At 39.3% G+C, this 72,089-nt stretch overlaps 1 protein-coding gene across 4 annotated transcripts; it reads left to right on the top strand.

Moving 5' to 3' along the window:
• The first annotated feature begins 49,568 nt into the window (after positions 1-49,568).
• rnf144ab (ring finger protein 144ab) lies at positions 49,569-65,554 on the top strand. 4 transcript variants are annotated; one of them, XM_084431628.1, is made up of 8 exons: positions 49,569-49,855; positions 60,224-60,377; positions 60,729-60,833; positions 60,966-61,026; positions 61,336-61,546; positions 62,336-62,483; positions 62,734-62,823; positions 64,156-65,554. In XM_084431628.1, the coding sequence occupies exons 2-8, from the start codon at positions 60,243-60,245 to the stop codon at positions 64,285-64,287; spliced, it is 882 nt and encodes a 293-aa protein (XP_084287754.1). In that variant the 5' UTR covers positions 49,569-49,855; positions 60,224-60,242; the 3' UTR covers positions 64,288-65,554. The 4 variants fall into 4 exon arrangements, with proteins under 4 accessions (XP_084287754.1, XP_084287756.1, XP_084287755.1 ...); XM_084431630.1 differs by having other exon boundaries at positions 49,605-49,855; positions 63,944-65,554; XM_084431629.1 differs by lacking the exon at positions 49,569-49,855 and adding an exon at positions 59,367-59,454 and having other exon boundaries at positions 63,944-65,554.
• The last annotated feature ends 6,535 nt before the right edge of the window (positions 65,555-72,089 follow it).

The following is a 72,089-nucleotide window of genomic DNA, read 5'->3' as shown; positions in this document are numbered from 1 at the left end:
CAAATAAGTACATTGTACTGTTGTTGTTGTTGTTGTTGTTTGTTTACTCTGTTATTCAATATTTCAAACAGACATTTTAACAGTGTTTGGTTTTTCAAAGTCATTTTTTTGTAAATGTATCAGTACCCAAATGAGATTGTCATTGACAGGCACACAAACACTTTCTGTTCAGTAAATGACTGAATTTAGAAATTTTAAGGAGTTAATAGTTACAATTTGCTGTTTGGCTTCTGCTGTGTTTAGATTAATACTGTAAAAAGTGATCAGTTGACTTATATTAAAAAAGTGAGGAAACCCATTGCTTTAACAATTATTAAGTATATAAACATCATGTAATTGAAAAAAAGAAGTTATGTGAACTTGACAATTCCACATAACTTAAGTTTAGGTTTATTTACATAATAATTTTAAGGCAACTGGTTTCCTTACTTTTTTTAAGTTAAGTCAACTGATCATTTTTTGATGGTCCCCGTCTTCATGTAAATTAGATTTCATGATGAACATGTCCATATCTAGATCTACTCCATTTTGTAATGTGTGGCAATGACTTTATTATCTGTATTTTTTGGACACCATACATTGAAGGACCTACACAGCATTCCAAAACGCACGACGCCACTCAACTCTTACGAGTGTATAAAGTAAACTTATGCATTCCTGGTCAGAATTTTACGATCTGTCTCTGCTGTTCTACTTAACTCTGTCTGTTCACACAATCCAGAAGGATATAGTTGTCTCTCCACACAGACGTGCACCTGTCGTCTGGTGTAGAGGCTCTGCTGTTTCCTGCCGTCTCCTTTCTCACTTGGGACCGTTTAGTGCATCATAACATTTCATCCCTGTAGAATAAAGTACATATAAAAGACTGCACCTGTCCTCCAGTTCTGAAGACTTTTGTACCGTCACAGATCTAGTCTCAACATTAACAAGCTGCAGGTGCTCAAAGAGACCGAGCACAGGGAGCGAGGAGAGCTGCTAACGTGGCATATAGAGTTACAGGGCCATCTGTGGAAGTGGCACCATTACATCAGCTTTGGGCACGGACCTGCCGTACTGCAAGTGTGTTCTCTGGCAGAGATGGGCAGCAGCTCATCACTGATTTTTGGCAGAAGCTTCTCTCTCCGGTTGAGATGGGCTGTTCGAGCAGCATCGGGTTTTGCACCGGGCAGTTCTGTACTGCATGTCCCTGTTATTCAACCATCTTGAGGAAAAGCCTCGCCTTGGGCAAAGGCCAATTTGTCTCGTTTCCACTCAGTTACATTTGCTCAGGATAAGTTAATATCACAGAAGGAAATGGCTTTAGGGGACGCAGGCTTGCAGCAAATAACGAGGAAAATTCTCGTTATTGGAAAGGGGAAAAGATGTGGTTTCACTGTCCAAAGGTTGTTGTTTTTTTGCACACAAAAATAAATTGCATTAGAGAAAGTAAACAATACTAATGCTATAGTATTTTTGAAGTGTAAAGATTCTTTTCGAGAAATGTAGCTATTCATTTGAAGAGCGAATCTTTTGAAGAAATGTATCGATTCATTTCGATAAATGTAGCGATTCTTTTGAAGAAATATATCAATTCATTTGAAGAAATGTAGCGATTCTTTTAGAAAAATGCATCAATTCATTCGAAGAAATGTAGCGATTCTTTTCGAGAAACGTATCGATTCTTTTGAAGAAATGTAGCGATTCTTTTGAAGAAATGTATAAATTCTTTTTGGAAAAAAGCGATTCTTTTGAAGAAATTTATCAATTCTTTTTGGAAAAAAGCGATTATTTTTAAGGAAAGTATCAATTCTTTGTAAGGAGAGTATCGATCCTTTTTGAAAAAGTAGCGATTCTTTTTAAGGAAAGTATCAATTCTTTCTAAGGAGAGTATTGAGTCTTTTTAAGGAAAGTTGCGATTCTTTATAAGGAAAGTTTCGATTCTTTTTAAGGAAAAGTATCGATTCTTATTAAGGAAAGTACTGATTCTTTTTAAAGAAATTAATCAATTCTTTTTGAAAAAGAAGCGATTCTTTTGAAGAAATGTAGCGATTCTTTTTGAGAAATGTAACGATTTCTTTTTGTTGAGATTGTAATTATACATTTATTACAGTGTAATTATACATTTTTTACAATGTAATTATACATTTATTAGTGTAATTATAAATTTTATACAGTGTAATTACATTAAGTGTCTCTACAAAGTATTTTCCCACAAATCAAAATTAAGAGACAATATTTTTTAATTCATAATGAAATTTTTAATTTAAAAAAAGTATTTACATTTGTATACTTGTATTAATAGAAAAACAAAACACAAACATAGAAATGAATTCCAACATTTTTATATAAAAAAAAAAAGTATTGAAGACAAATTCTTTAAGTAAAGAGGTAGACCGTTCCAAAGTGATGGGATGGTTTAAGATATATTAGTTAATAAAGGCTTCACTTTCTCTATCGTCTCTTAGCACCAGCTTTATTTCAGAGGGAGGATAGAGGGGGTTTCCTCCTGAGACTGCAGAGGAACAGATTGTGGAATTACTATTGGGCTACAGGAGTACCGGACCTGCAGGCTTCTGGCACATGAAGAATCACTGGAGCATATGTCGCTAGCATGATTCATTCATTTAAATTTATGGAGTGGAAGTGGGCCAGGTAGCGCACCGTGGTGACTGTCAACAGCACCTCCATCTTCACACACTTCACATACACCCGTCCCACCATCCTACCATATGTCCCGCGAAACACAATTTCTAATGGACAAGGACAGCTGTATCAGGTCAGTCCAGCTTTGTGCAGATACACAATGGGAACCTTTGGTGTGGAAATTAATTAGGCAGGTGCGAACACCCACTAGCTTCGCTCTGATTGGCTGGGCTTCTCAGACAGACTTTCTGCTTTTTCATTTTCTGTTATGCCTGCTGGTTCTATTTATATTTAGGATTTAGCATCTTAAACTTCATTGTAAAGGTCTTACAAAGTCTGAAGGGAATATAACAAAGTCTGAAGGGAAAATCCTGGTATTTTAAATGACCTGTAAGTTGGCATTATGATGAGAGGAAAAAAGAACACCTTTTGATGTAAGTTATATTTATTAACTTTCATTTTGGCATTTTTAAAAGGACAAAGTAACTGTCCTTGTTGCTGTTTAATAAAAAATGTTATATAAAACAACATTATTTTTCTGTCCTATCTGCTTTTGACAGTCTATTTCAACATTTAAATGTAATTTCTATGTTATTATATGTTATCATATATATTAATATTTTTTAAATGTTTTTGAAAGTGACAAGGTTGTTAAGCAAAAAACAAAAAAAACTGTAAAAAGAATATTATTGAAACATTTTGAAAATATTTTCAAATAATTCAAGATATTTTAAAATAATATAACATTTTATGTTAAAATGTAGGAATCATTCCTACCGCTTGCCCCACTAAAGTTATGACCCTGCAGATTCGATGGGTCAGAGTTTTATTTCAGCAGGTTGTCACTCAGGTATGTCTAGCACATTGAGCAGTGCCTGGGCACGTTTCCAGGAATAAGCCATTTGTGAGCACTATTTGATATTCCCTCCACTGTTTGGGCTACAACCTCGACCCAACAGCAACACTTCAGCATAAATCCATAATTCTTTTATAACTTAATGGACCTGAACTTAACTATGGACAGCTCCTGAAATGAAATATTACACATTAACTTAAGAGGCTTTATTGATTTCTCTGACACAGATAAAACAGCTCAGGACATAATACCACTGGGCAGTTGTTTGTTTGAAAACTTCTCTTGGTGGTGAATAATTTTAATTCTAAATTAATTTTAAACTCTTACCATACGTCATTATGAATGTCCTCTGATGGGCAGACATACTGTCTTATCTCTCTGGTGTAAGCTTTGGGGTTGTGGAGTTTTTTAGCTTAAGAGGGCATCAACACCAAGAGTATGGAGCAAAGCCTGTACGTATTTGTTTTTTGGATAACTCTATTCCATTTATAGTTTACATATAGCAAATTTGCCTTGTTGCCTATATAACTTTTTTATCATATCATTTTTATTGCAAAATAGGGATTTGTTTACAGTTTTTCTGAATTTCTGATTTCTCGAAACCATCACCCACTTACTCAAAACCTTAAACACAAAACCAAATCTTCAAACTATACATTCAGAGAACCTCTGAATCTTCTGGCAAAATTAAACAATTGCCTCAAAACCATATAATCTGTGCTCAAAATCAAAAAATGCTTTCAGATCATACACACATTAATAATATAAACAATACAGATCATTCATTTGACACTACATAAAAAAAATGGAGGATAAAGAATCCAAAGCATGCAGTTACAGAAAAAATATATATATATATATTACAAAGTAAAGTTACATTTTTTTTTTTTTTGACTTTACGGTTGTTCGTCACATGGACCCAATTATACAAAAAAGTAATCAAAACTTACAGCAGTGAGGTTAAATTGTATACTGTATGCACTGCAAGTATATCATTGTACTGAATATTGTATAGGCCTATTGAATGTCTGTATTCAGCACTTGCATACTGTAAAAATGCAGTGACCCAACTGTAAAAGTCCAAAAGCTCTAAATGAAAAGCCTGTTACAGTACACTCAGAAGAGTTGTGCAACTGCAGAATCAAGGTCAATGAGTGATTCTGCCTCAGCACATCTTCATACTGGGTCCAGCCTGAGGACATTGTTCACATCACAGACAGTGTCGTCTCTTGCCAGGCAAAGGGAAAAACCCTCTGGTGTGCCGGATCTAGCCTTGGCAACATTCTCCACACACTGCTCTTTCTCGTCCTCATCCTCTTCCTCTTTTATCACCACCTCTTACACATTCTCTTCCTCCTCTCCCTCTTACATTGCTTCCATCCATTGTTGGTGTCATTCAGTGCAACATAATGAGTCAGTTTTGGCACTCTGAACTGACTTGTATTATGTACGGTTGGTTTGATCACATCATTAGAAATAAATGAAGAAATAATTGTGAGTCGTTGTGTGTAAAGGACTGTGTTGTAGTTGTGTTTAACGTTTGCCTGCCTGCATTTTGAAACATTAAATGCATCACAGTGCAACATGTGTTTAGAGATTTGCAAAAAGAGTGCATGAGGTTTGCAAACAGTGTCTGAACTACCTGAACTTGTTTAATGTTTTACAGAAAGAGTGATTTATTCAACAAATTAGTTTAGGATATTGAGAATTTGGTTCGAAGAATGGGATTTAGTGTTTTGGTAATTCAGAAAAACTGTCATCTCAGTGACATTCTTTTGAATCCATTTACTAAAAAGATTTATTCACTGACCCTTCCTGCAGGTTACATCATTACGCCAGCAGGTGGCGACAAGTGACTTATAGCGTGAATAAGTCATCTGAATCACTCACTCAACCAATACTTTAAAAACACTGAGTGTCACATGTCTGTCTTGTCTTGTTCTGCACTTGGGTGTTTGTTATGTTGTGCCATGTGCTTGTGTCATTGTTAGCCCCGCCCTACTTGTTATCTGATTATTGTTTGAGTTCTCCCACCTGTTCCCCCTGATTAGTTTCCCTTTATTAGTTCCCTCTTGTTTGCAGTCTGTGTGGATCGTTGTCTCTGTTTTCCCCTGTGTTATGTTTTGAGTATTTGCCTGCCTTGTTTTTCCCCCACGAGGGAGTTTTGGTTTTTGGTCTGTTTTGTTGTTTATTCATTAAAATTCCTTTCTGCACTTGAATCCTCGCCTCACCTTTTGACTTCCCGTGACAGAACGATCCACCTAGAATGAGGATTCAGCAAAGGGATTCCTGCCCTCACCTGGAGCGAATCATGAAACTCAGCGGGTTGGTTTCCCTCCGACAGCAGGGGACCAGGGTGAAGGATTTCGCCCGGAAATTCAGCGCGGCTGCAGAGGGACTCGGGCTTGGGGATATAGTCCTCAAAGATGTATTTAATATTTGTTTGGATGTTCCCTTGCCTCAGTGGGAGATGAAGGGGCTGGAAATTTTAGACTTCCCGGGTTTCGCTAAGTATCTCCACCATCGTGCTCGGTGGGATACATCGGACCCGCCTGCATCCCCGCTGCCCAGCCCAGAGAATGCATCGCCGCTGCCCAGCCCAGAGAATGCATCGCCGCTGCCCAGCCCAGAGAATGCATCGCCGCTGCCCAGCCCAGAGAATGCATCGCCACTGCCCAGCCCAGAGAATGCATCGCCGCTGCCCAGCCCAGAGAATGCATCGCCGCTGCCCAGCCCAGAGAATGCATCGCCGCTGCCCAGCCCAGAGAATGCATCGCCGCTGCCCAGCCCAGAGAATGCATCGCCGCTGCCCAGCCCAGAGAATGCATCGCCGCTGCCCAGCCCAGAGAACGCATCGCTGCTGCCCAGCCCAGAGCTCCATCCACCATTAACTCCGTCCAGACCTGAACCTGCACCTCACCATCGAAGACGGCGGAGGAGGAGGAAGACCTCCGGCCTCCCCAATATCCCGGAGGATTCCGTTGCGGAGGAGCCAGAGACGGTTCACGTCACGTCTGCCCAGCCAGAGACTGTTCATGTCAAGTCTGCCGAGCCGGTGTCTTCGGACAGGATGGCCGCCGCCGAGGGTGTTCCCGTCACATCTGCTGAGCCTGTGTCTTCGGACAAGATGGCCACCGCTGAACCTGTTCACGTTACGCCTGTCGAGCCTGTGTCTTCGGACAAGATGGTCGCCGCCGAGAGTGTTCCCGTCACGTCTGCCAAGCCTGTGTCTTCGGACAAGATGGCCACCACTGAACCTGTTCACGTTACGCCTGTCGAGCCTGTGTCTTCGGACAAGATGGTCGCCGCCGAGAGTGTTCCCGTCACGTCTGCTGAGCCTGTGTCTTCGGACAAGATGGCCACCACTGAACCTGTTCACGTTACGCCTGTAGAGCCTGTGTCTTCGGACGAGAAGGTCACTACCAAGACTGGGTCTTCGGACAAGATGGCCGCCGTCGAGCCTGTGTCTGGGCCGGTGGTGTCTGTTCCTGAGCCTGAGCCCTCAGTGACCGCGACACTGGCCATTATGGCCACAGCCATGTGGTGTGTGTGGGCTACACACACACTTGAGCCGGTGGTGTCTGTTCCTGAGCCGGTGGTGTCTGTTCCTGAGCCGGTGGTGTCTGTTCCTGAGCCGGTGGTGTCTGTTCCTGAGCCGGTGATGTCTGTTCCTGTTCCTGAGCCGGAGCCAGTGTCTGTCCCTGAGCCGGAGCCCGCGTCTGTCCCTGAGCCGGAGCCAGTGTCTGTTCCTGAGCCGGAGCCAGTGTCTGTCCCTGAGCCGGAGCCCGCGTCTGTCCCTGAGCCGGAGCCCGCGTCTGTTCCTGAGCCGGAGCCAGTGTCTGTTCCTGAGCCGGAGCCAGTGTCTGTTCCTGAGCCGGAGCCAGTGTCTGTTCCTGAGCCGGAGCCAGTGTCTGTTCCTGAGCCGGAGCCAGTGTCTGTTCCTGAGCCGGAGCCAGTGTCTGTTCCTGAGCCGGAGCCCGTGTCTGTTCCTGAGCCGGAGCCCGTGTCTGTTCCTGAGCCGGAGCCCGTGTCTGTTCCTGAGCCGGAGCCCGTGTCTGTTCCTGAGCCGGAGCCCGTGTCTGTTCCTGAGCCGGAGCCAGTGTCTGTTCCTGAGCCGGAGCCAGTGTCTGTTCCTGAGCCGGAGCCAGTGTCTGTTCCTGAGCCGGAGCCAGTGTCTGTTCCTGAGCCGGAGCCAGTGTCTGTTCCTGAGCCGGAGCCAGTGTCTGTTCCTGTGTCTGTTCTAGTGTCTGTGTCTGTTCCTGTGCCTGTTCTGGTGTCTGTTCCTGTGCCTGTTCTGGTGCCTGTTCTTGTGTCTATGTCCGTTCCTGGGCCGGTGGTGTCTGAGTCGGAGCCGGTGGGACTAGTTCCAGTGCCTGAGCCGGTGATGCCAATTCCAGTGCCTGAGCCGGTGGTGCCAGTTCCAGGGCCTGAGCCGGTGGTGCCAGTCCCAGTGCCTGAGCCGGTGGGGTTTGTTCCAGTTCCTGCGCCGTGGTCGCCCGAGGGGTCTTCTCCGCCCTGGCCGCCCGAGGGGTCTTCTCCGCCCTGGCCGCCCGAGGGGTCTTCACCGCCCTGGCCGCCCGAGGGGTCTTCACCACCGTGGCCGCCCGAGGGGTCTTCTCCGCCCTGGCCGCCCGAGGGAGAGTCTCCGCCCTGGCCACCCGAAGGAGAGTCTCCGATCTGGCCGTCCGAGGGAAAGTCTCCGCCCTGGCCGCCCGAGGGAAAGTCTCCGCCCTGGCCGCCCGAGGGAAAGTCTCCGCCCTGGCCACCCGAGGGAAAGTCTCCGCCCTGGCCGCCCGATGGACAATCTGCTCCACCCTGGCCGCCTGATGGACTGTTTGTCTCTTCCGTCCCGCCCTGTTCTGTCCCTCCCGTCCCGCCCTGGTCTGTTCCTCCCGTCCCGCCCTGGTCTGTTCCTCCCGTCCCGCCCTGGTTGGTTCCTCCAGTCCCGCCCTGTTCTGTCCCTCCCGTCCCGCCCTGGCCTGTCCCTCCGTCCCGCCCTGGTCTGTCCCCCCCGTTCTAGTGGAGTGTCTGGAAGCCACTCCTTATGGAGGGGGTTATGTCACATGTCTGTCTTGTCTTGTTCTGCACTTGGGTGTTTGTTATGTTGTGCCATGTGCTTGTGTCATTGTTAGCCCCGCCCTACTTGTTATCTGATTATTGTTTGAGTTCTCCCACCTGTTCCCCCTGATTAGTTTCCCTTTATTAGTTCACTCTTGTTTGCAGTCTGTGTGGATCGTTGTCTCTGTTTTCCCCTGTGTTATGTTTTGAGTATTTGCCTGCCTTGTTTTTCCCCCACGAGGGAGTTTTGGTTTTTGGTCTGTTTTGTTGTTTATTCATTAAAATTCCTTTCTGCACTTGAATCCTCGCCTCACCTTTTGACTTCCCGTGACACTGAGGGCCCTATTTTAACAATCTAAGCGCATGGTCTAAAGCGCAAGTTCACTTAGGGCCTGTCCGAATCCACTTTTATAGTTTAACGATGGGAAAAATGGTTGGCGCTCCCGGCGCATGGTCTAAAAGGGTTGTCCCTATTCTCTTAATGAGTAATGGGTGTGTTTTGGGATTTACGTGCGTTAAAGAATCAGAGTCTCATCTCCCATTCCCTTTAAATGCCAGTTGCGCTCGCACCATGGCAGATTCGCTACATGACGGAATTTGATAGTGGAAAGACCGAACACGTCTCCAGAGCGCAAACGAAACAGCTCGTGCGCGAGATAAAAGTGCACAAGCAGATCATCTACGGGACAAGCCGGATTCCACCATATCTTTATGTACACAATAATAATCTTTTACATTGTAATCCTTTTATTTTAAATATTTGGCATGTTTGTGTGCTGCTGTGCGTCCCTGTGTTTAATAAGCAGAGTGTACGAGCTTTGTGGACCCGCCTATAGGCGCACATTACTAACGCGCTCTTTAAATAACATTTAAAAAAATGTTAAAAAATAAAAATAAAAGCTCTTTAAATAAAAATATATTGCGCCATTGACTTTAGATCAGGTTTCAGTTGGTCAACGGCGCAGTCTATTTCTGTTGCCTCAAAATAGCAACGTGCCAACAATGCGCCAGAACACACCTCGTTCTCAGACCAGCACGCCCATGGGAGAACAAATGGGTGCAAATGCATTTGCTATTTAAACAATGGGGCAGGACATGAAATTGATTATTGCGTCAGGCTGAAATTAGCAAAAAACTCTTGCGTTGTGCTTGGCGCTGCATTGCGTCGGGTGTAAGATAGGGCCCTGAGTCATTCACAACCAAAAAGTCATAATATATTTATAAAAATATGCATGTGTACAAAGCTAATAAGAGATTATACTGCAGTTGATAAAACAGATCTAGCAGTTTTTCTTCACAATTCATTCACTTAAAAGATTTGTTCTAAAAAGCAGACTGCTTGAGATGCAAACATGTTATCATATACCTCTCTTTAAATTGAAAAAATAAAATAAAACGTATGATATAGTGGCCTATTTTACTTTAGATTACTCCTAACGCATTTGGATTTCTGAGATGCGCTCGCAGATTAAAAGAGATAACGTGAAATGCGGTACGGATTTGAACTTCAGATTGATTCATTTGATCATCTTGGCTGCACAGACTCACCACTGTGTTGTAATTCTAAATGTTTTATGTAAATATGTTAAACTGCCACTTTTATTCTTGTGTTTGTTGGATTCATTATAAAGAATGTTTTTGGTGTTATCCGGTAGAATTCATAATTCTTTTTATTTGTGCCTTTCCGTAGGAGGTATTCGGTTTCTCTAATCAACTTCCACTGAGCACCATCCTTCCCCTGAGCATTACATCATTCTGAGGGACAGACGAGCCAATCAACAGCCAGCCAGCAGCCAGGATTACACAGCAGACTGTCAGGGAGAACTAAACATGGGTATGTTCAGAGGAAAAACATGGCATTTATGTGTATATGGTACATCAGAATGATTAAAAACCCAGATGTTTACACAAGAGTTCATCTGCTCCTTGAGATTTCTCCGGTGAGAGAGAGAAAAGTTGTTCACACCATAGCAGGCACTCTGGATCATTGCCATGGAGAGGTGTGATTCTCACTTGACTTGGTAGGCTCTCATTTTAGTCAGACCATATATCACGTTTGTGCTATATTGTTTCATACTCGAAGTTTCCACTGAATTTGTGACACGTAATCAACATTTGACTTGTACAGTACAAATGGTAATTTAATATATGTATGTAGGAGATAGAGAGGGGCTAGTTCTAATTTTATACAATTTAATACTTTCAAATTCTGTTAGTCAAAACAATCTATATTATATACAAATATTTTTGTATATTTAAAATGTTTGCTGTTTTACGATTTTGTGTGTGTTTTGTTTTACTGTTGCTGAAAAGGCTGTTTAATGGCACAAATCTTAAATAGGCTTTTCTGCAGCCAAAACTCTAAGGTATCTGTTTATATACACATAATATACACTGAGACATATTTCTATGTATATAAACTGTGCTTATATACAAATACACTGAGAAATATTAGCTGGAGTAAGATGTGTGACAACTAGCCACAGTCTCCCCTCTTTCGTGGAGCTTTTTTATTTAATTAAATCCAGTGTATGCTGAAGAATGCCTTTAATAATATTGCAGACCTATCAAAATTCACCAGGGACCTTCTTATCAGGTTTCAATGCTAAGGATTTTTTCTACTGGCCCAGTTGGCCCAGGGGTTCAGATTTTTACTTGCCCTGCCAAAATCAATAAAATAAAATAAATAAAAAATACAACAACAAAACAACACACACAAAAAAAATAAAATAATAATAATAATTAAATTAAATTAAATTAAATTAAATTAAATTAAATTAAATTAAATTAAATTAAATTAAATTAAATTAAATGAAATGAAATGAAATGAAATGAAATGAAATGAAATGAAATTAAATTAAATTAAATTAAATTAAATATTTAAAAAATATATATTGTTTTAGTTGTAATTTACTCATGTAACCTTCTATTTTAATAATAGAAATGTTGTGAAGGCTGAAATTTCACAATTCTTGAATCCAATTTAAATACCACAAGCAAAAACTACTAGCATAACAAATATAAAGTTCAAACATTATTAAAGACAAGTAAACACTAATAAAATAAGAACAAATAAACAAATTGCAATCAATAGTACAAATAAATGCAACAGAACAAAGACACAAGTGAAATAAACAGTGCTATACGTTTTTTAAGATATTCAACAGTAACTGAATAAAGTAATCGGTAACACATTAGAATATTGTTCCATCATTAATGAATAACTATGCATAAACAAATGAGTAACACAATATTAACATTCTAGTAACCACTATTAACTAACAAGAAACTGATCAATTAATTAGTAAGAAATAGCGCTTAGTTAAATGAGGTAGTTCACGATTAGCTAGCATTTTTTTTAATTCCTCCCAGAGGACTACTAGCAGGTTCATAATTAATGAGAGTAATGCACAATGTATAATTAATTCTAAACTAAAGATCATGGTAACCCACTAGTAATGACTCAAGTATTACCAAATCCTTCAGGGGGAGTGATTCATTATTTGGAACAGTATTCTAAAGTGAAAAGCGCAATAATACTTCTTTTTAAAGGAATTACTAATTACTGAGTCCCGTTTGGACTGTATTCTAAAGTGAAGATCATGGTAACCTAGTAATGACTCAAGTGTTACTACTTCCTTATAAAGGAATTACTTATTATTTGGATCAGTATTCTAAAGTGAATCATGGTAACCCACTAGTAATGACTCAAGTGTTACCAAATCCATCAGAAGCCATTACTATCTAAAACCACAAAAACCTTACAGCTTACAATGTCTTCAGTCATTACTTGAGAGTTATCATACTGGGGTGCGTTTCCTGTACAACGACGTAACTAACTAACATAGTACAATGCATCGTTGAAGAAACCAACTGGCTAGTCACGACAGTTTCCCGAAACCGTACTGTCGCAAATTGGTAGTTCAACCACGTTGGTTAATGATGTCACGCAGGTGGTGGAGTAATAAATCCTTTTAATGAATCTGTTTGAGATCAAATTAAGGCTAGATGTTTTGCTATAAATTACGGACAGAAGGACTATCTCTTATTTTTCTCAGTTATTTAGCTTTATTTCCAGATTCAATCATAGGCTCGTTCTTACATAGTAGAGCACGTTCGCGCATGCGTACTCTTCAGAAACGGTGCTTTAAATCTCTTGACAAACTAAAAGACGTAAATTACATTTGTATGTATTCTAAATAAAAGATATAGATTGTACTGAATGTCAGCTTGCATATTTGGCTCAAAATAAGGATGTATTAAGTCCACATGTCATGCAAACAAGACGCTTTTGTCTATGCTTCTAACCACAGGTCGAGAGCTGTCGTTCCAACCACACGACTTTGCGATGCTGTTCGCGAATGTTCGTGCGAACTATGGTTTGGGGAAACACCGACTCGTTGAACTATGCTGATAATGACGGAACTTGCGACCTAGTTGGCTAATGATGTTTTTGGGAAATGCACCCTTGGCTGGTGGTGGCTGGCTGGCGGCAATATAGGTCATAAATCCCACCCTCACCACGTAATCGAATGGGACGCGAGCCAAACTAAAAAATCCAAATACACTCCAAATCATTTTTTCCAGAGAGGGTTTTTGTCATTTTAGGTAGTTCTTATCACACAGACATGTTCAAGTGTTCGTTTTTCCAGTAAGTCTGGTTTTAGTTAGTAATCAGTTTAAATGTATAATAATATTGTAAACATATTTTTTAATCTATGAATACGTATATTTAAAATATATATGTTTAATTTTTATTTATAAAAATGGGGTGAAACTTCATGATTGACAGCTGTGCTTGCGATTGAGTCTGCGGGAGTGTGGGCGTGACCTTGATACCTCGGCTCCACCTCAGGACCACTGCTCTGCACTCAGGCTCCAAATGACACAATTGCCGCATAATGTCAACAGTCATTTCTGGGATAATTTGGCTTCATTTTTCTAAGTGGGAAGCAGTGGAGACACGTCGTCCATCTTTTTTTATAGTCTGTGTGCAGCACTGACCAGATTGGGCCATTGACAATTCCGTTAACTAACCTAAACGCTTTCACGCTGGCCCCCGGCCATCGGCCTGTCCTTATTGTCAACATGCTCTCACAGAAAAGCTTGCTACCCCTGTTGAGAGTACCTTGAAAAGAGAAGAACACATGCATGTAGCATTTGTGCTGGCACTGATGCCTTTAGAAGGAAGCAGATAAGAGTGATGCAGCGCACCGCTCTGAATCATTTGATTAGTTAGCAGAAAATGACGTCTGATCATCCCTTCACTCCCCATCATCTATCCCACTCTGGCACGCAAACGGCTCTGATCCGCTGCGTTACCAGCCGGTGCCGTTTGGACAGAGATCACAGGACTCAGTGGTGACGGTCTGCTCTGAAAACAGTGCACCAAGACTGAAATCAGTGGAAATGAGGCTTGCAAATAGAGCCCCGTTTATAAGTTATAGGTCATTTTAGTCTAGCAGAGCTTTAATGGTAGGGTGCTCAACTCCTCTCCAGCCTGCAGCAATAAGAATCAGAGCAGATAGTGAGCTAATATTCAGCACACACTCTTAAAAAATAAAGGTTGTAATAACGGGGGTTTTGCTAGCCTAGAAATCGAGATGCACCCTAGTGGCAGCAACATTTATTTTGCAGCCAGTGTAGTCTAGCAACTCTCCATTGACTTTCGTGCTGGAAAAACCAAACTCTAGTCAGGCCAATCAAATCGTGTATAGAGTCGGTGGGCGGGCTTTATATAATGACGACAGAGTTGTGAGTGTGACGGTTCCGTGTGAATTCCCTGCTACCGAAGACAAAGAAGAGCTGCTGCCGCTAGCGAACAGCGGTCTTTCGAATCGGTTTTGTCCGTGACTCTGGAGGACTTGGAGTTAAGCTTTTCTTTGAGAAAAGAACAAATAACAAAGAACGGCACTTAAGTCATTCTTAAAACAGGAAGATGTGTTCGTAGTTTTGCCGGCCAGATATCTGATTCTCAAACGACTCGTCAAATGAAACAATCTCTCTAAATCCCGCCTTTCCACGAGCTACTCTGCTCTAATTGGCCAGACAGCTCAGTCTGTTGTTATTTGGTTTACAGCGCACAGCGCGCGTCGAAAACAAAAACGGCCATTGCCATAACAACATCAGCTGTACTGAGGCTTCCTACACCGCAAACTAAAGACAGTAAACGAACAATGACGTCGATTTGACCAAATCAATGCGAGCGCGAGTCCGATCATGAAACTTTTAAGTTAGTTATTGAACCCGAACCTCCATCGCAAGGACGACTCGAGCAGGACGTTTCTCAGTGATACACTCAGTTTGAGGTACATCATGAGATGTTCCAACTGTAATTCCTCACCATCAGCATTAACAAGTGCATGTCCATCAACAAACTGATTATTTGACTTGTACTAATTTATTTACAGAGTATTTTTGTAATATATTGCGGTGAACACGTGGAAACTGTATCAATAACAGCGCATGTATGCAATGTATACATTAGCCGAGCTCTAGCGTGAATGACTGATGTGAATGACTGGGGTAACATAAACGTTGGTAAAACAAATCTTGCCCCATGATTAATCTTTCCTCAAAGTAGTGAGAATGACAGATAATCAGCATTAATAGACACAGTTATAGGTAATAGTGGCCCACAAGTATTTCAGTAAGACAGTGATAACGTGTGTTAGCCGGTTAGCAGGAGACCTAACATTACACAATATAAAACTCAAAACTAAGCATTTTGAACACCATCTTTCAAGAGCAAGTGGTTTGCGAATCCTGCATTGAACTCTGAGATTTGAGAAGCAGTCGTCAGTGAAATAAAGGGAACACAGCAAAAGTTTAGGATTATACTGCTGTGATATCATGGTAAAGATGAACTTTAACCACTGATTCTTCACATGCTCGTCCTAGGGCAGTGAAAAAAAAACTGGCTTTACCTTCACATTGTAGAGCACAGTGTCTTCTCGACATGATGCTATCCAGTATCCACAGGAATCAGCTGCAGGTTTGAGGTTCAAGTTTTCCCTGTTGTCTGCGCGGGCAATAAGTGGGAGGGCAATATGCAAATTTTTCGTCTTGACGTCACAATGAAACAGCTTATGACTTGTTTGAAAAACAATTCATTTAATTGACTCAGAGTCGACTCTTACATTCCAAAGACAATAACTTTATATACGGTGCACTTTCAGATTTAAAACTTTGCAGGATGTTTTCATTCACTTGGAGCTATTTTACACACTACATGAAAGGTAATTTTCAAAAATCCATAATAGGGGCCCTTTAAAAAGAACCAAATAATTGTGAAGAATATTTTAATCTAAAGAACCTTTTCCTGCTATAAAGAATCTTTTGTGATAGAAAAGTTCCATGGATGTTAAAGATCCTCCACAGATGCCAATAAAGAACCTTTATTTTTGAGAGTGAATGTGTTATATAGACAGATCAGATCAATTTTTCAGAATCAGAATATGCTTTGTTAGATTTCTCTAAAAGCTGTTTCTGGATTCCACAGCCTGTCAAGGTCCTCAAGGCAGACACCCACACACAATGTTGCATACAAATGCACCACAGACACACTGTTGAGAAAGCCAGACAGACTTTGTTCTCATGGCCTATGATCTTTAATATATATATATATATTTACAGTATATATGTATGTATATATATATATGTATGTGTGTGTGTGTGTGTGTGTGTGTGTGTGTGTGTGTGTGTGTGTGTGTGTGTGTGTGTGTGTGTGTGTGTGTGTGTGTGTGTGTGTGTGTATATATATACATATATATATATATATATATATATATATATATATATATATATATATATGTGTGTGTGTGTGTGTGTGTGTGTGTGTGTGTGTGTGTGTGTGTGTGTGTGTGTGTGTGTGTGTGTGTGTGTGTGTGTGTGTGTGTGTATGTTTATGTATATGTATATGTATATGTATATGTATATATGTAGGCTATATGTATATGTATATGTATATGTATATGTATATGTATATGTATATGTATATGTATATGTATATGTATATGTATATGTATGTAATGTTGTGTATGGTTTGTGTGTAACTCCTTAACTCATGGTTTATTTGATTGATTTCTGTGAAGAGCTTCTCTCCCTCTTAATAATTAAGTGCAATAATTATTACAGACCCACATGCAGTCTCTTCAGGGTTTGTTCATCCAATAATTAAAATTTTGTTTTTAATAACCTTCATGTTGTTCCAAAATCTGTACTGACTTACAAATTGATGTTCACACAGCTCTTTTCCATTCAAAGAAAGAGAAGGAGAGCTGTCAAGCTCCAAAAATGACAACTACAAAAAAAGCACCATAGAAGTAATTCAAACACCTTCATATTTCAAGTGTTCTGAACTTATATGATAACTTTATGATTGTAACAGGTTTTTTTTTTTTTTTATTATTGAAAAGAGCAGCTTGAACTTTCTTCCTATTCTTCTTAGGCGTTATTTATCTATGCTAAATGTCTGTGCAATAATGTTTAAGTAAATTGGAACTTTTTCTCTCTTTCTGTCTGTGCATGCGCTTGTGCCCTCAAACCATCATGGTGAAAGTTATCAAACTGAGCTGAACTTGAAAGCTGTGGCAGAATTACATAATTGCAGACAAATGTGGTACAAACAAGAAAGCTGGAGAGCAGAACGTGTTTAAATATTTAAGCCTCATCAGTGAGAGCCTAAAGGCTTTGATAGACTCTCCAGAGCTCTGAACTATGAGAAGAAAACAGTTTTTCTTGCTTTTCAAATGCAGTTTTGTGCCTTGTCAGACAGAGAAATGAGAACCACAGATCTTGTTTTGAACATCCTGAGACATTACATGGCAGTATTATAAAAGCGGACTGTAAAAATTCAAAATGTGAAAGTGTGGAACAAAGCTGCGAATCGTACGAGCTGATCACATTTGACAGTATTCCACACAATAATCCCTTCATGCTGATTCACTCAGCAGTTTGTCCTACAGCGCCTGTACCAGACGCATTTCATCCTCCATCTTTCCTGTGGCGAGACATTGAGAGGGCCACAGGTATTTATAGCTTGTTAAGCTAACGGGGAGGAGAAATAGGTCAAAAGTAGCTCATTTAACTTGTTGTCACTAAACCTCTGGTGGCAGCATGACCCTGGGCCTCCTACGCATCATCACTCAGTGACAGCCGCACACCATGCCCAGCCAGCTATAAAATCAGAAGGAGCGAAATCTCTCCAGAGCGCCAGATATGACATCGTGCCTACCCACCCTCCCTTAGACAGAGCTAAATAATGAACAAGCTTAACAGCGTATACGTGCAAACCTGGTGGCCCAGGGTCCAAAGAAGTGCTCTGGTGCATTACAGTTCCCTTGTTTATTGCATTAAGCTTGCTTGCCATTTGCCAAATGGTTTTGGATTGCGTTATCATTCTCACAGACATATCTAGCCCTGTGCTGTTCTGCCAATTAACGGAGGAGGTGTCCCTTAAGACTTTACTTTTTATCTAACCATGGTAAAATGATCATGTTCTTTAATTGTAGTTAATTATATTAATAATTCATAGATTTATAATTCTGTTTAAACTCACATAACATAATGACTATTATAATTATATGAATGTAATGTTAAATAGCTAGAATTACTTTTACATTGTATTCTTAGAAATGGAAACAAATCCATTTAATAGATGTATCTGTATTGCCAGCAGAACTGACATGAATAGGACTTTGTAAAAAGATATTATACATAGACTTTTAATAATCGCGATTAATCGCATCTAACATAAAAGTTTGTTTATATAATGTGTGTGTGTGTATACACACACAATTACATATATGTATTATATAACCAACATTTTTTTGTTAGATTCGATTAATTGCGATTAATCGATATGACAGCATTCATTTTTATCTGTTTATGTCCTTCATAGTTCATAAGTATTGTGTGCTAAATCATCATTATGCATTTTATATCAAACAAATGGACATGATGTCTTCTTTTTCTCTCCATAGACAATGTGGTTATAAAATTGACATTTCTCTCTCTCTCTCTCTCTCTCTCTCTCTCTCTCTCTCTCTCTGGTCGGTTGCTTTAGCCCTCAGGATTGTCCATCTCAGTAATTCGATGAGAGCATCCATTTAAAGCAGTTTGGGCTTCTTATGCAGCCTTTGCAGGAGCACCACGGGGACTATGAGTATCGATCCAGAGCCGTAAGTAGGTCAGAGAAATAGCGACTAAGAAACAGGGTTTAGTCTGACACCGTTCCTAACCTCCGTCTCTGACACTGTGAGCCCATTTGCGTTCATCCATCTCAATGATTCTTCATAGGCCATCTCAGTCAAGAAGGCACATTCTCTCGCCCCGAGTCGACTTAGGTGCAGTACATTCTGTTTAGAGCATCAGGCATCAGTCTGCTCCCACTGCCAATTCCATGTTCCACTTCAGGAAACCCTGCAGTGAAAAGGTCAATGGGTTTACAGCATTTTTCTCCCTCTTTTTTTCACATCCTTACAGAAGACAAGGCATAAATTAGTCCTGTTTGTCTAACGGATCAAAGACATGATCATCTTTGCAACTCAACCTCCAGACCTCAGCACAGCACACAAATGCTAATCATAAATATACTGACATTAAAGATCCAAGGACTTGGCTGACCCCTGGTTAGTTTAAAAAACCCACTGTGGTCATTTATGCTGACCTAAAGTCTTGGAAAATGAAAGAGTTCCAGCACTTTGAGTGATTAGAAATGACTAATCAGCCATCCCTAATGACAGAACTTTAATTATAGTGCTCTGTGAGTGCAAGCTTTGCTTTCGGCCCTTATCTGCCATCACAGGCAGTTTGCATATTTGCAGTGTACCTGAAAGAGTCCGGCAGGAGCTTTTCCTTATCTCGGCCTCTCTGTGATGTAAAAGCAGCTCTCTGTTTGCAAAAGAGATGGGCTTGTGTTTGTGTGTGAGTGTTTGTGCATGTGTGGATGTTTATGTGAAAGCTATTCACATCATAATGTGCCACAGTGGGCTTTTGTATGGTTATCCATGATTTTATATGTGCAGAATACATCTTGAGTCCTAATATTTACCTGTTTCAGGCCTCTAGCAAAGTTGAATAAAACCCAGTAACTTGTCATTAGATAAGTACATTATAGACATCCATTAACTCATTATATTCCTATTCAAACAAGCGCTGAAGGTGAGTTAATGTTTTGCTAAATAAGCGAAACCTGCCCTGAACTGTAATGTGATACATTAAATATCTTGCACATAAACTGTTGACACAGTTATCATTAACCACAGTTACACTTATTATTTTTCATAAGTTACCATTGAAAAGCCTTAGGCCATTGGATCATTGGCTGACTGTGTCCGACCAATGGGCTGTGACTCATATAATTTATTCAGATCAAAATCAGCCAGCATTATCTTCAGGGTAAAAACAGTTTTTGAGAAAGGCTGGGAATAATTACTTGAATATTAAATGTGCACTTTGATGAAAGATTTGGATATCTGATTTAGATATTACTTATTTAAGGAGTATGAAAACCATATTATGGGAAGGAACACTGTGATAGTTCCAGAGATTTCCTCTGATCTCTCAGATATGATTGTTCTTGCTCAGACAAACCTCTAGTGGAGGACAAAGAGATTTGGCTATTTGCATTGGACATACCTCCAATTGGTTCCTGCTGTATCAGTAGCCAATGAGCTCGCTGCTCAACCTTCAGATACTTGGTCAGTATTTGCTGTAGCAGTGCAGCTGGTTTTTGCGTAGCAGTACTTCAGGTAACCCCGTCTCTCCTCTTAAATAAGGTAATGATTGTTTTCAAACATTTTTCCAGTGTTCACACTTTTCAAAGAAATCAAACTCATAAAGGTCATAATGCACCTTTATATTATAAATAGCAAATATAGCTCATTTTCAGAAACCCTCCATCTTCCCCAGTTCCACCTGTACAAATCTGCTACGGGTAATTCATGTATGCTATTTTGTACAGCAGCAGCATGTCTTACTTGTTTGTGTGTCATGTGTATTGGCAATACCAGTATTGCAGTAGCAACGTAGCAGATCTATTCCGCCAAGACCAAACATATCGACATGCCAAACACTTCGAGAGTTGTCATGACAGAAATTCTGTAATCATTTACTCATTCGTACAGTGTGGAGAACAAGTATTTGATACACTGCCGATTTTGCAGGTTTTCCTACTTATAAAGCATGTAGAGGTCTGTGATTTTTATCATAGTTACACTTCAACTGTGAGTGACGGAATCTAAAACAAAAATCCAGAAAATCACATTGTATGATTTTTAAATAATTAATTTGCATTTTATTGCATGACATAAGTATTTGATCACCTACCAACCAGTAAGAATTCCGGCTCTCACAGACCTATTAGTTTTTATTTAAGAAGCCCTCCTGTTCTCCACTCATTCCCTGTATTAACTGCACCTGTTTGAACTTGTTACCTGTATAAAAGACACCTGTCCACACACTCAATTAAACAGACTCCAACCTCTCCACAATGGCCAAGACCAGAGAGCTGTGTAAGGAATTCAGGGATAAAATTGTAGACCTGCACACGGCTGGGATGGGCTACAGGACAATAGGCAAGCAGCTTGGTGAGAAGGCAACAACTGTTGGCGCAATTATTAGAAAATGGAAGTTCAAGATGACGCTCAATCTCCCTCGGTCTGGGGCACCATGCAAGATCTCACCTCGTGGGGCATCAATGATCATGAGGAAGGTGAGGGATCAGCCCAGAACTACACGGCAGGACCGGGTCAATGACCTGAAGAGAGCTGGGACCACAGTCTCAAAGAAAACCATTAGTAACACACTACGCCGTCATGGATTAAAATCCTGCAGCGCACGCAAGGTCCCCCTGCTCAAGCCAGCGCATGTCCAGGCCCGTCTGAAGTTTGCCAATGACCATCTGGATGATCCAGAGGAGGAATGGGAGAAGGTCATGTGGTCTGATGAGACAAAAATAGAGCTTTTTGGTCAAAACTCCACTCGCCGTGTTTGGGGGAAGAAGAAGGATGAGTACAACCCAAAGAACACCATCCCAACCATGAAGCATGGAGGTGGAAACATCATTCTTTGGGGATGCTTTTCTGCAAAGGGGACAGGACGACTGCACAGTATTGAGGGGAGGATGGATGGGGCCATGTATCGCGAGATCTTGGCCAACAACCTCCTTCCCTCAGCAAGAGCATTGAAGATGGGTCGTGGCTGGGTCTTCCAGCATGACAACGACCCAAAACACACAGCCAGGGCAACTAAGGAGTGGCTCCGTAAGAAGCATCTCAAGGTCCTGGAGTGGCCTAGCCAGTCTCCAGACCTGAACCCAATAGAAAATCTTTGGAGGGAGCTGAAAGTCCGCATTGCCCAACGACAGCCCCAAAACCTGAAGGATCTGGAGAAGGTCTGTATGGAGGAGTGGGCCAAAATCCCTGCTGCAGTGTGTGCAAACCCGGTCAAGAACTACAGGAAACATATGATCTCTGTAATTGCAAACAAAGGTTTCTGTACCAAATATTAAGTCCTGCTTTTCTGATGTATCAAATACGTATGTCATGCAATAAAATGCAAATTAATTACTTAAAAATCATACAATGTGATTTTCTGGATTTTTGTTTTAGATTCCGTCACTCACAGTTGAAGAGTACCTATGATAAAAATTACAGACTTCTACGTGCTTTGTAAGTGGGAAAACCTGCAAAATCAGCAGGGTATCAAATACTTGTTCTCCCCCACTGTATGTCATTTCAAACTTCATTTTTTCATTGAACACAAAAATGTTCACGCTGTTTCCCATATGATAACATTGAACAGTGGCAAAAGACTGTCACGTTCTTCTTAAGTCATACAAGAGTTTTGTGTGAGAAAATCCTTAATCCCTAAAAACCTACTCCATTATCAAGATGGACATCATGGTGCATGAAAAGACTACGTTTGATGTCAATCATGTCATCTAAAATTGGTTCTTGTGCGTCTAGTAACCAGATGTGCCGAATCTGAAAATCCAGAATATTAATTTGACAATATAAATTTTAAGTTTAACAATGTAAAAGTGTTTACTGTCACTTTTGATAAATGAATGCATCCTTAATAAACATAAATATACATTTTTGACCCCAAAGTTTTGAACAGTAAAATAAATATATTACAATGGCTGATCTGTCTTAAAGTCTGGATGCTTTATGACCAAGTGAATGAGGACATGTTGAATAGCATGACGCACTGTACTGTACCATATGACAATGACACATACTTCATCAGAATCTGACACATACAGTAGGCTACTGAATCAGGCCACTGATTGTGCTTGCATCCATGTAAGATAATTGACTCATGTTTAAATGAGATTGCCTGAACTTGCGTAACAACCTTTTTTTATTATACTGTGTGACATCTTCGTTTATGAATCCATTTTCACACACTGCACTTGTAGCAGTGGATGATGGTCAGTAAGATGCTCAGATGAAAGAGATGAAATGAGTGCAAGTACTGGGATCCTGAACAAGAATTCAGTCAGTACATTGATGACATTTCTGTCAATAGTACTGAGTACAAGCGTCCACCTTTGGGTACAGCTCTGTCTGTCTGCTCTAGCATGCTGTGAGAGTTTGTGTGTGTACAATCTGTTCTGTTCATGCTGTTCTGTTCATCAGTACATCATCTCCTCTCCTCAGTACAACAGTCAGTGGTGAAATGGTGTGTGGGTGTCCGAAGAAACAGTAATGGGTCAATCACTCAGAGAATAAGACTGAGCACGAAGGAGCACTATTCTCACATAAAGTGTGAAGGTAATGATACGTTCTGCACTTCAATGATGGTACTGGGTTACATAATGATACAATAATGATGATAACTATTCAGAAGCTCAGTTGAATAGAGAAACAGTATAAACTTAAAAAGCCAGGGCTGAATGGAGACCTTATTTTAAAGAAAGGATGGTTATATCATACCAGCACAGTTCTTTCAAGAAAAATAAGACTGTAACACAAAAGGTGACTGTTGTTTCGGAGTAATCTTCCACCGATCAAGTTGTAAAAGCTGCAGACACAAACTTTTAATAATACATCAGAACAAGCTGTGTTATCATCAGTGTTATATATTTCATATCACTCTGTTGGCACGATTTTCTTGATTTATGTAACACGCACACCACTTACGAGCTCTGTGATTCATCCGTGAGTTTTTGCTGTCCTCACAGAACATTATTTGGGGGCTGGTGTTTCACATGTTCAGAACGGTGTCTGTATTATGTTTATTTATTTATTTATTTTTCTTTGGAGCTGACAGAGATAGAGCATGAATCATGTTCTGCCTACTCTCAGACAGCAGTGATAATATCGGCGTGCTGATGCAAAGTGACCGGCGAACGCATAGCACTTTCACACCATCAGTCATGTTCCCGTAGCAACATGATAACGCAGGAATAACATTGAACAAACAATGTTGGAAGTGTGTGTTGGTGTGGGAGGGCAGGGGCTAAAAAAGTCCCCACGAGAGAGCTGTTGATTATGCATGGAAATGTGTGGGAAATCAGTCAAGTCGTGTAATAACTGTACTTCATTTATTTGAAATGTGCCAATGTTTCAGTTTCCAGTGACCACTTATAATGTACCAAATTAGTACCATGGTTGTTTGGCCATGCATCGTGGTAATATCATGATACTCTTTGTAATATTACAGTATCTTATTACAGGCATCTTAGAAGTATTTACTATACAGTATGTATGGATGCAAAGCCATAAAAATAATTATCATTGATGTACAGAGTCATATATTTGTGATTTGATATCCATACTGTCACTTTTTAATGCATCATTGCTAAATAAAGGTATTAATTTAAAAAGTAAAAATCTTACTGAAAAGATTTCTATTTCAAATAAACGCTGTTCTTTTAAACTTTCTGTTCATTAAAGAATCTTGATTTATGTGTTTCAAAAATGACAGTTTCCACAAAAATATTAAGCAGAACAACTGTTTTCTCCATTGATAATAAGAAATGTTTCTTGAGAAGCAAATTAACATATTAGAATGATTTCTGAAGGATCATGTGACACTAAAGACTAGAAAATGACTGCTGGAAATACAGCTTTGCCATCACATAATAATAATTTTGGCAATATTACTGTTTTACTGTATTTTTGATCGAATAAATGTAGCTTTGGTGTGTATGAGATTTCTTTTAAAAACATTTAAAAATCAATCCAAACCAGTAGTGTATAAATGCATAGGCCTATTTAAGTTTTTCAGAACAAAAAATAATTGGCAGACCCCCTGCAGTACCCCAGCAGACCCCCTGTTGAAGACCCCTGATGTAGTAGACATGAATATGGTAATCATTTAGCACCAACATATAAATCAGAGATCTGATATGATACCACAGCAGTGCTTTTGTAAGGGTTATTTGTTTGTTTTAACCAATGTGATTTAGTCACAATAGCAGTGTCAGCTTGATCAATAGATAACTGTGTGTGTCTGTTTGGAGCCTGTGCTTATGGGAGGTGGAAGTGAGCGCTGAATCAGGTCCTTGTGGCGCCTGTGGCTGGGGAAATAGGAGAAGTAGGTTACTCTCCAGACATTTGAACTTGAAACACTTGGCCCACTGCCTGTGGAGCTGCAATCCCAATGCACATGTACTGGATTACTTTACTGCCACCTGCTGGTTGTGACGGTTCACAGATTACGTTGCATTTAATTGTTATGAAGCCTCATCCTCCTCGTTGATTATGCTCATTCATGCAGTCGCAATCGCACACGGGGACACTTACTGATGTGTTCTGTTCTCTCATTGATATGCATGGTAAGATCCGTGGGCTGAAGGTGGTATTGTGTGTGTTTTACCAGAGGAAATTCCTTCTGCTTTGACGGTCTGCTTTATCATGGGCTGACAGAAGACAGCACCCTGGTGTTACTGCACACAGATACCCACCGCCGTTGGAGTGTTGCTTCTCAAGTAAATTAATCTTGTTAAATGGATTTTTAAATATTTAACTGGATAATCACACTAAAGTACTCATACACTGCAAACAATAAACATTTTCTTAACTTACAGTAGTATTTTGTATTTTGTTTTCCAGTACATTAAGAAGAGACATTTACATGAGAAGCAAAATTACTTAAGATATTATTTTATACCAAAAAAAATAAAAAAAATCTGCCAAAAATAAACTTGATTCAAAGGAAAGCAGGTTTATTTAATCTTATACCCCAATGGCAGATACTTATTTTTGTTTTAAGCATAAAGTAATTATTTTGATAAATGTTTCAGAAAACAAGACTTTATATCATATGTCATTTTGCTTCTCAAATAAATGTATCTTAAAGAAGGTTTAAATATTTGTACTTGAAAACAAGACAAAATACTAATAACTAAAAACTTTTTTTGCAGTGTAAAGAAACTAATTTAAAGGTGAACTAAGTAACTTTTTTTACCTTGACTGAACAGCTTCGGAGTCATTGGAATGGTTATATTACTTATTTCGGGTTGAATGGTGGTCGTTTCGCACCCCCCTGGTGCCCGTGAGCGGAAAATACGTACTTGCAACTTTGGGGCGGCGGGCCACCGGCCGCCGCGTCAGGAAGTCTCGCGTGATATCAGGTCTCGCGATGTAAACAATTGCTTTACGGCCAAAATAAATCTGCTAAAATGCCGTCATTATTGCGCTCCCTCACGCTGTTCGAACCCGAATGAAGAAGACGTTTTAAAGAATATCCCATCTGCTTTGATGTCGTTGATCTACTAGCCTCTGGTGTCTGAGAATCGCCAACGAGTTTTTACAACAGTGTTGTCAAATATCTATTCCGAAGCTGTGGGGGGAGCTCTAGAGAGAAACCTGCGAGCAAAAAGCGAGAATACAGCGAAGAAATCCCGAAGTTACTGAGCCCCGCTTTAAAGTGGAATAACTGAAACGTTTATACTAGCTTGTACTGCTGTTAATAGCTTTATTTCACACTGAAATCATTATAGAGCTTTACAAATCGAAGGATTAAGCGAATGAGATATAGAAATGAAAACACTGATGATCTTGTATGTGTTTGTGTACTTTCTGTACCAAAGGAGGTGCCATTCAAATCTTCTAAAAAGTTCCCTGTTGTGTCTATCAGAGAGCTAGATGATGGTTTATCACACTCCTGCGGACTGCTCTTTTCTTCTCCAGCTCTGTCGCTCTGCAGCCTCCCCTGGTAGTCGCACCCCTAGTCCAAACAGTAGTCCCTGTTATCTGGGGCCCCTGTGTTGCCTGGTACTGCAGGACCTTGGAGGCCCATCCAACCCTCTCTGAACAGAGCAGATCCCCAGTGTATAGGCTCCTTTGGCTTGGCTTATCTCCTTGCCTTTTGGTCCCGAAAGGCCCTTGCCTAATCTACATCCACCCCTGGTTCAGAAGCATTGTCACACTGGAAATGAAGCATGCAAAGAACTGATATTTACAATTATTTAAGATACAGTCTCAGAGTCTGTTTATTCCCTAGTATATTATCGATATAAAACAAAGCACACATCACTTGAATGAGATATAAGTGATCAGTTGACTTAACTTAAAAAAAAAAAATTTGTAAACCTGTTGCCTTAAAATTAAGTGAATAAACTTCATGCTTAATCAAAAAAATTAAGTAATGTGGAATTGTCAAGTTCACATAACTTAATTTTTTCAATTAAGCATTACGTTTATTTAGGCTACTTAATCATTTTAGGGCAACGGGTTTACTAAAAAAAAATTCAAGTAAGTGAACTGAACACTTTAAGCAGAATGTACTGCCTTCTCATCGCCCAATTCATATTTAATATGAGAGAATGAGTGAGAGGCCTGAACATCCTTAGAGAGTAGATGAGGAAATGACCTCATACAGCCTGTGTGGAGGCTCTCCCTAATCAGTGGCTCATTTCTGCTCTCTGCCCGCAGGCAGCTCCTCTTTAAACTGGATATTCAACGGATCTGTTCATGTTTTTGAAGGGCCAAGCGCTGAAGGGTCACCAAAGGTCACCCCTATTGTTTTTATAAACAAAATGCTACCTCTGCTATCCAAGTCTATCCAACCCAGTGGTGAAATTTGGCACTCTGAATGTGAGGGGTCTTTCCCAGTCAAACCTTCTAGCCATCATCTCAAAATAGGATGTATTCTACTGATTATAACCTTCAAACTCTTTGGCGTAGAAAACAGTTCTCAAACAGAAAACAGTATCTCTGCAACGCTCTGTCCTATTGAAGTCAAACTAGGGGCCCTATCTTGCACCCAGCGCAATTGACTTTGTACACCGACGCATGTATCATTCCTATTTTGCACCCGCGCACAGTGGACTTTTCCCTCCACAGACGCACATAGGTAAACTAGGAAATGAACTTGTGCTCCCGGGGGCGGTTCAGCGCAATGAGGAGGCGTGTTCCGGCGCAAACGTTCCCTGGTGCTATTTTGCAGGTTTAGAAAACAATTCCGCCACTGACCAGGAACAACCTAGTCTAAAGTCAGTGGCGCGTTGCGCATGTTATTTAGATGCTATTTAAGGGCGCATGCTTGGCCATAATCAATGTAGCGTGTGCACAACGCGCATACACTTTGCTTATCTCATCTACACACAGACGCAGCAGTTCTCATTTTTAGAAAACCATACATTATTACAAGGAAAAATATTAACACACGAGGGAAATCATTGTTGTGTCCATGAAGATGTGAAAAAATAGGCATAAATCTAGCTTACACTTTTCCCCGAATTTTTATACGCCTGTTTAACCAAAGCTAATTTGGGTGGGTTTCTCCCATCCCCATACAATGTCACCTCTCTGTGTTTTACGGCCCTGACGAGCCCGTCGGTCTCCTCGGCTGTGAACGCTCCTGGCGCGCGCCTGGCAAATCTGCCGTTATAATAGCAATCCGCCATGGAACAAGCGCACCTGCTCTTTAAAGGGAATGTGAGATGTCGCTCTGATTGGTTTATTTCACGTTACGCCCAAACCACACCTATGAATAATGAAGCTACTTCAGACCAAACCATTTTAGATTTGCGTCCGGCGCAAGAGTCATTTATCCCGCCGGTATAATAGCAACAGCGCCTAAGACCCGCCCACAAAGTTACTTGCGTTTCACGCTTGATACTTGCGTTTCAGATAGTTAAAATAGGGCCCCATGTGTCACAAAATGTATTGAATTGATTTTTGAGTTTCGCCACGTTACTGAAATAATAGTCAAAGTCGGGGGAAAAACGAAGTCAGGTTATCTCTGCAACGCTCTGTCCTATTGAAGTCAAACTAGGGGCCCTATTTTAACGATCTGAAACGCAAGTGTCAAGCGCAAAACGCAAGTAACTTTGTGGGCGGGTCTCGGGCGCTGTTGCTATTATACCGGCGGGATAAATGACTCTTGCGCCCGACGCAAATCTAAAATGGGTTGGTCTGAAGTAGCTTCATTATTCATAGGTCTGGTTTGGGCGTAACGTGAAATAAACCAATCAGAGCGACATCTCACATTCCCTTTAAGAGCAGGCGCGCTTGTTCTAAAGCGGATTCCTATTATAACGGCGGATTTGCCAGGCGCACGTCAGGAGCGGTTCAAGGCCGAGGAGACCGACGTTCTCGTCAGGGACGTTGGGGATGGAGAAACACACCCAAATTAACTTCGGTTAAACAGGCGTATGATAATTTGGGTAAATGTGTAAGCTAGATGTATGCTTTTATAATAAAATGTCTATCTATCTATCTATCTATCTATCTATCTATCTATCTATCTATCTATCGTAATAATGTATGATTTGCAAAAATGATAACTGCTGCGTCTGTGTGTAGATGAGAGAATCAAAGTGCATGCGCGTTGTGCACACGCTACATTGATTAAGGCCAAGCATGCGCACTTAAAATAGCATATGAATAACATGCGCAACGCGCCACTGACTTTAAACTGTTTTTTTTCGGTCAGTGGCGGAATTGTTTTCTAAACCTGTAAAATAGCATGAGGGAACGTTTGCGCCGGAACACGCCTCCTCTTTGCGCTGAACCGCCCCGGGGAGCGCAAGTGTATTTCTTAGTTAACCGACGTGCGTCTGTGGAGGGAAAAGTCCGCTTTGCGCGGGTGCAAAATAGGAATGATACATGCGTCGGTGTACAAAGTCAATTGCGCTGGGTGCAAGATAGGGCCCTAGGTGTGTTTGTCGCCATGATTGCAATTAAATATAATGTAATCTGCAACATCACCTAATGGTCAGAAAAGCATAAAGTCTTAATATGTATGTAATTTGCTATCATTTGGTGTTGCGATACCACATTTTTTAGAGGAAATGTTTTAATTGAATGTAAATTGTCTTCCCATCACTTTAGTGTATCGTACTTACTGAGGTTAAATAAAGCTACTATTAAATGTATCATTTTATAATTATTTAACCATTAAAAAAAGTCATTCTGAAACTGAGATCCTTTCCACAGCAAATAATTAAAAGCACAATACCAATGTCTTTGTAATAGGCACGACCTGTGCATCAGCATTACACAATTTCAAATTAGCAGTGTGTTAATGGTTTGGTCCCAGCTGCAGATGCCTGTAAAACGCACTTAGATAATGGATCTGGGTCTGTAACCAAGCTATCATTAGCATGTCCAGCGTTCATTAAGACACATACATTAATGCAGATTGAATGAGTCCAGGGGCCCTATGCGTTTCACAAATGACTAGACAGCTGTTCCATAAGACTGAGACATAACCTTTTAACACACTATGCCACTGTGTAACCTGTGCTGTGATTAAGGAGATGCTGCCCGAGAGCTGGACTGAAAAATTCACCTAATGCAATTCCCCTTCGGGGGACTTGGCCCCTTATTCCCAATGATTTCATGTGTGCAATCTATGAATACAAGGTCCACATTAACAGACATTGTCCTTTAGGTTTATGGGCTTTATAGTATTAATAAATAAGCTGTCCGCTCAGTGCTTCCATCCCCTCTGTCTTGACTATGTGGTTTGTCTGAATTTGTGTCAGTGTGTGGTTCGGGTATTCCCTACATTATGAGGACAAAATGTGTGTGCGTGTGCGCTAAATAAACTCATGGGAGTTGTCATCATGGTCTATCATCACTATGTAAGTCATGTTCATTATTCTGCTATAAAAGTTTATTGCATTATGAATCATAAAATAAATTGGGCAATAACAAAAACAGCTCCCATCACCATGTGGCCTAAGGTAATCTATCATCACCATGCTGCTACTTCGTGACTAATGCTCAGTGTGCCAGTATGTATACTTCTTTGCAATAAATAAATAAATACATGAAAAATGAGTTTCTTTTTCTCATTGTAAATCCAATTTCTGTATCACTCAAAAACACACAGTATATGCACTGAGTTAACAGCTGAGCTTTTCCAGCTTCTCTACTTTTCCATTGTTTATCTATGTATAGATATCACGCTAGCCGGACATCTTTGACTGTTGCACTCATGTCTTTTACAGTTCTAAAAGCGCGCCATTCACATTTTTAAATGCCTAAACGCATTATATGTGAACTGGCCCTTAGGGGCCATTCACACAGAACCCAGTTTTGCATTCTAGTGTGCTGCTTTTGTATTGTATTTATCTAAACACGCTCCAGACAGATGTGTTTAACCGCTGCATTCACAATATTGCATGTTTTGCAGCGTCTTTTGCATAATTAGTTGTTAAAATAAGTTGAACTTTTAAAATAACTGTTTTTGATATTGATTCATTCCACTGCCCTGCGCATTGCATTTTTTTGTGTGTGTGTGTTTTTTAAACAGTGAGCACCTGCTTCATGAAATATTCACATGCTTTCGACTGTCATAGAAACTTTCATGCATTGTAATTTGTTTCAGCGGGAGAATCACGTTAATTGGAAAGTCAATTCTATTATATATGAGCCAAAGTGATGCGCAAGAGTGAGTCAAGCCATAATTTAAACAGATCTGTGTTCATTCATTAAATTATATTGACATCGCAAAGATGCAAATAACGGTTTACGAATGTGAAACCTTGAAAACCTTGAATGCCCAGGATTCATTTATGAGTTTAAGATTCAGTGTTAACCTTTTGATAGTCAGTATTTTTATTTTATGTCACAGTTTATTTTATTGGTTTGTCAAGGCAAAATGTAATACCCAGTGGAACCTGCTTATGTAGAATTAAAGATTATCATTCCTGAAGTTAATATATATTTTTCATAATTTCATCAGAAAGGTTTAGATTCCTGTGAATGTTGGTTTTTATCCATAATCTCTTAAAGTCATTAGTAGTATGCCTGTGTATGTGGACACCAACACACAGAATTTGTTCTTGTGTCTGCATTGAGGACATCCGCTATACCAATTACTCGACATTAAATATTCCCACTCCAATGTATCACATAAGTCAGCATGCTGGATGCCTTTTCCTCATTAACACAACTGTGCAGAAATAAGCAACCTAAAGATGAATGTGACCGCTCTCATTACTGCCTTTAAGCACATGGCTCCCTCCCCTTGCATATCTTAGATTTCAATGACAAATTGCTTCAAATTGTCTCTGTGCTGTATTAAATGAGTGGCTCAAAAAAGCACTTGGAGTGTCTGGTAGTGAGATGCGCATGAGCTGCGGGCCTCCCACTGCGAGATTATTAAAGTCAGTCTGTAGCTATTCATCACCCCCAATAGAGACCTGCAGGCATCAAATGAGTGTATGGTCGCCCGATGACTTATTGTAATATGCCAGCAGACAACAGGCCACACGTATTGCCCCTAACGACTTTGCACTGGGTCTTCAGTGAGGATATACAAAATAACAATCCTGATATTTCTCGTGAAGTAATTTGTTGAATGTATGCGATGTGTTCATCTATTTAAATTCATGCCGTCAGAGGCGGAGGAGGAGGTAGAATGAGGTATCAGCTCATGTGAATTCTCCTCGGTATTATTTATTTGTGGGTATCAGATGTGTTCATTATGGCAGTAGAGTATGTATGAGTTCCTCACGATGCATTTTACAGTCAGCAAGCACAGTCACTGTGATGCCTGTCCCATGAATCTCTAGAGCACATCAGTTAAAGAATCAGTGAGAGAATAACAGTGTATTCAACATTTTTATAGAAAACAGCACTGTATCGCTGTATTAATCAACCGCCATGTATTAATGGCCATGCCAGTGACATTATCTTATTATCATTAAATAGTTGTGTATGTGCTTAACATGCCTTTTGAGTTGTAACTGAGCTCAGACTGTGCTTCTTTAAAGCCATGGCTGGTCTTTCTGTCTGTGAAATTGTGAAGTGTGTTCTCCGGTTTCCCTGATCAATAGATAAGGCACACAATTCCCCGAAACCAGGCCTCTACTTCCCTCTCAACATACAAAATGACACACTAACAGCTTCATGATTTTGATTGTGGGAGGAAGATTGTAGTTGTTTTAGTTTCTTAGTTACTCATTTCAGCAATTATGTATGCATAGTAACATTGTGAAATGATACGACAATTTAAAAATAACTTTTTTAATTTTAATATATTTGAATATGTCATTTTCTTTCCTGTGATGGCTGAATTTTCAGCAGCCATTACTCTGCAGTGTCACATGATCCTTCAGAAATCATTCTAATATGCTGATTTGGTGCTAATACTTTTCTCTCTTTTTTCAGGATTCTGATCAATTTCATGCATCCTTGATTAATTAATTTCTTTAAAAAAAATCTCACTGACCTCACATATATATATTTAAAGCTACACTGTGTAGGATTTTCTCCCATCTAGCGGTGAAATTGTTTATGACTACCAACTGAATATTACTTTCTAGCCCCTCCCATTCCGAGGGCGTTTTAACTCCTACGGTGGCCGTATTATTTCAATCGCGAGTAATCTCCCCCTCGCATTCGTCACGGTGCCACTGAGTGTAAAAACGCGAAAGGCGAAGCTTGAATTTCCAGGTATGTCCCTCTTTGGCTAATGTATTTTCAAGATGGAGGCGCAACATGGCTGCCGCCATTCGAGCGACTCGCTCGTATGTATTCTAAATGGCAGATTCTACGCTTACGAGAATACTTGATTAGTTGGTAGAAGTAATTACACATTAAAGGAGAACTCCGGTCAATTTTAACATTGAGCTCATTTTTTTGTACATTTGGAGTGCTGTCAATACAGAGAACAACGACAAAAATCGGTGTTGCCTACACCGAGTTATTCTATTTTTAAAATTTGCACCCTATTGACTTCAATGGGGCAAGTAGTAAGCCTGCTTTTTAGCCTCTTAACATCCTTTAAGTGTCATTACAAGTGCACAGAAAATGTGAGTGATTCCTGTGGATACATCCTGTTTTCGGTGGAAGGCCACATTAGTCGATTGTCGAGTTCACGCGCGTGATCATAGGTACTAAACCTATGCGCGTGAACTCGACAATTGATTACTATGGCCTTCCACCGAAAACAGGATGTAAACAAAGGTATGAGCGCTGGCTGAATTAACTTCATTTTTATTAATATCTCTAACATCTACTGCAGTCAGATCCACCCGTGTTCACTCGGAAGGAATCACTCACATTTTCTGTGCACTTGTAATGACACTTAAAGGATGTTAAGAGGCTAAAAAGCAGGCTTACTACTTGCCCCATTGAAGTCAATAGGGTGCAAATTTTAAAAATAGAATAACTCGGTGTAGGCAACACCGATTTTTGTCGTTGTTCTCTGTTTTGACAGCACTCCAAATGTACAAAAAAATGAGCTCAATGTTAAAATTGACCGGAGTTCTCCTTTAATGAGCACATATTTTTGAAACAACAAAGTGTTTTTTGCTAAGAATCAACTTAAAAAAATTACACAGTGTAGCTTTAAAAGCATGAAAAATTAAGCTCCATGTGATGTTGATGTGAACATGAGACATTGAGACAGGCACATCCAAAAACATTTTTAAACATATTCTAATGTGTTCTCAGGTCCATAGTTATGTTCCCAGATATCCATCTTACCTTATGTTGTTTACATCAATTCCTCGAGTGTATCTAGAGCAGAAGCGTAAAGTGCATCTTGGTGAAGGCATATAAATGTAGAACATGAATATTTAATCATGGAATGTGTCTAATGCCATATAAGTTTGCATTACTGTACACAACATATATTATTTGGCATTCTATAGAGTACTAGCAATTAAGCTAATGCACACCTAATGTCATCTGTGTCCAACTGATGGGTTCCGCATTAATGATTCAGCACTGAGGCAAACTCCATAGAATTTCGTTCACAGGCCATAGGGCTCGTTTTTTACTGAACTCTAAAAGTACGGAGGAGCCACGCGGGGTAACGGGGACCACGGCTCCTCTTCAGGCACGCAGCATCTGTCTCACTTGCTGTAGTAATCTTGTGCGACGTCGTGAAACCACTGGCCTGAATGACTGTTGTCATGAAGCGAGAGAGTATGGATGGTTCCTGTGTGTGTGTGTGCACTAGTTTACCTGAGGGCATACAGGAGGATTGTGTGGTTCAGTGCTTAATGACGCTTACCTCCACCATGGGCATGGACACGGGGAACCACACTGACAGGGTCACGCAACAACCGTGCCCCAGGTCACATCTCTTACACGCGAGCCTGCAGTGGATAATGTAGGGTAACTGTCACATATGGTAACATAAAGCTTGATTCTCTCCTTACTGACATTATAGGTGCAGGGATTCGTATGAGTGTATGTCAGCGAGGTCAGCTGCGGTTAATGTTAGAATGGGCTCGGTTTGAGGCTAAATCACTCTGAAACATTCCGATCAGTGGAAGAAGTCTTGCTGAAGAACCTGCAGTTTCCTTTCTTGCCCCCTGGCCAACACACCAAAACAGCACTCTGGTCTGGGATTGTTTTTAACCAATTTTGTATTATATTACTTTTCCTAAGGCTAAACTTTAAAATGTTAAAATGATTGAAGATGTTGTCATCATAGGAAGCTCATTTATGTCACATAATAAAAAATAAAATCATGGTTTGGAAAATCATAATCATGAAATGGCCTAATTAATGAGATACCAAGTCATAATATGCCAAGTCTAATGATGACAGTCTAAATTATGACATACTAAGTCATTATTATGACATAAAAAGTCATAATTATCGTAAATGGTAATCATTTTCAACTTTTTGACATAATTTCAACCTTTTAATGTCATAACTATGACTTATGTTTGTCAGTTTCTGCTTTATCTCATAATATGTAGTCTTAGTATGTCATAATTTTGACTTTTTATCCCGTAATTACGGCCAGTTTATTTCATAAATGACATTTTATGTAATAATTATGCCATAATTATGACTTGCTATCTCATTTAGATGTTTTTATAATTATGATTTCCAAAGCATTATTTTTATTTTCTTCTTTGTGGCAGAAATGAGCTTTCATAAGCTTGTGTGCTAATGATCTTTCCTCTATTTAGCGTTGTGGTATTGTATGTATTGCTGGCTTGTGTTTGATAAATTGCTTGTGATGTTTTTCATTTGTAAGTTGATTTTGACAAAAGGCTCTGCTAAAATACCTAATGTAGATGCAAATATAATTAACACTCAAAACTCACATTCACTTAAATATTCAAAGGTTGCTTCCTTAAGAAAAATAACGGCAAGTTTGATATTGTTATTGTAAAATTATATTTGGTTTTGATTAGACGGGTCAAAGTTTGGATGCATCTTTCTGAATGAGATTGCCATGAAAGAGGGGAATATTTTTCCGAGAATAACAACTTTTGTTCTTTTTTCACACTATCATGTGCTTTCAGGGCACTTGGAAGGTGGCAGGTTAGGTTTTTGTTTTTGTTTTCATTTTTTTATATAATTCTGACTACATTTATCTCCCTGTTATGTTTTTATATTGTACAGTGGTTAAAGCTCAAAAAAATCTATGTAATAGAATATTGTATTGATGTATTTAAAATATAAAGATACAACATTGTGTTTAAACACATTTTTGTGTTTCGTTACTTTCATATACAGTATGTAAAGGAACACTGATAAAAATGATTTTGTGGTGAAGTAAATATTACAGAAAAAAACGATGTACTTTACATGAAAAAGTTAGTTCAGGCAAGAATAAAAAAAAAAAGTAAATTCTATATTAGTACTCAATTCAAGCGTGTATGAAGGCATAAATATCAACGTTTTAAAATTAAGTAAAATTACTCAACTTTTCTGATACTGGTGTTCCCATCATGCACTGGGCCTTGAATGATTAATGAGGTTGATTTTCCACTGTTTTCCAGCTGTATTTACACTGTTTTATCATTGCTTTTGTTGTTAGGATAACTTGCCATTTTGTGACATTTAAGTTCATTTTACTAAAAACGATCCATCATGTTACCGTCATTGTGTACTGTCTACCAAGTATTGAGGTCTCTGCGTTCACAAGAAGTGTTAGTTTTGATTGTATTAATCACTCATGTAGGCAGGCCTACTTTAAAAGTGTGGTTTAATTCAATGTTTTATTGTTTGAGTGAAATGTATTCAAAGGAAACTTCAACTAGATATTACTCAACCTTTTACTAGCCAAGTTAAAATGACTTATTTTCTTTGTTACTTTCACTTAACTTAGATAAGTAGAGTTTACTTAATTCCATATGTGAAATTTACTTTAAAAATATGTGTAAAAACTTGCCAAATAAAAATTAAGTACATTTTACTTATTGTTTTTTTTTCAGTGAATCCTCCGAACTGAAGTGAGAATATCATCAACGCAGTGTTTAGGTGGTGCATTATAGAAGTTGCTATAACATTATGAAACTTATGTAACTTTGGCAATAGAAGGTCAGGGGTGATGCTGCCATAATGTGGGTGGTGCCGATCTTCAACACATGGCTGGAATCTGTTAAAGAGCAGGTCTGCTTGATTCAGTCCAGCCCAGGTGTTTGTCTTTCTTTCTTTCTTTCTTTCTTTCTGAGTGAGTTAGGGAGTGAGTGAGGTAGAATAGAAAATTGCCTACCGGTATTCTGTTTCACAAATATATTAAGCAGCACAACCGTTTTCAACATTGATAATAATAATAAATGTTTCTTGGACACCAAATCAGCCAATTAGAATGATTTCTGAAGGATCATGTGACACTGAAGAGTGATGATACTGAAAACTTTAGCTTTGGAATCACAGGAATAAATTACATTATTGAATATATTCAAATAGAAAATAGTCATTTTAAATAGTTTTTACTGTATTTTTGATCTAATAAATGCAGTCTTGGTAAGGACTTCTTTGAAAAGCATTACAAACTTTACCGACCGCAAACTCATGAACGGTGTTGTACATGATTTAGGTTATGCAGGATTTGACTTTTTGCTTTGCAAATGGTCTTGTAGCCCCCATCAAATCAGCCTTCAGTTTAACCTTGCGTTTAATTTATGATTCAGAGCCCAAAGCCCTATACACTGACTCAAATGCTGTTGATAGAGTACAGTATGCCATTTCTTTTTCACTCCTTTTTGTCTGTTCAACATTTGTATCATGTTGCCGAGTTGAATGGGCCAAGCCCTGGAGTGACTACTTTGTATGGAGAGAGATCGAGCAAGACAGAGGGACAGAGCTCCACTCCCTTCACACACTCCTCAATCTCAGAAACAGGATCTCGCCCAGCCCCATCGTGGCTTTGAAGAGATGACTGCCGTTGTAAATGGCAGCAGTGGCCAGGGGCTGTGCGTGAATAATTGAATAGAAGAAACTCCACAATGCCACATTTCCGTTTCTTAAGAGCTCAGTGGGGCTGTCTCAGTTACCGGTTATGCGCAGAGAAAATGGAGCTCCTTTGAGTCGATGCCTTGGTTTTTTTGCAGCGCTGAGGGCTACGGGTGAGGTGACAAAGACAGGGAGGCAGCCTCGAGATAAAGTTTGGCCAGCCATTATGTGTGTTTTTTCCAGGCTTTTAGCCTAAGCCTCGGGCTAGACTGCGCACAAGCCTTTGTGTGAGACTGATGACATCGATCTCAGAGAGGTGTTTCAGCATTCCTCACTCTCCTTCTCATTACCTGACTCATCCGCTTCCTGATGCCTCTGACCATGAGCCAGACCGCAGAGTGCACACACACACACACATTCACGCAGCCTGTCGCTAGTCTTGATGACCTTCAAGATTTGTGACACTAGTAGGCATAAGGAGTAAAGATATAATGACCCATAGGAAGGGTTTTCTTTCATTATAGGATCTCCTGAGACCACAATAAAAATCTGAGATTGGAAATCTTATTTATACCTTGAAATGAACAGGAAGCCATTTTCCCCCTCCAAGTATATAAAATATAAAGGTAATTGTGAAATTATTTCTCATAATAATGACTTTGTCTTATATTGCCACTTTATTTCTCAAAATGGTGACGTTATAGGCTAAATTATTTTCTCTCTCTCTCTCTTTTGATGATGATGATGATGATGATTCTTTTTTTTTTTTTACCACAACATGGATCATCTGGTTGTGTACAAACTTGTGGGATAATGTCAGCAAAAGTGGGACAAACCAAATACTAAAAAATATTTTGTTAATTATGCTGGTTAATATAATATACATTTTTTTTTTTTTTTTATATATATATTTTTATTCAGCAAGGATACAGTGATCAAAACTGTCAGTAAAGACATTTATAATGACATTTATAATGCATTTATTATGACATTTATAAACAGAAGATTTCTGTATCAAATAAGTCTATTTTAAATACTTATTGTGAACTTCCTAGCAAAGAATCCTGGAAAAAAATGCACACGTTTTACAAAATTAATCAGCAGCACAACTGTTTTAACCTATATTAAAATAAAATTTTATTACTCATTTTAAAATTGTAATAATATTTCACAATATTACAGTGTTTAAATGTAGTTTTTATTAAATAAATACAGCCCTGGTGCACAAACAAGAAATTATATGACATGTATTATAGTTTATGTAGCATAGTCTTTTGGGTTTTAGTAGCTGTGTTTGTCAGAAATCTCCACGAAAGTGACGGATGCGTGCAATGAACTTGTCATACGCAGGAAGCTTATAACATTTTGACTGGCAGATCTTTCAAAGTCCTTGTAACAGAGACACAGTTCAGTGGTCCTGTGGTCTTTATGTAATGTGGGAGAACAGAGACAAAAGCTCAGCTGTATCAACTCAGACACTGGAGAAGGATTAAGATCTATATGCAGAGAGTTGATGGGGTAAGACGATAGCAAAAATCCTGAATCAGGCTGTCAAATAAGTCTGTCTAAAACAGACATAAAGCTGCAAATTATCCTTATAACAATCAGCTTGCCATTCAATTTAGATTATATAAATAGGCTATATGTTATTTTCAAGATATGAGAAATCAGTAGCCTTATTTCTCTTTTGACTCTGCAGGGAAATTCAACTGTATTACATTTACAATTAGAAGACGCTTTTATCCCAAATAACATACATTGCATTTAAAGGGGCTATATGTAGTTTTCAGCGGCCTCTAGCTGTGATGTTTCAGATTGCAACCAATAAGTTTACAAGCGCGTGCTCGTGCGCGTGCTCTAACTCATGAGCGAGCACTCTGGGTACCGGCCAGGGGTGCGTTTCCCAAAAGCATCGTTAGCCAACTATGTTCGCAAGTTCCGTCGTTATCAGCATAGTTCAACGAGTCAGTGTTTCCCGAAACCATAGTTCGCACGAACATTCGCGAACAGCATCGCAAAGTTGTGTGGTTGGAACGACAGCTCTCGACCTGTGGCTAGAAGCATAGTTTCTTGTTTGCATGACATGTGGACTTAATACATCCTTATTTTGAGCCAAATAAGCAAGCTGACATTCAGTACAACCGGTGCCTTTTATTTAGAATACATACAAATGTAATTTACGTCTTTTAGTTTGTCAAGAGATTTAAAGCACCGTTTTTGAAGAGTACGCATGTGCGAACGTGCTCTTCTATGTAAGAACGAGCCTATGATTGAATCTGGAAATAAAGCAAAATAACTGAGAAAAATGAGAAATAGTCCTCAGATGTCATGTCTGTAATTTATAGCAAAACATCTAGCGTTAATTCGATCTCAAACAGATTCATTAAAAGAAGTTATTACTCCACTACGTGCGTGACGTCATAAACCAACGTGGTTGAATGACCACTTTGCGACAATACAGTTTCGGGAAACAGTCGTGACTAGCTAGTTGATTTCTTCAATGATGCATCGTACTATGGTAGTTAAGCAGCGACGTCGTTGTTCGGGAAACGCACCCCTGACTGAGACGCAACACACCGGAGAAAGCATCACACAACATGCTGGAAACTCAGGTAAACTCCCACTGCAACGTTACAATAATAGGCTATACTTTTATCAGCTTATCAGCTTGACGCTGAACTAATGCTCCATGCTCATACCATGATAAGTATGGAACCCTAGCAACCGTGCCGAATTTTGCCACTGCAAGCACCACTTCACATTTTCTCCAGGAAATGTGCATTCTAGGTTTGTAGATAAGGTTTCTCCATGATTCAAATGCCCTGCATTTTCGTCCGAAGTTCATCCGATTCACGTCTGGCCTTACGAGCTTCAGCAGAAAAAAACTTTTTTTAGTTTTTTATCAATATGTGGAGTGTGTGTTGGAGTCTGTGTTGTGCTGGGAGCAGGTCGTTTCTTAGTGTTATCAGACATGTCATAAGTTGCATAAGTCATAAGTCCATGTCATAAGTTGCAGTGTCGTCGCTGTTGAGTGCAATGTCAGTAGACGAGAGAGCCAGTAGGCTCGGGAGTGCGCATGCAGGTCACGTCACTGGATTTCGCGGTAAATCCGACCCGGCACCTTCACATAAAAATAAGAATACTTGCTTTCCGAGGTAGTAGCAAAATCCGCAAAGTGGATCGTTTTAATGTGAGATTACAACCTCTTCACACACAGGCAATAAAAAAAGGATTCATTTTAGTAGAAAAACTACATATAGCACCTTTAAGGTATGCATTCTATCAGTACATGCATTCAAATCGAACTGATGGCTTTGGCATTGTTTGCGCAATGCTCTCTGGTTAAGCTACAAAGATATATTTAATGTCACTGTAGAAATATCTTATCATCAATGAAACATCTTTCAGTTCAGATATAACTAAGTTGAAGAAGAAAAAAAATTATAGACAAAGTTAGGGTTTTATTTTAGAAATAAGCCATGTTTCTCATTCAATGTACTGTAACAAAGTCCAGTTGTCCGGTTCTTAATTATGGGAATGTTGTGTACCAATTTTGCTCCTTCTTGTCTTCTTCCTTGGATGTTGTGTATCACGGTGCTTTAAGATTTATACCAGACTGTATATCCTCAGCACATCATTGTGTCTTGTATAATAGAGTTGCCATTGACTTCATTGACAACTCGAAGAGCAATGCACTGGTATTGCAAGAACTGGAGGATAAGTAAATGAATTGTAAATGTTTTTAATGTTGTACATTCTGTTTGTCTTATTTTGTGTCTTATTTTTGGTTGCCGATCTATTTAATAAAAATGAAATAGCCAACATAAGAAAATGATAGAAATGAACTGAGGTTGTTGTGGGGAGATGGAGCTGCAGTCCCAGATATTAGTAATCAGCAATTACATAAGGAAAAGCGCTTTAAGAGACCAATATATTTTTCTACATTGATTAGTATTGTTTTGATATCTTTCATAAAGAATTAAAGGCATTCATGTTCTTGCTACATATTTAATTAATCTGTATATCCATTCTCCCACTCACAGCATACAGAAAGGATAGAGAGGCCTAACATGACCTGTTAGCATCCACATCCCCATCTATTCAGAAAGTGGTCTGAGAGTCTGCGATGCGAAGCAAAGCGACAATGGGATCAGTCCGCATTTGCATTATGAGCACACAATGCATGACACAAGCTTGCCCAGAGAGATATTTCTGCTCAGAAAATATCTGGCTTCAGAAGGATCTGTCTGCAGTGCTCAGCGTCACTCCACTGACTCTGTCTTTTGCTTATTAACAAACCAGCCTGTCACTTTATAAACCCTGCTTCAGCTTTCCCTCAAGTGTACACACACATACACACTGTGAAATACACTCTATGACAACATTACAGACAATGCATGGCAAACACACAGATTGTCCATCAGTTTAAGGTAAATTGTCACACATGTTGAGGTAAAAAATTGTTGAATTTGAGTAAAAAATGTATTATTTGATATTGTCATATAGGAATTGTGGGACTTTTATACACCAAACAAGAAAAAAAAATATATATATATATATTATAAATGTGCCATGAAGAATTTAGGGCACCTAATCAACATAGTGTGCTTACGCTTCAGTTCACTTCAAGTGCTTCAAAATAATACAGCAAGACTGGATTAGATATAATCATCCTTTAATATCATAATCACGATGATGTTAACTCTTAGTAGACACATAACATATTTGTTTCATATACCTAGATGAGATACAAACATGAGCATTCATTTTTATTCCGCCAGAGGTGCTTCTGAGTATATGGGAATGATAAAAATAAATATTCCTGGAAGTTTCCTAATTTACACCCACTATTACCCACAATACATCTCCACTGCTGACAAATGTGTCCTCTATCTAGCTTGCTTATTTTTCTCAACATAATATAACCTAATGGAAAGGACAACTAATGAACTTATTCATTTAACAATGAAGAAATAAAACATTAGTTTTTGATTAACAGATTGGACCGAATGGAATAAACATCTTGGCACTTCATCCTCTATGTCACAGACTGCAATGTTTCTCACAGACGGAGCACAGAGAAAAGGAAACTATGTTTGAACATTTTCACATGCCTATCAGGATATCTGGAAATGTGAATATAAAAAAAAATATCAGTAATGACAAAACAAGAGAACGACACCTACTCTGAAAATCACACATACAGTAAAAGAGATGTGGAAATGATCTATGCAGGGATTTGGCAAGGTTCTGTATTTGGATTCAGCTCCACTGAAGTCTGAGCATTATTTATTTATTTCACATAGACAATATTTCTTGAATTACATTGCATTGACAATGAATTCCTTTTCCCAGTCTGATAGGATTAAATACCAGAGATGTAAAGAGTACCTGAAAACCACTTAGAGATACAGCGATAATGAATCCATTACAATTTTCAAGTCACCAATTCCAGTACGACTAGAGTAAAAGTCTTAGAGTATCTCATGTCCTCATCTCATATATATAAACACCTGCAATTCAGCAACTACCTGCAAATGCCCTCACATTTGTGTAAATAGCCGTGACAAGCTTGGGTGAGCAAGGGCAAAATGCATTAGATATACTTTCAATCTCCTGTAGATGGCGATATTGCTTCTTTTGTAGCAGAAATAAACTGCTGCCGAAAAAGTTAGGTGCCATTGCAAAATGTAACTAGTAATTGCCATAGATATCATATAATAAAGGCTAGATGTCTCGTGCGCGCTGTTGGCGAATGGAGGTCGACGTCCGCACGTGGCGGCCATCTTGCCACAGGCAGCTCGCTCACTCGTAACATTGTGTTTTAATGCTGCATGTACTTTTTAAATAACCATAACTTGCTCAATTTTCTACCGATTTTCAAACGGTTTGGTTTGTTATAAACGTCAGATATGTAGTTATGACACCGCATACATATGAATAATTATAACCATGGACTTCTAATTATAGCCACGTTAATAACGTTTGTAAGAAACCAAACCGTTTGTAAATCCGTCAAGATTTCAGCGAGATAAGAGTATTTGTGTTCGTGCTGATCACTCACCTTACATCAGGTACCACAGAGCCCGCCAGAAAGCCTGCCTGTGACAAGATGGCCGCCGGTGATGCCGTTCGAGACTCCGCCGTAAGACATCTAGCCTTATATGGATATCTATGGTAATTGCATTACTCATCACAAATGTAGGCTACTTGAGTAAATAGTACATGCATTCCCTGGGAATCGAACTGATGGCTTTAGCATTGTTTGCGCAATGCTCTTATCATCAATGAAACATATCTTTTAGTTCACATAAAACTAAGTTGAAGAAAAAAAAAATGATAGACAAAGTTAGGGTTTTATTTTAGAAATAAGCTGTGTTTCTCTGGCTATGGTTACAAGTCAAGTAGAGAGTAAAAGTTGCTAATTTCTATGAAACTCAGTAAAACTACTCCCAAAAAGATACTTAAGTACAGTAACTAATTACATTAAGTCAAATACTTTACATTGTTTAATACCTGAAACAAACCTGATAAATTGGGCCTGTATACATTTATATTCAAATAAATAAACTTAAACTTTTAAATACTCTATAACACTTTACAATAAGGTCTAATTCATTAACATTTAATGCATTAACTAACACAAACTAACAATTATCAATGCATTTTTACAGCATTTAACTTTGTTAAAGTTAAAAATGTTCATGCTTCACAGTGCATTAACAACAAATACAACGTTTGATCTTTAAAAATGTATTAGTAAATGTTGAGATGAACATAAGAGTGAAAAATGCTGTAGAAACAATTTTTTATTTAATGTTAACTAATGTAGTTCACTACTGTTAACAAATGAAACCTTATTGTAAAGTGTTACCAAATTTGCCCTTTATTTCTTCAATTCGTTTAATAGTCTTTGTGTGTATTGTATAAACTACTCCTCTTCGCGTCTTGGACGTTTTCTGATAGGTCCAGATTCTGATGTTTAAAAGGACCTCCTGGGCCCTCAGGAGCTAATGTAGGCCTCTTACACAACCCCTCCAGTCTGCAGGGGGAACAAGGCATTAGCCTTACAGCTGCTAATGGAATCACTTCCACCTGAAGTAATGGACACAGTCCGGTTGGTTTCCGCTGGGAGAAGAACTGCAGCTGGGCCGTGGAAAGAAGCGTTACGGCTTGTAACAAATCCACACACACAGGCCTTCTAATTCTCTCCCCTGATGTCTGTCACCGGCCCTGTTCATCTAGTAAATAACAAGGTTGCTCCTGGTTATGTCATTAATTATTCCAGGAAATAGAGGTCTGGGGCTCTGGGTATACAATGGCAATGAAAACCACAGCCAGCTGAGTGAAGTCATACAACTGCTTGAGTTCGAATGAAACAACAACAATGGTGAGGTAATGTCACCTATAGTTGAATCAAGGTCCACTAGGACAGAAATAAGAAGGATGATAGGAGGGGAACTATTAGAGGAATCATCTGGATGTTGTCGGACTGACAAGAGTGCCCCTACTGTCACCCTTGACCTCAGGGGTTCATTAGTTCAGACCAGGTGGAGAAAGAAGGGAGGGGGAGATGTATGGTTATGGTGCAGGAAAGAGGAAAGGGACACTGGGATTGAATGGCCTGCAGTGGTCCGATGTCAGACTGGGTGATGGATAACAGATCCAAGCTGCTGGTCTCTGCCCTACTGCAGTCCTGTAATCACGACTTTTCAGATGAAAAGAGACTTCTCGTGTCGAATTTGGCAGAGCGGTTCACCCTCAGGTCCTATGCCTATTTGGATCAGTTGAAAAGTTTCCCAAATACTGTATGTGTGATCAAAAATCAGTTCTTATCTTCTCTAATGACCGTAACATAAAGAGGTCACATGGCTTTGCGCTCTTTCCAGTAATTCAATTAGTGTCAAAAGGGTTCACTGGACTGCGCCGAGAATGGCCCTGCGCACACAACCCCAGAGGTTAAAGTAGGAGCAGAGAAGACAGCTAGATGGATCAGTGCCTCCGGTTAGCTCAAGCATGAAGATTTAATCAAGATTTTAAAAAGATGTATTGGCTGCATGTAATGAAATTGTAATGGGCATGGTGGGCCTAACAAAACAAAGGGGTCAGCAGGTAAATGACATGGATGTTCTGCATCTCTAGCCCTTATCTAACCCTCTTCCATCTTCTTTGAGAGAATGATCGCAGAGTCAGGAGGACTGAGGAATCCAGCCAGCGATGAATAGAGGTATATGTGTGAGATGTTTAAAATAATATTTAGAAAGGCAGATATATATGAGGGATATGTTTAGTCTGCCAGTAATTATTGCAAAATAAACCCAGACAGGGGGATCAGCACCCACCCTATTACATGGCTACTCACCAAACAAGAAAATATAAAATATGGCATGAAAGGGCTGACAGGTTCTTGACTCAATCTGCTTGCAATCACATCATTCTGTGTTGTGCACAGCTGATTGGTTCCTGCTGTATCACTAGCCAATGAGCTCGCTGATCAACCTTCAAATACTTGGTCAGCATTTGCTGAATCGCAGTTTCAGAAACCCTCCACCTCCCCCAGTTCCACCTGTACAGATCTTCTACGGGTAATTCTTATGCTATATTGTACAGCAGCAGCATGTCTTACTTGCTCACAGCAGTCATGTATGTATTGGCTGTTGCAAGTGCAGTACAGTGTAGCAAATCTATTCTGCCAATATCAACATTGTCATATCCAATACTGATTGAACTATTATTTTACTTGTAGGTATACTGCTGCAATGCTCGTCTCATTGCTAGACCGATTATTTCATTCTGATTGTCTGTTTTTTCTTAGCAGAAACTTTAAGGGAATTTTTTTTTTACCATTGCAACAATATTACTGTAATATAAGTCCTCTGAGGTCATTTTTAACACAATTGATAACTGAGGCGCAAGATGGCGCCAGTTGGGTTTGTATGAAATGAGAGAGGGCGAGTCCACGATGTGACACAAGTAGCGCCGGTTTCAGCTACTCGGATGTTTCTACATGGACAATTGCCGTGATTCACCAATCAGCATCCAGTAATAATAATTTGACTGCAGACTTGGTCACTCTCTCTTGTTTTATACAAACACAATTGGCACTACCATTGATTCTTGTGAAAATGTAATAATAATAGTATTAATTATTAAAATATTGTTGTAGTGAAAATGATGAGAACAAGGGGGTTGAGGAAGTATGGAAAGATTTGGCCAGGTTCTGTTCAAATCCACATAATGGCAAAATTATTTCGCACATAAATGTATACTGCTGTCCTGTAAAATGCATTCAGGGGCAAAAAATGGTCAATTGTTTTTGTCAATAGTGTAGCAATCTATGAAGTACAGCTCATTCAGAATCACTATCAAACTAAGCAGCTTTCTGTTGGTCAGCGACAACGCGGTAAATCTGTGTGACCAACTTGAACCTAATGCAAAGTCTGCGTGGGAAAATACACACAGATTTTGCAACGGGTTCGAGTTGGTCGCACAGATTTGGCGCACTGACCAACAGAAACCTGCTTGGCCTGAAAGTGATTTCTGTGTGATCTGTGCTCCGTACATTGCTACACTATTGACAACAGACAATGGACCTTTATTGCACGTGAAATTTCTCTAATGTGACTGTACCCTTACTCAGAATTCCTGATCACATGGATTGCAATGACTGAAATTCTAGAACCACTTCAGATCACCGTAATCTTTCTCACTTGCTGTTTTTGTGAGGTGATTTCTGTTGTAAAGAGCCTGTGCTTTTCAAAGCCTTATCACACACAATATAACATTTCTCTCAAAAGATACCACCCAAATGCAGGCAGGAGAAAAGCTGACAGATCAAAGTAGAGAATTTATCTCAAAGTCATACTGGAGCCAAAGAGGGAACATGCAAATAGTTCTAAATGATATATATGACTTGGACTAACAAACAAAATCCCATGCACGTCTTCTCATGACATAAAACATGGCAGCTTTTGTTGTACTAAAGCCAATACTAAAGCAAATCCACTGATTTGCAACATATGACCACCGAAACTCACTGCAGGAACCAGGTCGATATGTGACTGTTTTCTTTAGTCAGACAGATTGCAGTATCTGAATGAGCAGCACAAAACTATCACCTTCAACACTGCACACCATCCATTTGGAATTCCGAACTGCAATTATCCCCTTCCTGGTGCAAGGAAGTTGCCATAGTGACTTGCCCTGGGCTACATGGAGTGCAAAGGTAAACACCAAACCGAAAGGCAATATCTGACCTGTTGTGCTCCTCATTTTTCACCAAGAAAGCTGCATGCTTGATATTTTCAGTCTCTCCTAACAGCTCATTTCTTCCACTGCTCAATATAAATGTAGGCTACTTATACTGTGCCTAGCACTGTAAAGGTCAAATTGCCTTAGACATGGTAACTGTTTTTCTACTAAATACCGAATGAATGATATGTTAGGCTATATACATGTGTAACAAAGATGTTTTCTACTGCTTTAAAATGTTTTACGTGAAGTGAATCTGTAGATCTTGTCTGTGTGATAGAAACAGAGCCATTATGCCGTAAATATTTTTAGATATATCCAGTTGAACATTCTAACATGACATTATCGATTAGTTTGCATCAAAATATAAGGAATTAATAATTGCACAGTGTTCAGTCTTCAGCACAATGCTGCAGGTTATGCATGCTTTACACAGGACATCATTTCCAAACATCAGATTAGCATGTAGATTATTATGCAGACTTCCAAAACAACTAACATGGTGAAATATAATGCGTTGTAACATGTCCTGGCATGTTCTGCGGTGTAGACAAGTGCACTGTTTTTTCATGGCAGAATGAATTAAATCTTTTGTGACGTTGCCACTGTGGAAGCTTGTAAGTCTCACACTGACATCTAGTGGGAGTCAAGGGTAATGACACTACAGGATTCCGTACATATTCACACTGTAAATATTGAAATGGTTTGTTTTGCTTTGATCATTATTATAGCTTTAATCATGTATGAATTAAATGATGAAGGCTTAAATGCAGTTTTATTTTTACCTTCATATTAAAAATCGACATTCTAGAACTTAGAGTAGTTGAAGACAAATATACAGATAAAAATATGCTGTAGTGGTGTATTTACATATGAAACTTTATTTATTTCAATTCACATCAACTTTGGGGGTTGGTATCATAAGTGTGAACAAAAGAACAAAATTGTTTATGTTGTTGTTGTTGTTGTTGTTGTTTTAGTCATAGGCTATTCTGTGAAAGCGATTCCAATGTGACCCGGATCAAACTACAACTTTAATTTACAATAACTGCATGTATTTTGAATTTTGGTGCTGTTCTAATGTGTCATGCACAGGTCAAATTAGGATAGCTCTATGCACGATGATGCTCACGATGAAAACCAGCAGATGGCACTTGACGCTTGTCTGCCGTTACGTACACATACACCATCATTATTCGCGTCGCGTCAGCAGAGGGCGCCCGTGAGCGCGGATCAACAACACATCGGTCGCGTCTCAGCCGCGCGCCTGTAGGCGCAGTCAAATGGCGCTTCTCCAGAGAGCCATGGCGATCAGTCCGACCAGCTGATGGTAATTAGGGTATAAACCGCTTTTCCCGACATATTACTGTCTTTCGCTTCTGTAAGCTATTATTTCTTATTTTATATGCGACAAATGCGGACGTATAGGAAGACATTGCGCTTAGTTGTGCGTGGAGCAAATGTTATTCCTATAACGGACTGACAACTGATAGATCCTAAGGTAAGCAATGCATGTAGTGGTACTTTAAATCATTCTGTTTTTACAGCAGTGATTTGTTTTGCTTGCATGCAACATTGTATGTTTTATTTAAAAATGTTGACGTTTGCAACACGTAACATGCTGCAGATATTTTATGAGTAAGTTGCACAGGCGTTTGGGAAATCTCAGCATGCTGTCAGGCTGATCCAGCATAATCAAGGGAAACTCCATTATATCTTATACGAGCTGGTCATATACAACAACAGGCTTCCCTATAGGGCTTTCCCTTTAACTATGAGCAGTAGCATTAATGGTAATAGTGACATCTAAATGTATGGGTTTAAAACACTTCAGAAATGTACTTTTAGGAAACCAAGTGCTGTTTACTAACGGCTAGACTACTCCGAAAACAGATGAGTTCATGTGTTCCCTTTCCCAGGACATGGCTCAGTCAAAACATGACCTTTTACAATGTTTGTGGGAGTTGTTCTTAATAGTTTGTTATATAATGCTGACAGTCTACTGATGATTCATTGGGTGAATATGCTTCCCACATTTGCGAGGGTGTTTAATGCATTAGGAAATCGGTTTGATCAATGTGAAATAACCTTTTTTTTTAACAAACGTTGTTTTTGCAAATGTGTGTGTTTATAGAGACAGACACAGTAATTCATTTACAAATTATATTGTTATTTCTTAGTTTTCTGTTAATAATTAAAATAGTAATCTGTGTACCTGTAACCAGTGTTATTTTAGTATTATTTATCTTTTTCATATATATTTTAAATGAGATTTTTATATTTTTAGTTTTAGTTTTAATTTAAGTTCTTTATTTTTATTTTATATTACTATTAGTTTAATTAATTTCCATTAGTCTACTGTTTTAGTTTATTTCCTGTTAGTAACTTATTTCAGTTATTTCAACAACAAAACAAGTTTACATTTTTCATCTAAGATGTTTTAGTAGTTTTAGTTAACGTTAATAACTGACTAACCATAAGTGTGGTTCACATCCAGCCTACACAAATACTTTATTATTATTATTTTTCTTAAGATTTTATTAGTCTGACAATGTGCTGCTATATTTTCTTCTGGTCATAGAAGAGTGGCCGAGCTGTACGTGTGCCCTATTCAGCTAACAGTCACAGCCTTGGTATGTGTTGCTGTGGCCAGCCTGGGGGAGACCCAGATCATTCGTGTTATAAGTTTTAAATATTAAGTATAACTCTAGATGTAGAGTAGTGCCTGACCTAATGAGATGTCAAAGCCAGAAAAGTCTTAAATTCAAAGAAATGTGGTAAATAGATTCAAATGAGGGAGTTATGAAATTAACTCTTTTTTTTGACAAGATTTATAGATCTTGCCTATAGTGTGTAGAAAACTATCACTAAAAGGAATTTTTGAGACCTTATTTGAACTCCACCTCAAAGAAAACTTTGGTTTATGTGAAGGTTGAAGCCTTTAACCTAAATTGGGATGTTCAGACGTAAAGATAACAAGAGGGGAAGTTAATTGAGCCAAGTGTGACGTTACAGAAGTGGGCTGAGCATGAAAGAGGAGCATTAGTGTCTGCTGTAGTACAGCTGGGGTTGCAGCTCTGAATGTCCCTTTCATGAAATGCACAGGGACTTCCCATGTCCGGAACAAACTGTGCCTGCCAGCTTTTAGTGTTCCTGCTCTATACGCACACGGGCAATTTAAATATTACGTCAAGGTTTTGTTAATGTCTCAGCACAGGTAGACGAATTGTTAATGAGGCCATAATAACTAAATTAGCCTATTAATGTGTCCCTTATGAATTTTTTTTTTTAGGGAAATGTTTAGCATCTTTTCAGTCAAGTGAGGACAAGAGGCTGCGGTGACTAAATGCATGCTGATCACCAGCTTTACAGAATGTGAGGTGTATTTATGTCTGGTGGAGCATAATATCAGCCTACAGGGGTGTTCGACTAATTTTATAGCATTTTACAGACTGGACTAAGTGTCACCTCATATATAATGTTGTCTTGTACCATAGGAATTTAAAAAAAATGTATGACTAATTTAAATCTCAGATTTTCTTAGACAAACTCTGATCAACATGATCAAATTACCATGAATGTATCGTATTTAGCCTTATTCAGTGGTTGAGAAAGCCAATTTTTTTTTTTTACCTCTCAGTGTTTAATGAGTGACTCACACAAACATGAACTGGGACACTTCTCACTCCGATTTAGATGAAAACCTTGCATTTTCCACATTGTGTTTGTGTTATTTAAGGAGGTTCTGCTGTTTTTAGATGTGAGCTGTAGCTAAAAGTAGAATATTATTAATATATCATACAGATATGCAAATGTAGGTTTATTTAGCGTCATTTAATTTCAATATTTTTCTGCAAATGATCCAGATTGGACTCCTTGATGGGGCCTATATGTTTGATACTCATGGCCTAAATCAGGGTTTCCCAAACCTTTTTGTTTGTATACAGTAAGTTCAGTATAAGTTTTAACTGATGTACCCCCTGAGATTAAGATGATATTTCAGTGATTTAACAACATTCACATGTTTGTGGTTCACTGATATACTGTTCCTACGTGTTTGGTATCATGAGTTCACTGTGAGGTCATGTTGCATTGTCAGAATTATGGCTTTTTTTTTTCCATCTGCTAAACTGTAATAACAACTCCCGACATAAAAAGAACAATGAATGGCAGTGGATCTGAACTGAACAGATCAGTAGAAGGAATCCCAAACAAAGTAGGTTAATCTCCGTACTAATGAGGCCACAGGCCATTGACTTCAAAACAGAGATTAAATTCACCAAAAAGTAAAAAAGCGGCTTACTTTCAGAACCTTTGGATGCATGTCAAGTATTGATTTCTCAAACCTCATAAATGCTTATGAGAACAGAGAGTGCACACAAAGACAACTCTCCTACATATTTCTCTGTATTCCTCAGTATTTGTTGAATGAGAGATGATGGGTGTGCATTTTGAACTGCTACAAATCCTTTGATCCCAGCTATTCAAGTAATCTGTTCAATCCTCTTTAGATCATGTTGTCTACACTGAAATGGAACAAGCTCTCTAGACATTCATCTCCTGAGCTTTCCCAATGCTTTCTGGTGCACACTGCGATGTGTCACCCAATTAAACACTTAGCAATGATCTCAAATCCTTGTTTGTGAGACGATATCTCACATGATCTTATTAGTTGTTACTCAAATCTTCTTATTAAATGATTAAATTATATTGTGGTATAAGCAAAGCTGTTGGTGTCTGACATATTTTGAGTATTAAAACAACCGTAACATCTCCTTAATCATATCATGAGGAATGATTTTCCTTAATCTTTTGTGAAAACATCAACATCGTCTCATTCTGAACTTCTGTACATGATGCAGATGATCAATTTTTTTTCATTTGGCTTATTTATGGTGTATAAAATCCTAACTTTTTCGTGTGTATTCCTATGTTACTCCAGTAGGTCTTGCAGAGCATAGGTCTGTGCTCCATAGTCATGCATATGCTGGCATGCGTATGGCAAAAACAGGAAGTGTTGCTGTTTCCTTGGGCAGAGCTCGCATCCTGTGCTTGGCTGGAACACTCCCTCAGTCCTGCACACTGCCTTTCAGAGATGAAAACCACACTCTTCTAAATGAGGATACATGCTAGTTTTGTTATATTTGCAGAATTTGCCTTCATTGTTGTCCATTCCTATTTGTTCTGAAGGAGTCATTGGCATTGGATTTTTCCACATGGCCACAGTGTTTTTCAGCATATATTAACAAATTAAATGTGTAGTTCACCAAAAATGAAAACGCATTAAAAGGATCCTATTATGCCCTTTTACGAAGTCTTGATTTTGTTTTTGGGGTGTATTAGAATATGTTTTCATGCTTGATTGTTAAAAAAAAAACACATCGTTAGTTACTGTTTCGATGAAGCCCCTTCTTCCGAAATATGAAATGTGCTGTGATTGGTTAGCTGGCTCCGGTGAACCCTATTAAAAAAGCGAGAGCTTACAAAAGCAACAGAAAACAAGCTGTTCTCCATAAAATGTGCAGCACACAGATAAACGTTGGGGTTATAATGTTCAGCAACAGTGTTTAAAACAAATTTTAACCCACTCTACATTTGTCAGACTTAAGAAGGCCAAACATTTTGAAACTGGGGTGGGAGGAAGAAAGGTTACAAAGCAGCAACGTTCCGTTGATGGGGATTATTTAAATGAGTAACAATGTGATTTCATAAGATCCGGAAAAATCGCGTTGTAGTTCTTGAAAAGGGGGATTCTGTAACAGTCTATTTTTTTCCTTTTCCACTGTCTGTCATTTACTCATTTTGTTAAAGTTGAAAACGTGGAAAAGCATAATGGGAAAATATATTTAAAATCTAAAAATAAGCGGGAATTGCATGCTAACTTTAGCGCCATAGCATGCAAAACAGTGTTGCTGCTGTAAATCAGTCGGTAAAGTTAACGTTCCAAATTTGTACAAGATCAGTGTTTGTCTCTACATCTGTGGTATTGTCAACCAATTGCTTAGCTGGAGAAAATAATGATAAATGCCATTAGGCTTAAAGGGTTAGGTCACCCAAAAATGAAAATTCTGTCAGTAATTACTCACCCTCATGTTGTTCCAACCCCGTAAGACTTTTGTTCATCTTCGGAAATTAAGATATTTTTGATGAAATCTGAGAGCTGTCTCACTCCTTCATAGACTTCTATGTAATTTAATTCTACCGGCCCAGAAAAGTTAGTAAAGACATCGTTAAAATAGTCCAAGTGACTACAGTGGCGCAACCTTAAAGATATAGCGGTGGATTTTCCCGAATTTTAGAAAAGAACCGCCCTCTCCACTTTTTGAAAAACGCCTATTAAACGTGTGCACGAGAGAGCATGCACGAGCTAATCATAGCTTACATTAACTTTTACTAGCAGTGATTTTAAATGGATTTCTCCAAATAGCATGCCAAACTTTACCTGTCAAGTAGAAACTTCGCGACTGAGGCATGAGTGGGAAGCCCAACCTGTGTTTTGAGCGCACGCCAGCGTGTTAATAGTGTGCACGAGCACGTACGACGGCCTTACGTAAACATATCACCAGAATGATTGACACTTAGGAGGACCAATAGTCTTGATGATCCACCCGGAAAAAGAAAATCCTCCGCTATACCTTTAAGTTTATCAAGCGACGAGAATACTTTTTGTGCGCAAAAAAAAACGACTTTCTTCAACTATTAATTTTGTTCCTTGTGGGCCTCTGACGTGAGTTCACGAGAGCGCCACGACGCATGCGCAAGAACTGAGATGATGACGCTCACGATCATTTGATGGGAAAGTGTGAAAGTTAAGCCATTCATTTTGCGGCATTGGTAAGGCACTTTTATGTTTTCTCGTTGGTTTCTTGCGATTCGGACATTCAGGAAATGCACACTTTAGAACCATTTTAAACACTACATTGAGACCCATCTGCGCCATCTTCTCAGCTCTTGCGCATGCGTCGTGGCGCTCTCGTGAACTCACGTCAGAGGCCCACACAGAAGAAAATTAATAGTTGAATAGTCGTTATTTTAATTTTTTTAACAGTTATTTGCTGCACTCAAATCAAATTAATGTTATAGTTAATTAAAGACCAAGGCTAATAACCGTATCCTATAAACTGCATGTTGAAATTAGACTAGTACTTAACCATGAACACAAAAGCAACACCACACAAATGGCTTTTAATTAATTTCGTTTGCAAACATGTAACTTTGTATGCTTGTTTGCTTTGTGACCCCTTTAAATAAAGATTACAAGACTACGTATTCGATCTACGCCAGAGCGTCCACGAATCTTTCTACAGCGTTGTTGGCAGGGCGGCGAGAGCGAATTTTGATGCTCTCGACGGCGGCGGTGTGAAAGCACAATTAGTATGAGTCATGCCGTAGTACGGTCTGAGGAAAATACACAAATTTAGATGTTATTCACTAAAAATGTCTGATTTGGCAATGAATTGTTTTATGATTTAAATAAATAAATTGGTTGGTCCAGTTCACAATTCGACTGATTCAGTTCAGAAAATTCAACTTACAGACTCTGGGACTGGTTCCTTTAAGGTTGACTTCGGGAGACTGCTGCAAGTTGAGTGACTGAGAACATTAGCAGTATATTTTATTTTTGTCAGGAACCATGTCCATAGTTCATGAAAGTTACTTTGAATATTTTCATTTTCTCTCTCTCTCTCTCTCTCTCTCTCTCTCTCTCTCTCTCTCTCTCTCTCTCTCTCTCTCTCTCTCTCTCTCTCTCTCTCTCTCTCTCTCTCTCTCTCTCTCTCTCTCTCTCTCTCTCTCTCTCTCTCTCTCTCTCTCTCTCTCTCTCTCTCTCTCTCAGCTCAGCAACATTAAGTCTGACTAGCACAGATATATGCTTATGTATTCACACACTCCTCCTTTGTAATGTAATCCAATTAAGCAATTAGGTTGTTCAGGGATTTCAGTGTTGTTGCTGACACAAATCCGAAGACCTACCAAAGGCATCTCTGTATGTTTGTTCTGAGCACATTTTAGACTAATTTAAAGTGCTGCTGTAAATGGTTTTAACACTTTTTAAAAGTTTGATGCAGATATGAAGAGGTACAGTGAGTTAGTGTAAAGATATGCTTTTGAATACTGATACTTTACATTGACCTTTTAATGTTTCCACCAAAGGTCTTGACTATAGCCAAACTGTTTCTAGACCGCTCATAAGAGACAGTTGGAGCGACAATGGAGAGAACAGCTTAATTTGGCTTCAACCTAGATAGATTAAAAATAGATCTTATGTAAGACCTTTATCAGTTATATAATTTTACTCATACTCGCGCGAGCTCAAATGAAAGTTATCTTGGCCCCAACGCTTTTTGCAAAACTGAGCAAAGCCAGTTCCTTTATTAAAGTGATCCGTGAGCACTTTTAAATGTGCATACACAACAAGAAGATGTGCTTTAGAGCTAGGTATTAGTGCTATTTACCTCCATCAGCAGATAGAGAAGTTCAATTACAGTGCCAGGCTTTTGGACACTCTCCGTCTTCATCTTGGACTCTTTGAGGGATTCATTGTGCCAAACTGATGTGCGTGACCCAACTTTATGGGGTGTTTCCCTTCCTGGCCCATTTCTATGGAGGAAGAGCTCAAGATGTGGTTAGTTGTTGTCTAGATGAATGAACAATGGAGGTTTATAGGCCTTCTTTCATGCCTGGGATTTCCCTTTCGATTTTGGAAAAACTCTGAAAAGAAAAGAAGTCTTTGGTGGACATCTTTGTTTTTTTAGTAATGTAATCCTTTTCAGAGTTACCATGTTCTAGTTGTTTGAATTTGAGTCTATTTTTGAACTACAGTAGAGTGCTTTCTCAGAGGCCTATTGTGTATATAGTATTATATTATAGTATTATTATATATTTCTGTATTTGCAAAAATTACCTTTTTAAACGGGTTGCATGAACAACTTGTCTACCATTGGTCGTAAAACTAAATGGGAAAAAAATAGGTATACAATACTGACTCATTTTGGCACTTGAAATTGTGTGGGATTCGTGGGAACAGGTAGCCTGGTTAAAACCAGACCATTCTCAGTAGTAACTGAGTTATGGTCTGGCAAAGCTTCATTAATAACTCATTTCCAAAGGGACGTCACCAACGGACGTCGCTCAAATGCCTCTGGGCGCAATTGGATAGACCTAAAACCAATCAGAGCGATCGTCATCGTGTAAAGCCGTTTGCTGCGTCCCAATTCGCCTAAGTTACACTACGCCATAAAAGTATGTACTCTTTTTGTGAAGAAAAGGTATTTACTTTTGAATGTGTAGCAAAAAAGTAGGCAAGCTTTGGGACATACTACTTCGTCATCTTTATCGGACGGATCTGTCGCGTGCGTCCTGTCACTTAAACTGTCCTGTCAATCATCTTGTCACAGTTAAAATCCTCTATTAAATCTAATTTAACTTCCTACTGTTTCGGAGAGAAATGTAGTAGCACGTTCATCTGCCAGTGGGTCTTTCATGGAGACTGTCCTCTTGTGTTTGCAATTTGAATATAATAATGCATTTAAAAGTTGGTGGCTTCACCAACGGACGTCGCTCAAATGCCTCTGGGCGCAATTGGATAGACCTAAAACCAATCAGAGCGATCGTCATCGTGTAAAGCCCACCCCAACGTTTCTGATTGGTGCTGCGATTTCGACGGATTAGAAATGGGCTTGAATGAGCTCTTTGCCAGACTACTTGCAGAGCAAATCTAAATTTGCCGGAAGTTGTCTGGGTTTTCCCAGGCTAGGGAACAGGACATTTTGACTGACTCTTCGTTATTGTGATGTGTATATCCTCGATTCATCAAATTTGAAGAATAGAATCAAATGGAATTGTTTGGATTGTATAAAGTGGGCATTGCAAATGCAAACTAAACCTGTTTTATGTGAGTGACAGGTTGCTGGAGAAGAGGGATTTAAACTTGTCTGGCCATTGGACACTTATTATATAATAGTGTTCCTGATGACATTTGATGTATTATGCCTATACTGTTTGACTGTGGCCATGATTTTAATGTTTGAGACCAATTTTGGTAATTATGAAAGATTTATTTTGTAGTAGGGCAAACTGCAGTCTTTTATCACTTTTATTCACACCGACGACGAGGTTTTATTGCGACTGTGATGAATCAGAAATGTTGGGTTGCGGTCCTACAGTGTGATGAAGAACAGCTCAACTGGTGATGTTTGATGCAGTGTGTTTGTCAGAGTAAGAGAAATCTTGCATTCTCAACATTGCCTCCTTCGCACTAAAGAAAAAGCAGTCCATGATAGATTTCAGACACTGCAATCATTTGTACGGAACCATTTCATTTTGAGGATTTCATATTAATGGTGTCATTGTTGTCATAAGATGTACATCATGCTTTGACTTCTACCCAAGATCTCAAGGCAGGCGACCTGAAAAGCAACGATCATAAAGGACGGAATAATCTCGCCGTGTACACGTGGCTTTACAAATGATATGACTGAGAGTTGCTGCGTGGGTGTGCTGACGGAGGTGAGAGGCCCAAACGGAGAGACGCACAGCCTGCTGAGAGACGTTTGTTGTTTGGGCTGTCGACTATTCCCGCCACCACTAACACAATGAGATCCTGCAGGCGCAAGCACATGAGTCTCCATCTGTCTCCACCTACACAGATATCTGCTGTGGGGAAGCGCACTAACTAGTCCATATGAATGTTCCTCAGTTCATTATTTCAGCTCATGATGGTGTAGCGCTCAGTGAGGTACAGTGAACCACATTACTTTTTAGTAACTTCAATTGCAAAAAGTTTTGCTGTGCCATATTGGGAAGGAGCGTTTGAAAGTTTACACATACAGTAGCCTTATTATAAATGATATGTGTGTTATGTTATGCGGAGGTCTGTTTGTTTTTAGCGAGCTGCGCAGTGTTGCTCGTACTCTCTGAGGGAGTGTGTTCTGTAGGGTTCTCCAGTGGAGACAGTCATTAGTTTTCTTTGGGTTGCCTGGCAGCAGTACTGAGGGATATTGACATACTTGCCATTGACTGATTGGACAAGCTCTCAGCAAACAGCAGAAGCTCTCGGGAGGAAAACTCTGTGGCAAACAGACCAAGCATTTTAATGGATAAGTAATGAGATCCCCTAAATCTTTGTATCTATGGCCATAGTTAAAGGTACCTTTTTACCCTTTAAGTTTAAAATATTGTCTTTTATAGGGAAACGGTATCAGTTTTTGGCCTATATTCGAATTTTTTATTAATCAATATTGTGCATTTAATTGTGCCTGCTAATTTCCATTATTTATTTTTACATTTAGATTAACTTTAAGTGAGCATTAGATGACAACAATGGCAATCTTTAAAAGCACTTCTAAAAGTAATCTTTAGCTCATCTCAGAAACAATATACATTTTACATTATAATGTTTTGATCATTGTTATTGTTAACTGAATCTAAAACAATTTTAATTGCTTTTGGTAAGTGAAATAAAGCTAAAATAAAATGTTATTGTTAGATGGAAAAGCTGAAAATTAACTGAAAATGATCTTGCTTTGGCAACCAGCTGAAGTAAGTTTAAGTGAAACAAACTAAAAAATAAATTGAATAGAAATAATAAAAGTAATATAAACAAAAAGAATATGAAAAAAGCAAATAACATTAGTAACTAAAATTAAAAGCTAATTTAAAATATGAATAAATACTATAATAGTATATAAATTATACTAAAATCGTATTATACTAGTTATACTAAAAAAAACAATGGTTGATGCCTAAATTCACTTGTTGCATTTATTATTTATAATTTGTAGTGTTTTTTTTGTTTTTATATAGATAAATAATGGCATTTATTAACTGCTTTAGCTGTTTTTAAGACATGCTTTTTCTCTCTGTCTTTTAGTGTCCCGGATCGGCATACCATGAGCAGCTCTCGCTACGAACCCAGCTGGGACGTGGACCTGGCGCCACTTCTGTCCTGTAAACTGTGCCTGGGAGAGTTTCCCCTGGAACAGATGACCACCATCTCCCAGTGCCAGTGCATATTTTGCAGTCTGGTAAGGACTGTGTCTTCAGTGGCCACTCCTGTGTGTTTTTCAGCAATGTGCCAACTAGTGTTATAAAACAAATTGTAATGCAGTCTCTTACATGTGAGAATTCAGCAGTAATGTAATGTTAGATGGATAGATGGATAGCAGTTGATTTTGCCATGGTAATAAAGATTTTTTTTTTATCTTGATAAGTTCTCTACGAGCAGCTCTTGAATGTTGTCTCAGCAGAATGCTGTGATGGTCTGATGTTGGCTTGACTACAATGAACAGCGTGTTTGTGGGTGGAAACATAACCACAGGCAGCAGTTGTCTCATCATTTTTTCAAAGATGAAAAATAAGAAATCTGTCTCTTACAGTGTTTGAAGCAATATGTTGAACTGCTCATTAAAGAGGGCCTCGAACCGGCTATTAGCTGTCCAGACTCTGCCTGCCCGAAACGGGGACATTTACTGGAAAATGAGGTAAGTTCACTTAAAATGTGTCACACTTGCTAGAGACTAGAAAGACTATTGAAGTTTTAAAGTATTACGACAGTCTCTCTCCCTCTGTCATTTGCTCCTGTCTTGCTCATTTACTCTGTTTCTCTGCTGTAGATTGAGTGTATGGTGGCTGCAGAGGTCATGCAACGTTATAAGAGACTCCAGTTTGAGCGAGGTGAGTTTCCCTGAGAGATGCATAAGTGCATCATGTGCATGGTCCTAAATAATTTCACTTTTTACATAGTTTTTTGCTACTGTCTATAAGAAATGCATTGCATTTTTAATTAATATCACTTTGTTCCTCTAAGAACAGAGTTTTCTGTCATGTGTTTAACATCAGCCTTTTTTTTTTTTTGTAAAACCTGCATTAAATTTTGACACATTCATAAAACTTTTACACAGAATTGTTGTAGATGTCTGTAGTAGTTGCAGATCAGACCAAATGGGTCATCATTTCAAGCATGCTGTTTGTTTTTCCTTACAGAGGTGCTTCTGGATCCTTGTCGGACCTGGTGTCCGTCGTCCTCGTGCCAAACGGTGTGCCAGCTGAATGAAGCAGAGGTGCAGTTGCCGCAGCCGGTTCAGTGCCCTCAGTGCAGTCTGCGTTTCTGCTCTGCCTGCAGGGCGGACTGCCACACCGGCCAGGCATGTCAGGAGAGCCTGCCAATTACCACCTTCCTGCCTGGGGAAAACGGGTAAAACCTCAGCATCAAATCATGTAGCATTCACAGCAGAGATATTGCTTCTGTGGGTGTGTACCCCATTATGTACAGATAATTACAATTATCTTATATTCCCCCTTATTTAAGTTTCTTGGCCTATTTAAAGTCTCCTTTTGTTGTACAGCACTGCATCTGGTATTCATTTTTGTTTAGATTTTAACAAAAACACTTTTTTACAATACAAAATTATTTTTTATAAAATCAAAAGATGAGAACCGATTAAATGCATCAAAATTGACAGTAAATACATTTATATTGTTACAGAATATACATTTTTCAAATAATGCTGTTATTTTGAACTTCCTACTCAAAGAATACCCCAAAACATTAATCCTAAAAAGGCCACAACTGTTGACAATTGAACAGCAAATCAGCATATTAAAATGATTTCTGAAGGATCATGTGACACTGAAGACTGTGATGCTGAAAATTCAGCTTTGCCATCACAGGAATAAGTTCCATTTTAAAATGTATTAAGCTAATAAAAAAAAATGTCCCTTTTTAAGTGTAATAATATTTCACTATTACAGTTTTTACTTTATTTTGATCCAATAAATGCAGCCTTGGTGAGCATAAGAGACTTCTTTAAAAAAAATCAACTCCAAAAACTGTAGCGTTTATATATATCTGTGAAGTATGTTAGCAAGTTTAGGTTTTATTTATAATCAGACTTCAAAACATTAGCAATATGTGTCTCTCAGACCCTAAACGGACCATGAAGCTCATCTTCTGTTGTGTTCCATGTTCATCTCCCCGCTTCAGTTTCAACATCAAGAGCCTGGAGGACGAGGCTCCGATCAAACGCTGTCCTAAATGCAAAGTGTACATTGAGAGAGATGAAGGCTGTGCCCAGATGATGTGTAAGAACTGCAAGCACGCCTTCTGCTGGTACTGCCTGGAGTCATTAGACGTAAGTTGTGCATATGACATGTTTAACAACTTATTATTATTTAATTATTTAAAAGAGGCCAAAAAATGTCTACACTAATTATGTACCATAAAGTTAGAACTCCCATAGGAATGTCTTATTAAATGTGTTATTGCTCCACTACTGTCATGCTTGTTTAGACCGATATATTGTGGGAGTTTTAAAGTGCTGCTTCTCCATGTAACTCATATTTATCTTTATTGACAGTAACATCTTTCCTTCACTTCCTCAGGATGACTTCTTACTGATCCACTATGATAAAGGTCCGTGCCGGAACAAACTGGGACATTCCAGAGCCTCCGTCATCTGGCATCGGACACAGGTATGTGCCACATGAGCGCATCCCTCCAGACTGCAGATCTGAAGTGCTAAAGACAAGCTGGAACACACATTTCACCTGAAATAACCCCCCGATATTGTTAAAGTAACAGAGCATGATCTATCTGTGCAAGGTTAGAGAGATTTTATTGTATTTGAAATGGAGAGAGTGTGAGGGGTGGCTGATCCTCAAAAGCACAACAGGAGGCAGCGATGCCATTTTAAAGCTGCCTAAATGTGTGTATGCATATGATGTGTCTCTTTATCTAGTGGTAGATGTATAAAAGCCCCCCCCTCACCTACTGTATGTTAACTAGGGAACTACATTGTCTTAATACAACTCAACAAATCATCAGTTTGATAATTCAGCACTTATCTCAAAACTAATGGGCTATTCCATCAATTAAAAATAGGCATTTTAGAATGAGGTCATTGTTTTCTATAAACAATGTATACAATATACTGTATACTGATCAAATGTTTGGGGTCAGTTTGTATTTTTTTTTAGCAAGTCTTTTATTCTCACTAAGACTTATTTATTTGATTAAAATACTGTACAAAATAATATTGTTTATTATAAAACATTTTTTTTTTTTTATTACAATTTAAAATAAGTTTTCAAATTTATACAGTATATAGTTTCAATGTAATTTTTTCCTGTGATGGTAAAGCTGAATTTTCAGCCTCATAACTTCAGTCTTTAGTGTCACATGATCCTTCAAAAATCATTCTAATATGTTGATTTGGTGCTCAAGAAACATTTATTATTATTATCAATATTGAAAACAGTTTTTTTTTTTTTGTGGAAACTGTGATTTTGTTTTCACTTTTCAGGATTCTTTTATTAATAGAATTTATAGCAGTTATTTAAAAAGATATCCTTTGTAACATTATTAATGCCCCATGGTCACTTTCTAACAATTTTAAAATATCCTTGCTTAAAGTATTAATATATCAATAAATTATATACAAATTTGTTTTTGTTTTTTTTAAACCCACGTGTTTTGCATGTTTGCTTGTTGATATTCCATTTTATTTAGACAGTTCTTTAACGGTTTCAGAACTGGAAAGTTTTTACAATCTTGATGCTCCCAAAACTATATAGACTATATCCTTTTTTTCAGGAAAAAAACTAAATCAGTACCAGCAGCATAGAATAAACACCAAGATATGATTACCAAGAGCCATTACTGCCCTCCCGTGGCAGAACGCCTTCTGGTTTGACATATAAGAGCATCACAGACCAATATCCGTTTCAGTTTATAATCAACAGGAATGTGTACACATGTTTTTTTTGTGTTTTTTTTCATTGTGATCTTTTCATTTCTGTGATCAGGTTGTTGGGATCTTTGCTGGCTTCGGTCTGCTCTTGCTAGTGGCCTCCCCTTTCCTTTTGCTGGCTACTCCCTTCGTCCTCTGCTGCAAATGCAAGTGTAAACGTGGCGACGACGACCCTCTTCCTACCTAGAGCTCAGTTTCAGCTTCAGGAGGCGACTTGCATCTCGTTTGGATCAGCTGTGATCCCATCTCACCTGATTCTCCTGAGCACACTTTGCAGGGGCATTGGTGAAAGACTCGGCTCGTCTGTCCGTGAGACTGCACATCTCAGTTGCATTCAAATGTTGACTTGCATTGAAAGGTGTTATGGAGGAGCACAGAAGGTGATTGGATAAGCCATCGGAGTTAAATAGATGTTTGGAAGCAAGCACTTTTGTTTCCTGTATGACATACAGTTGTTCTTTTGTTACACACTGTCTTGTACTCTTTTCTCATCTTCACTGTTTCTTCACTTTATGTGGTATTATGGTTAACTAAGCTTTTTTATGACGTTGTTTAACCTGGGATATAACAAAAGACAAGTTCTGCTGATTACAGACTTGACAGGAATACACTTCTTAGCACTGCTTTCATTCTTGTAGCATAGTCACACAACCTCAATATTTCTGCCAGTTTTTCTAGTGTATTTGCAAATGCATGCTGGAGGGCAGAGGATGTTACTTCCTGCAGAAGCTCTAATGAGCCTCATCCTGCCACTTGCTTCTGTATGCTTCCTGTACACTCTTTCTTAGGACAGCAAAACCTTGTTCTTCCATTTGAGTTTACTCAGATACTGCACACACACACACCCCAGACGTAGCAGACGTGCCACCTGATGCCTTCTCGAAGCTTGTAGGTTTGGGCGTTGCTGAAATATTTCTTATCCTCCTGGTATCGGAGAGTTGGTCAAATATCAACCACTGTTTATAACCGAGCTATCACAAACGTATCATTAAAGCAAGCTAATATTTTATTCACGTCGTGAATGATGTCATCTATGTGCATTTTGTTGATTTTAACAGATATGTTGGCTTAACCCAGAAGGGTCTTATCCACAACCTGTTGAAGATCCAAATACAACCTGCATTACCATGTGCCTGCCAATTTAGGTCAAAGTATTCAGGCCAGTGAGGCTTAACTTCTTACTTTTCAGGTCACTCTAGGAGTTGCGCATTTAATTAATTAATTTTTTGGAGTCATACTATTGGGAACAATTTGCCAAATGTGATGTGTAAGCCCATGTGTTCACTGTCTAGCACATTAATAATTGGTTGATTACTAGGGAACACCTACTGTAGTTTTTGTTCTTGTTCAGTTAAATATACCTTTAATTTTTTTCTATGTTTTGTAAAACACTCTTTGTAGCTAACTGTATATACTGTGTATTCACATGTTTAAATATATTATGCTGCAGTGCATTGGTTGGCTTTTCTTTCACAATAGAACAGTTACATTTTGTTATATTTTGGCCCATCTCCATACTGCAATGTTAGTTAAGTGAGAACAACAAAGCATATTTGCATTTGTCATTGATTGGACAAATGCAAAAAGCGGACTAGAGTCTCTGGCATTGCTCATGCTCGATTTATATTATATTGCCCCTTTTTAAGACTATAAAGGTACGAAAAAAGGTGAGTTTTCCGTCGCCATTTGCAAACTGTCCCCTTAAAAATTCCCCATGAAATCAAAATTGAGTATTTTTTTTGCTTTAAATATGAATATTAGCCTTACTGTTATCTATAAGCTAGTGTGCTCCAAAACAATAACACAATTCCTATTTAGTCCCTCACTTCTGCCAATATGGATCAATGAGTTTGATGACCGCACCTCAGCTTCTGTCCAATCAAATGCTCTCTAGAATCTAAAGCTTCCTGCCCCCTACACTATAAATGGACACTGAAGCTGCAGCTACAATCGGTCACTTGTTCACACATTTACTGTTTTCTATATGGTGAATGGCACATAGTGCACTATATAGGGGATGAGGAATGATTCAGACAGTGTAAATATGCTTTCCATTGTTGTGAATCATGTCTGGTTCCATGTTAGTGTCACACAGTGCACACACAGTCTGCTCCGGTCCAGAGACACGATAGCACAGACCAGAAAATGTATCTTAACCCATTTGAATTCTACACAAAATGCTATATTTCAAAGTGATATAGAGGAGATTAGGAGGAAACTGTGGCTTTACCGAGTTCAACGGCTCTGGGTGAGCTGTGATTTAACTAAACTCTATTGGCTATTTAAAAAAAGGGGAGGAGCTGTTCGATATGTCCCGCCCTGTCTTCCCGTTTCAGTTTAAACTACCTGTCCTCAGCAGTCATCAGACTCAGCACATAATGCTGTGCGTTTCAAGGGACTTTGCATGTGAATACGAGGCACACAGCTGTCGTTTGCTGTCGATTGTAATTAAGCTAGGAGCTTTTTACAGCGGATGCCATTGGAAACACGGCAAGTCTATCCCTCACACTCACAGCCTCACTTTCATACCTGTCATGGCGCTGCTCTGAATAAGGTCTATTACAAGAGAGAAACGTCCGGGGTTGAGAACGTGGTGTGAAAAGCCCTTCTATGTTGCCTCTTCTCAAATGATTGCACATTTTAACATGAATTTTCCAAACATCTTAAATTCTATTAAACATGTGGACGTCCATCTTTTGAAAAGCGTGAGAGGTTTAGCTGGGGTTCTTTTGCAGCATCTGGTGGGAAGCCGAAGGGCCGTGGCTGACCGGGCAGAGGGGCTCTCGCGGGGCCAGTGGGCATCTGCCTCGACCCGCTACACTTCACCCTCCAGCATCATATATTCATGCGCTGCTCCCCTCGCACCATCTGTGTCCACGCGAGGTCTGGTGACACGCAGGACGGGCAGAGCAGGGGAAGGGCATGGCCACGCTAGAGCAGACTGCGGTGCGCAACGCTGTGCCAACACGAATGGAAGAGAGAGACATGAGCACAGCTGTCTTCCTGTCACTACATTCGCTTGGATGTTAAATTAGAGTTGTGAGCATGTGTTCGGTACGCTATAGTTTCAAGTTAATCACGCTTCTTGTGCTTTTTCAGTTGCACTACATGAATTTAGCCACAAGATGGTGTGATTGACTCAAAAAATTTTTTTTACCAGGTTCTTCCTGTGAAGTTATCAGTCTAAGCCATGGCACACACTTATAATAATGCAAAACAGCGTGCTAGTCTTGGTTTTCTGCATGTGACCCACTGCTTTTACAATCTCTGACCAGAGCTCGCTTTCCTCCATCGCGTGCCCCATCCGAGCAGATGAGGCCCAGCGGCCCGCTGGCAGGTGTTGGTCCTCCTGTCGGCCGCAGCTAAGGGAACTTCACTGGGCCTTTGTGCCCGCTTCAGCCTGGCTCTGCCGTCCCGCTGGCAGATGGCATCAAGCTGCGGGCGCCTCTCCCAACTATAATTACCAGCTTCAGCTACAGATGGAGACAAGCAGGCGCGATGGTCCCTGTATCCTCTGTGGCCTTCACCAACCTCCGCAGTCTGCCCTGAAAAGCCTAAACAGGCCTGCTGCTAGGACAAACCACCACACACTTCACCAACTGCTAAAGTGTCTCTGAGCTTCCTGCAGATTAAATAATGTGTAGATGTTCCATCGGTAATGTAATAATATATGCACAGCTGATGGATGGATGGATATAGGCTACTGTAAAGAAATCAAGTTTTTCAATCAGACATTCAATCCACTTTCAGTCAGCTTGTTTTGCATTTCATTCGTGCACTTTATTTTGTCGTCACATGTCCAAAATACTAAACTCAAGTTAAAAAGTTAATCTTGAATCTTGAACTGACATAAATCTTGCTATTTTCTTAACAAGCTGAACTGATCTATTTGAAATAGGATGACATTGTGGTAGGATGTTTGTATTAATCCACAGTCACTGAACTACAAGGAAGTTACATCCTCTTCATTCAGTAAAACCAAAAAATATTAAACATTGTATTCATTGATTGAAATAAAGCTGTAATAAAATAAAATGTTGATATTAGATGTAACTTGTTTCAGGTACAGTAGTCAACATTTGAAGTGGATCAAAAAAGTTAATCAAAGTTGCCCTAAGACAAGAACGGGCATTGTTCAAAATTCATGTATAACTTTGATGAAAGGTTTTGATCCACTTCAAATGTTGACTGCTGCAGTTCAGTTAGGCAACATTTATAATTTCCATGTTTTTTAATTGTTAAGTTGTAACTACTAAATTTACTCAAACTAATGCTAAAATAAAACATAAAGGTAAATAGAAATAAACTTTTTTTTTAAATGGCAAACTAAAATGAAAACTGAAAATATAAAACTAAAAGGTAATTCAAAATATGAATACATCTACCTCCAGTTTCTGTTGAAGGTCACGCGGTCATCAGCTCCTGGTGCATAGAAAGCATGAGATCTGTCTTTAATGACCAGCTGACCTTCACTGATCACACTGCAACAACTGCCCAGTCCTGCTGCTTCATCCAGGACACAGTATTTCCAGTTTTACTGCAACCTTATCCCATCTGACGTATTGAGGATTTGTTATCTCATGACTAGCAGGTTGTTATTCACTTCTCACTGACTGTCTGCATGTTCGTTCAATCCCTGGATCCAAAATGCAGGGCTGCATCCCAATTCTTGGACACTAAAACTCTTATATTGCTGATGGGAAAGTCTGTCATTTTTGAGTGTATAGAAATACAAAAGGTACCACGTATTGTTTTTGAATTAGCATGCAAGCATTAGCATTAACAGTAGCCTACCTTTCTGTTCATTATAAGTGCGCTGCTGCAGTCATGTCTCCTGCTGAGCTCTTCAGAGTCATGTGGATCCTGATTGACTGTCAATGTTTTTAATCATTCATCAGCTGAAAAAAACAAACAATCCAAAGTGATTCCAGTGATATCATTCATCTGTGTTGTTACTATAGTTGTGGACTACTCTTCTCATAGAGTCTAATAGATTATTAAAACTTTGTAGTTAAAAGTTTTCATTATAATTATTGTTCTTGGTGTGAACAGACCATGACTTAATCCAGTTTGGCAAACTTTTCTACATTTTGGGTAATACCAATTATAATCTTGTGAATGTGGATTGTGCACATGCTTTTTCTTGGGGTCTCACCCTGAGCTTCCTGTTGCAGCCAGAATCAGATTCAAGATCTTGTTTCTGTTCAAAAATGTAGCCAATGAAAGGCACCTACGGTTATCTACAGGCCATGTACCAACCATACACCCCAGCTGGGCAACAGCGATCATCTAATTCTGGTAAGAGCAGCGTTTTCTTTCCTCCACATTAAAGACTATTAGTTAATCACGCTTGTTAACCAAATCTGGAGGTCCTTTCTGATTATTTCCAGCTGTAGCTAAGGACTTTATTTTATATCATCTGCTGCAAAATGATCTCAATCTCAATCTTAGTTCACGTAGTGTTTTTGCGCAGCGCGTCTGTGTTGCACGTCACCACGTAGGCTCACTATTGGCCGACGCTGGTCATGTGTGTGATGCGTGTGACGTACAACACAGACGCTCTGCGCAAAAACACTACGTGAACCAACTCGAGGCCCAGATAGAAGGAAATGAATAGTGGAATAAAGTCGTTATTTTTGTTTGTTTTTGCGCACAAAAAGTATTCTCGTCGCTTGATATACTTAAGATTGAGCCACTGTAGTCACTTGGACTATATTGACGATCTCTTTAATACATTTTCTGGGCCAGCAAGTTTCGGTCACCTAGAAGCCTATGGAGGAGTGAGCCAGCGCTCAGATTTAATCAAAAATATCTTAATTTGTGTTCCGAAGATGAACGAAGATCGTATGGGGTTGGAACAACATGAGGGTGAGTAATTACTGACAGAATTTTCATTTTTGGGTGAACTAACCCTTTAAGGTCTTTACGTTAGTAAAAGCTGTCCGAGATGCATCTGCGTGTATGTGAAAGTGTTTTAAAGTGTGCCTAGACTAGCGGGAGTTGGGTTAGTTCTCATGCCCAGCTGGTCCTTCTCTGAATCAGACATGGCTCTGCAGTAACAGATGGGTACTCTGGGGAGACGTACAGAGAAACAAGCCTCACATATCAGACACTCTCTGCTCTAGATCCACACTACTCTCAAGATTGCCCCTCAGTCCTTGTTGAAAACCGCTATTCACCATTACTCCATTAGCTCTTTTAATATATTAAGTATGACATTACTAGAGTTGCGTCAGCACTCTGGGGAGATTGCAGGGAGAGTGACTGTTCTATTGGGTTGCTGAATGCGGTTGTGCATCCACAAACACAATCCCTGAGCAGTGTTAATCTCGCCAACAGAATTACTAATGGTAATGTTTGTTAATTGAGGGTTTTTCATCAACCGTAATGACATAGAAAATGCAAAAAAAAAAAGATTTTTATTAAAACATTTTGTTGACGAAAGGGCTGAGGAAAAATAACACTGCAAGATGTAGTAATGCACTAATGTTGTTTTTTTGTGTTTTTAAACGGAAAATTAATTTTAAACTAATCATACTCTAGAATTGAGCTGCACAAGTGAATGAAGACCAGTCAAATTAAGCGCTTCGCTAGCGGGTTGATTAACTCACCCAAGCACATCCTAAACAGACTCCAGACATAAATAATCACAACATAGCTCAAGGGCATCTCACCTTCGTGTCTGACTCTGTGACCATTAGGCCACGACTGCCCATTAGCAACGAAGTTGTGAGTTTAATTACGTCAAAATAGCGATGTAACCCTTTCTTTGCTGAGAAATAAAATGTAGCGATTCAGTAGCGAAGCCATTTTATTACTAAAAGTCATGGGCCAGCGTTGATAAGTTTCTGTGCTCCTGAATGTTTATGTGTGTGCGCAGCATGATCTCCCACTCTGTGTGTGTTTATGTGCGCTTAAAAGAAAACAGCGCATTAATATAAGGGGACTTGGAACTACCTGTGCATAGTTGCACACTTTCCAGCCAATCAGAATCGAGGATTCAGACAGACCATCGGTATAATAAGGAACGCCCAACTAATGTTTTCCAGGTGCACTTAAAGACCGAATGTGTGAGCCCCGTAAATACGGTCTTCCTGTAAGCGCACTAAAACACGGAATGAATAAATAAAGCATTCACAAAATTCTATTATAATAATGTACTCAGTGTTATTTCAAGGACAGTTTTATACATTTAAAATCAAATATTGAATGGTTGGTTTCATTTAGCATTTTCACTTAAAAGTTAATCACAGTAAAAATAACTCAAATGAATGAATATTGACAGGATATTTTCATAAAAAGACAGAAACTATTACCAAATCAAAATCAAAACGGTGAAAAGCCATTTCAACAATGACCCTGAGGGAGTTTTCCCATCCATCCTGTCTGTCACACTTGCTGCTCGGTGAGGCAACAGCGCTGAGACGGCCATGGCTAATGGGGGCTGCAGCAGGTCAGGTCAGTTTGGAGAAGAGAACGGGGGGGGGGGGAAGAGGTAGAGGTGACCTTCTTACTGTACCATTTTAGCCTGTCCAGGCCAGTGCGGTAGAAGGGATGTGTCCGTGGGGAAAGTCAGACAGATGCTGTTTCTCTCACTCCCTCTCTTTTCCGCCCTGTGGGTGAGACAGAGTGCAGTCTGGCCCGTGCAGCTGCCACCCGCACCATCAGGAGCCTCTTCTGCATGCTTCTCCTCCATGACCTACACACTAAACTTCACTTTTGCTGGGACCACACCAGCTCAGGCGAGAACATCTTTAGGAATGTAACCAGAAGTTCAAACAAGCATGTTTATATGTGTATTGACCGACTGTGTGTTGACATCTGTGTGTGGCGATTGCGAGTGAATGAATGTGTGGGTGAAGGGGGTTGAGAGAAAGAGCCAAAAGCGAGGGGAGGCTTCATACCAGCTGCTAAACATGACATTTCCTGGCTGGGCCTTCGGTCCCCAGCAGGGGCGACATCTGTGTGCCTGCCTTTCATCCCCCTCTG

The sequence above is a fragment of the Rutilus rutilus genome (genome assembly GCF_951802725.1).
Source record: "Rutilus rutilus genome assembly, chromosome: 15".
Classification (NCBI taxonomy): Eukaryota; Metazoa; Chordata; class Actinopteri; order Cypriniformes; family Leuciscidae; genus Rutilus; species Rutilus rutilus.
Note: the sequence above shows the minus strand (reverse complement) of the source record. Positions and strands in the feature narration are given on the sequence as shown.

What these genes read in the sequence shown, in the direction of transcription:
- rnf144ab (XM_084431627.1), top strand. An exon ending in GAGACTCCAGTTTGAGCGAG is followed by an intron (nt 61,027 to 61,335) that starts GTGAGTTTCCCT and finishes TTTTCCTTACAG; the next exon opens with AGGTGCTTCTGGATCCTTGT. An exon ending in ACTGCCTGGAGTCATTAGAC is followed by an intron (nt 62,484 to 62,733) that starts GTAAGTTGTGCA and finishes TCACTTCCTCAG; the next exon opens with GATGACTTCTTACTGATCCA.